The sequence below is a fragment of the Quercus robur genome, chromosome 2 (genome assembly GCF_932294415.1).
Source record: "Quercus robur chromosome 2, dhQueRobu3.1, whole genome shotgun sequence".
NCBI classification, from domain to species: domain Eukaryota; kingdom Viridiplantae; phylum Streptophyta; class Magnoliopsida; order Fagales; family Fagaceae; genus Quercus; species Quercus robur.
The window spans coordinates 21,638,063-21,710,151 of NC_065535.1; the positions used below are offsets into that span (position 1 = coordinate 21,638,063).

The following is a 72,089-nucleotide window of genomic DNA, read 5'->3' on the forward strand; positions in this document are numbered from 1 at the left end:
ATCCATAGAAAATATAGGGTCTTAATTGTTACTTTTGCCACAATCTTGAGTGGTCAATTGTGATTAGTTAAAAAAAAAAAAAAAAAAAAAAAAGTGACTGGGTAATTATCTATAACTCACAATTGTTTGTATCATTAAATTATGACAAAATTTTGTGGTTAAATTGCTCTAGTATAACATTCGAAACTCAATACTAGCATTATAGAAGATAATTATAGCCCTTTCAACTTTTAGTATGTTTAACTTATTTTTTGTGATGAAAATTTAAGTATTATTCTTTTTTTGTTACAACACTGAAAATGATCTGAAAAACATTTTCTATAGTTTAGTTCATTGGAAAAGTCATTAGTATTTTATGTAGCACATAGAGGCATAGTTTTCATAACCGGATCAGACTAGGAGGTCGGACTATGAAAATCGGGAATCGGGATGAAAACCGGTTTTTTAAGCCTAAAGAACCAGATTTTTTGTTAATTTTGTGAACCGTTAAAACCGGGGTTGGACCGCACGAACTGGTGAGAACCGTGCGGTCCAACCCCTTAGCAATTTTTTTTTTTTTTTTACAATTTTATTCTACTTAATTAAATTATCCATCTCTTACAAGGAATAAAAAAAAAATTATAATTAAAATCCTTCAAAGATATTCAAATTTACTTCAAAAATTAATCATAAATTTTAATGTTTTCATGGTTATTATTTTATTTTATTAACTTTCTTATTTAATTATTAAATATATGCTTGAAAATCATTAAATTTCCCTCACATATATAGATATATTGTCAATTTTGCTAGTTTTATAATTTTAATATCTATATTTAGGCTTTAATTAATTATGATGTCATCACGATTCGACCCCAGTTCGACCTCAGTTCGACCTCAAAAACTTTGAACCTCTCCCTTTTACGGTTCAATGAACGGTCCGAGTCTGAAAACCTTACATAGAGGTGGGGGTGGCTGCAAGATAGCACAACCGTGTGGATGGGTAAGAAGGAAACTCTATTGGTTTTTATTTATTATTTATTTTAGAGAAGATATTTCGTTAATCAAGATAATTTAAGGCACCAAATACCAGAAAAATATAAAAAGCTTTAGGGTAGTTTCTATTTAGATGCTATACAAATTGAATTTTGATCCGAAGAGGCCAATTTTTTATAGAAAAAAACCGAACAAATAGAATATAGGTAATACAATTTTTGTCTATGTGCGATACAATTATGTTTCTCTTATTTATTTATTTAAGGATCACTTTAGTTATCCATATTACCTTATGCATAGACATCTTAAGTTATATAAAATTAGGATGTAATATGTGTTTACAAGATGAAACATTCAATAGTAATAATGATGAAGTGGTTTTATTTAAGTGAGTGAGGTGCTTATTTTGAATTTTGCACAAAGTGTTATAAATGGATCACTTGATATTAAAATTAAGAAAATTAAATTGGACATGTGGCACAAAACTAGACAACAATTACAATTTAATTTGGATTCTAATTGTGATTTGAGTTTAATACTCCGTATATATTATATAGCTTTATAATCATCCTTATTCAAGATTATTTAGTATGGTCGGTCCCATTGTTCGAATTAATATTTAAATTAACAAATTAATGGACATATCAATGTTAAACTAAGATGTTGATTGCAAAAAAAATTGTAATTTTGGTATAAACTACAAATGCCTTCATAATTTGGGTGATAGATATCTACTAATTTGTTAATTTAGAAATTAATTTGTTACCCTAAAATGGTACATCATGAGTTTGAATTTGGGAATCAATCTCTCTAAATATAATTAGAGATGAGGTTGCTATCGATTACCTTTCAAACCCCACAAAAATAAATAGAAGTTTAGTATTGGGTACTACTATAGTATCTTTTATTTGGATGGTGGGATGGAAATTGTAAAATAATCTTCAAATTTTGAAGTATAGATGGTAGCTTACAAAAAGTCCTACTATTGGGTCTATTTGAATAGAACTTATTTTGCTGAAACTGAAAACTGAAAACATTATAGCAAAATAATTTTTAAATGTGTGAATAGTGCCGTGGAACTCATTTTAATGAAAAAGTTGCTAAAAAGTGAAATTTGTGGGTTTGTGAATAGTGCACGAATGCACTGTTCACCGTGGAAAAGTCAACAAATGCGGGCTAAAAAAAAGGGAAAATACGAAAGAAGCAAAATGTGGACATGATAAGTTAGATCCAAACCGGCACTATATCTTATGATAGATAGCTATAAGTTTCCTTGTTATTTTATGCTTTTGATATGCTGATCCAAAGGAGTTTTCTTCCTATTGATTGGAGGCTGATTTGGTCACTTGGTCAATGAGAGCTATCATTCAATCATATATATATTTGTTTAAAACAAAATTGGGAGCTATCATTCTTATCTTCATGGGGAGAGAGATTATAGTATAAGCTACTAATATTATTTTCCGGGTTAAGGTGGGCTGAACATAGTGTGAAGTCCAAAAATTAATCGCGGTACTCTCTTGTGGGTTCAGTTAGTTCAATGTAAATCACTTGTTGAATTAAAGATTTAAATTTAGAGTTCAATTCTTGTCTATACCAAAATTCAATTGACGTATTTATTCAATGATAAAGAGTAATCAACTATCTCCATAAAAAATTTAAAAAAAATCATTGTAGTGTTTGTGTAATATCGTAATATCATCACTGCACACCTTTAGTGCGATGGTCATTTCACAAGTATAAGTGTTTGTGGGGTGTGGAGAGCAAAGGCCGGGGTTCAAGTCTCTAAGAGGGATTTTCACACACATATATACTTAGATTAGGCTAGAGTAGAATTCTATCTTATATATAAATATATATATATATATTGTAATATCTTTTTTGATAGACTATAATAAGCATGGTAATGTAATAACTATTTATATTATTTAGCTATTCTTAGTTTGGTTATATTTATATTACACAAAATAATAATTCCTTATGTATAGGTGTGGTTGCACGATTTTCCTGGCCCAACTTCTGTTGATCAGGCCTTGGCCCAAAGCACAACCCACAATAAATACTTGTAGAGAATGGGTTAAAGAGCTTGGCCTCAGTGAAACTAACAAATCTGATGCATGTAGTGTACTGTTTGCAGAAAGAAATAAGAACGTAAAGAAGGATTCTTCAAGTCTGGTTTTATTTCTTTTGTTCCCCTTACAATTCTGCCGTCCCTCCTTTGAGGGATTTCATTACATTATATATTTCTCTCCTTTTCATCCCAGCCTTACACCTGTTAGTCATCCAAGCATCCACTTGAGCACCTGTCCCATCAGACGCCCTCATCAGACCTTTTGTGAGTTGCAGAGGCCAAGGCGGTACTGTTCAGGGGTCTTTTCCTCATTAATGCGGCCAAGAGGGTGGTTGGGGCGCAATTAATGTGGTGGTAGCCTTCCGTGAGATATTTTGAATTTAATTTGTTTTTTATGTTGGGGAAGGTGAGCTGAAATGGCTGAGCAGGGTTTCTCGTCTGGGCTTCGTGATGTCCGAGGAGGAGTTACTCCTCGGACAGGTTTCCTTGACGCTATCGGGGTTGAACAGAGCTTCATATGAGGCTTTTCGTTGGACAGGACTCTCCTCGGACGGGCCTGAGCTTGGAATAGCCCATTATTTTTGGGCCGGGCCCCACAATAGGTATTCTTTAAAATAATGAATAAATATTCATCTCTAAAATAGTTGTAATAGTTATTACTTAATTTGTGTAATAATTTCTAAAATTAATATATTTTCAAATATAAAAAAAATATTATTTTTAGCTGAATATAAAATAAATAAATAAACTTTATATATTCACATAACAATTATAAAAATAAAAAGGGTAAACTACATATTTGATCCCTATCCTTTACACCATATTTCAATTTAGTCCCTAACCTTTTAATTGTGTCAATTTGGTCCCTAACTTTTCAATCTCGTTTTAATTTAGTCTCTACTGTTATATCTTGGATGAAAATTGATGATATGGAAAACGGTCAAAATAAAATTTTAGTTTATTCTCACATCAACGGAAGCTAATTTTTTATTTTGACTATTAAACATATCATCAATTTTCATTCAAAAGATAACAACATGGACTAAATTGACACGTTACTAAAAGGTTAAGGACCAAAATGACACAATTAAAAGGTTAGGAATCAAATTAAAATATGATGTATAAGATAGAGACAAAAAATGTAGTTTACCCAAATAAAAATCATAAAAAATAATTCATCTCCCTCTCATATTTAAAGAAAATTATTTTTAAGGAAATGTAATTATAAGTGTAAAATATTTCAAATGTTACAACTTATTAGCAAACCGACGAATAGGATTGGTTATATTACTACAAATTTGTTTGAATCCTGTGTAACAAACATGTCATAATAATTGGACAGAAAGATCCCATAAAACGAAACAAAAATTAAAGATAATCGGATAATAATTGACAGAAAGATCCCATAAAACAAAACAAAATGAATAAAGATAATCAGAGAGAAAGAGAAAGAGAACGAATAAGAAAATAGTCAGCAACCTGTTTCTCAAATCACAAATCCCTACAACTACTCTAGCTCAAAACGACGACTTTTCTAGTTTTCTCTACGACCCATCAATTCCTCTACCCCATTTCCTCTCTTTCTGTAAAGTGAGAAATCGCATGATACCCAGAAGCAATAATCTCTTCTACACAGTACACTATACATAGAAAAGTAGAAGAGCTGCTCTGCTCTGCTCTCAGCTCTCTAGAGTAAAAGGAGAGTTGTAGAGAGCAAAAAATCAAAAATGGGTTGTGGGAATGTGTTCTTCACACTACTCATAACCTTCTCAGTAGCTCTAATCACCTACAACATAATCATCTCATCCAATGCTCCTCTCAAGCAAGAGCTTCCAGGCCCATCCAGATCTTCTTCATCAATCACAGTGGACCCCATAATCAAGATGCCTTTGGACAAATCCAGAGGTGGGTCCGGTTCGAAGAGGCTGTTCCACACGGCGGTGACTGCCTCGGACTCTGTCTACAACACGTGGCAGTGCAGAGTCATGTACTACTGGTTCAAGAAGATGAAGGAAACACCCAATTCTGATATGGGTGGGTTCACCAGGATCTTGCATTCTGGGAAGCCTGACAAACACATGAATGAGATCCCAACTTTTGTTGCTCAGCCTCTCCCTTCTGGAATGGACCAGGTTCGAAATCTTATCTTATTACAGTCTCTGTCAATTGGGTTTTCTCTTTTCTGTTGTGGGGTCTTTAAGTTTTTTGAGATATCAATGGGTTGGGAAAGCTTGAGGCTTGATTTGGGTTGTTGAAAGAGAAATGTAGGAATTGGCAAAAGTTCAAATTATTTTTATTTTTTTAAAATTTATTTATGGCAAAGAAAGATAAGCCTCAGTCAGACTTGTGTTGTCATTTCCTTTATTTTCTCCTAATTGGCTCTTGCTGGAACCAATTAAGGGGTGAAATTTTTTAGTGCGTGTGTTTGTGTGTTTTGGCCTTATCTTGTCTTTTGGATTCATTATGAGCTGTTGAGGGTTCAGGCTAAAGCTTCCCTCTCCCCCAAATTAATTAATTTGTCCTGGGAACACTACAAATAACTTTTGAAAAGCGTGATTGCTTTGTAGATAAGCATAGATGCATATATTTTGATTAGTCGATGGTTGGGGGTGAGGGATTTGACCTTGGATGTCTCCATCGAAAACACCAGGAGGTGTCAACCAATTGAGCTACAAGGCTCTTGGCTGCATAGATAAATATGTTCTATACTATGATTTTTCTTCTAAAGGTTTAGAATTCTATGTTAAGTTTATGATTACTTCTATGTGTTTCATTCTCTCCATACTGCAACTAGGCAGAAACACGAGATAATGTTTACAAGGAGCAGAAATCTGTTAAAAATTGGACATTTGTAGGTGCGTAATTTAAAGAACCATTGGATGAATAGGGTGGTTTATTTTATTCTTAATCCAAAACATTAGATTAACTTTTAGGCCTCTTTAGCAGTATTTGAAAACTACATCTTGTCCATATGAGAATGAGAGAGAATAAAATCCCCTTGTAATGTCTAACCTTTCTAGTTCTTTGGCGTAGATGTACCCAATCCAACTCATCAATCTATGAGCCATTCTCTGACTGATTGTTTGATTTAGATAGGTTTTCTCAATAGATGTCAGAGGAAAACTATGAACTTGAAAATAAGGATTTACGTTTTTTTTATAGGTGAAAATAAGGATTGACTACTACTTTTTTCTTTCTTCTTCTTATTCTTCTTGTTCATTTTTTTTTTTCTCCTGTCACCTCTATTCTTTCTGGTTGCTACTAGAACGTACCTTCTAAGTTGTGTATTTCATATCTCACAATTACAGGGTTATATAGTCCTCAACAGACCTTGGGCATTTGTGCAATGGCTTCAACAAGCAGACATTAAAGAAGAGTATGAAGTTCATAACAACCAACCTAATTTTAATATATGATGAGTTGATTTCTTTTCCCTTTTTAATTTCTTTGGGTAAATATGACTTTATGTATACTATTCATACCATGTATCCAGCTACATACTGATGTCGGAGCCAGATCATATTATTGTCAAGCCCATACCGAACTTATCAAGAGATGGGCTTGGAGCTGCATTTCCATTCTTTTATATTGAACCTAAGAAGTACGAGTCAGTACTAAGAAAGTATTTTCCTGAGGAAAAGGGACCAATAACTGACATTGACCCAATAGGGAATTCTCCTGTCATAGTTGGGAAGGTGTGTATGTGATTTGGATTCATGAGAGTAATGCCACTCTCTTTTGGTTTATATTTGACATTTTCTTACTTTTTATAAAATATTAATAGGAATCTCTCAAAAAAATAGCTCCCACTTGGATGAATGTTTCCTTAGCAATGAAGAAGGATCCTGAAACTGATAAGGCTTTTGGTTGGGTGCTTGAAATGTAAGCCTTCTCTAATTTAATTCGATATTGTGTTGGTGTTTAGGTACATTACTGACTTCTACATCATATCTTATTATAAATCTAGGTATGCTTATGCTGTTTCATCTGCTCTGCATGGTGTTGGTAACATCTTGTACAAGGACTTCATGATTCAGGTTTGATAGGATTATCATTGCTTTTATTGCCTTGAAGTGTAGAATATATTAATTATGGCAAGTTAATGACTAACTCTAGGATTGGATTTTGTTAGAAGAACATATCCCTGAACAGTTTATGGCAGAACTGGCGTTGTTATAGCCAGACAAAGTTTTCAAAAATATATTTTGAATTTCCTGAAAGTTTGTCTACTGCATATATCATGTTTTTATCTCTTACAATTCACCAATCTACTAGTAATTAGTCTCCTGCAATTAATATTCGGGTAAACATTCTGAGTTATTTGAGAATGGCAACATTTGCTCCTTTAATTCCATTTTTAACATGTTCTGTTTACCCCAATATTAATTATCTTGAACTTTTCTGAGTTCATTGCTGGATTTGTCATTTTCCAGAATTTGAAATTTATGCCACTTATTGCAAGTTCTGTTTGAGTCCTGAATTTTTTATGGTTCTCTAGTCTGGACCTTTAACTCTAGCGATAATGAAAGTAACCATCCTTTATTTGAATGCATTCGATTTTGTGGGATCTTAACCACCTAATTGGATAAGGGCTTGTTTGTTTTTAGTCTAAAATCCAGCTTAGTCTCACCACCAGCTTATGTACTAGATTTTAAAGCCTCATTTTTTCTATGTAAACAGTACTTTTGGTCAGCCTATTTTTCAAGCAAAAAATAAGCCAATGAAAATAAGCTTTATCCCAAAAAGATCTGCTAGCATCTTGTGCCATTTCTTAATGTTGGACGCCTGTCTTCATACTCATAAAATGTAATGAAGTTTTCATAAGGATATATGTTGGGATGTAATTAAAAACATAGTAGTAAAAGATTGCTGTCATAGTATTTCTATATATTTAGTCTGCTACTGTTTAAGTTACTAGCAGTTGCCTGTTTTGTGACTTTTATCAGCCTCCATGGGATACAGAAGTTGGCAAGAAGTTCATAATTCATTATACTTATGGATGTGACTACAATATGAAGGTAGGTTTTCTGTGACTGAGGTTTTTTTTTTTTTTTTTTTTTTTTTTTTTTTTTTTTTTTCAGGTTTAACATTTCTTTAGAGATAGGAAGTGTAGGATGCATTTTTTTTTCTTTTGGGTTTCAGTTAGGTAGAAGAAAATTTTTGTGAGCTTTGGATTTACTACTACTTAATCTGTTTCCAGTTTATGAGAAAAGAAGATAAAACTTGCTTCCTTGTTTATTCTTTAGCTTATGTTGTCTACCTTGCATGCTCCAATATTCAGGGTGAGTTAACCTATGGAAAGATAGGAGAATGGAGGTTTGACAAAAGGTCTTATGATTCTGTTGCACCGCCAAGAAACCTTCCACTTCCTCCACCAGGTGTTCCTGAAAGTGTGGTATGTTTTATGTCACCATTAAAGTCCCAAGCTTATTGCTACTTAATTGGTTATACCAAGAAGATGGAAGATATGTGCTTTTAAAAATCATACCTTCTCTGCCTCTATTTTATTTTCGTTTTCTTGGAACACTTTTGCCTGAATTATGGACATAGATGATAGAACTTACTGTACCAAAGTTTTCCCTGGTTAATTGGTCTGAGCAACATTTAGGTACGAGCATTTTTCCAGGGCACATCTAGATATTAATTTATAAGCAATTTGTAGCTGAGCTAGATCCTGGGGTAATACTTAAATCTCATTAACAAAGGAAGCTACAATCATATCCAATTTTATAAGTAATTTATCACACTTTTTTCCCTCCTTATATGTGCTATTCATAGAGGTGTATGACTTAGGTTTCTTATTTACATTTTTAAACCATCTGACAATTGGACACAATTGGACATGTAGGTGGGCCCTGAGAAACTTACACGAGTCGCAGCCCCTGGGGGTGGGGGAGGGGGGGGAAGGGGGGAGTTAGTGGTTCACCCTTTTTATTATTAATTTTCCATGATCATAAAAAAGATTATAACAAATTAGGTGCTTTGTGATGGCAGTACATATGGCAAATAGCAAAGAGTAGGATCCCCAGTCTGCAAAAGAGTAGGTAACAATGGTTTTGCACTATTGAATAAGAAATAATGCAATATAAAATGTCCACCTAAACAGAAAGGTTAGGCTTGCTTCAAAGGATCAATTTAGGGGCTCTTTAGTTAACAGTAAGTCAATTGTAGTTATTGAGCGTGCCTTTTATGTTGGATGTGGGATTATACTTGATAGGCTTTATTCACTGATCTCTTTCTTCCAATTACTTGGGGAAAAAAATAAAAGTTAACTGTAGTTGTTGTACATAATTTAAGCCAAGCCTTTACTTGTTGCTTTAGGAATTGAGTAGCAGCTATTTATTCACTAGTTTTTTTTCAAATTACTTTGCACAAAAACAAATCAAAGAGCTAATATCATTGTTGGACATAATTAAGCCAAAGCTTTATGACTTGTTACTTTAAGAAGGGAGTAAACAATCATTTCATCCCACTAACCTTTGTTAGAGATGCTAAAACAAACGTTTAAAAGGATAAAATTGTAATAGAAGGGTAAAATGGTAATTCTGTTGACATCCATGCTTTCTCTCACTTTCTGCCTGGTTTGGGTGGACGGTTGGATGGTTTTTGGTGAGCCTTGGTGGAAACAACGCTTTCCATCCTCACCTTTCTATCCTTCATATTTTCCTCCCTACAAACATAGTCAAAATGTTTTCATTCAATTACCACAAGAGAATTCCAAGTAATGATAATATTGTCTCATGAGATCATTTCTTCTAAGTTTTTGGTTTTGACCATTGACCTCTAAAGCAAATTTCTGTATTGCAGGTGACTCTGGTAAAAATGGTCAATGAAGCCACAGCAAATATTCCAAATTGGGGATCGTAGAGAAGAGACCCAGATCAAAGATTGCTTGAGATAAAGCTATGTTTTGGTTCAGGAAGATATAGGTGCTTGACACTCGTACAGATGTCATCTATGCGAAAACGCTTGTTAAGTTTTAAGTCTTCTTAAATTGGATTGCAAATACGTGCCCTACTGATCAGTTGGGAGTCCAAAAACTGCAAAAATGTACAATGTTGTGTGTAGCTTTATGTGCAGATGTGCCAAAGTTTGTAATGCGATAACCCCAATAAATGCGCCCTTAAAGAATTAGGGGTTTTAGTTTTTACTATTGAAAAATGTAGAGAAGTGAAAGTAGACAAGTTGACGAGATAGAGGTGCCATTTATCATTGCCGTTTACTTGAAAATTACAAGAACCCAGTTTATTGCTTTGTTCTTGCCCATTCTTGTACACTATTTTACTGCATATTTCTATTGACTTTTTCAATAAGAAGTTCAGATAAAAGTTTATTCTCAATAAAGCTTACTTCTCAGGCCTTTCCATGTTTTATATCTCAGGCAACGTTCTTTGACTTAATTTTAATACTAAATTCCTTACGAGAGCACAAGCTCGGTACCTAGTTATGTGGTAAAGAATTATGGATCTTTGAAGAATACCAAAAGTGCGTGAGAATACACCTAGGCTCTATTTGCTTTAACATAAAATATTTTTTGAAAAACATTTTTGGTCTTTTCAGGTGTTTGGAATGATTGAAATTTGAAAACATTTTTTTTTTTATTGATTAGGATAAAAGGGTTTTAAACGGCTACAAATGTTTTAAGCTACTAATTGGATAGCATAGCATAATACATTTTTAGCCGTCAATCATGGAGAAGCCCCCTTTTGTCTTATGAACTTCCCCTCCCCCCAAAATGTCTCTACTTGCCAACTTAGTTGTCCTAATAACCATTTTACTTGCAATGGATTTTTTTATTCTAATCTAAAATAGAAATTCTCTTCTTTGTGTGTGTTGGTATTACCCCAATTAAGAGGACTTTTTGGATTTAAATAACGTGACACTGTATACATTGTGAAATATCATAAATAAAATCATAAACCATGAAATGGATTTGATAATTTTCCCCTAATAGAATCTTTGTCAACCTTTATTGTGGCCCTCTCGCTCTCTTCTCTCTCTACCTTCCCCAACTGGCCTTCCTCAACCACTGCTCCACCTTGCTGATATGGAAGGTTACAACAGTGACCTGTCAAACTAGTGATATTTGTTCAACGAGATCGATAAGACCATCACTCTACAACGCAAGGACCCCCTAAGGTTGAATCCGAATAGAAAAGAGAGAAAGGAGGTTGGAGCCTAGGGAGGTCACGGATTTGGAATAGATTAAGTGAGCTTCTAAGGCTTACAGTGATTTCTAAGGACTTAGGGCGAAGATTGGTATGTGAGATTTGACGTAGAGGTTAGTAAATTGGATAGAAGCATTCATGGGTTGTAGAACTACTCGTTTTTGATTGCTCAAATCATGTTTTGCTTTGTTGTTAGTTGCAGTAATGAGCATTTCAAGGAGATGGATCATTGTGATGGTGTTGTTTTTTTGTTGTTGTGTGTTTATAATATAAAAATAATTTTAAGACCAAATATTGTGGTAAATTTTTACTATAATTATTTGTTCGCATAAAGCTACATGTAGTGCTAGAAAGAATGACGAGTGTGACTTGGTAGCCATAACATGTGAAAGTTTAGTAACCATGCCATGCGTGTCTTGGCAAAAATGCCATTGGAAGACACTTGTCTATCATGTGAGAGAAATAGAATATTTGTCAAGAGGGTGATATATTGAAAGACATTTATCATATTACTTGGAAAATGTGGTAGTTGATTACTACAAATAATTACCCCTTCCCTTACTTTGTCCAGTAGTTTTGGGCTCAAAATAACTACCTTTCATGCTATATAAGAAGCCCTTTGCATGAAGAAAAAGAAACAATCAACCAAGCACATCAAAGAGAACATGAGATTCTTCAAGGCAACGTGCCTTCTTAGAGATAGGTAGTTCTTCTAAATTTGTTTAGGAGAAATCTTCTTGTAAGCAATTTAGTGATCTTTTATTAATTTCAAGTAAGCCTTCATTAAAAAAGAAAAAGAAAAAAGTAAGCCTTCATTAAATAGTGCTCTTTAATTTAGATTAATTTAGTTCAAGTAGATTTAATCAAATTCTTAGTTTGTTAATCATGATTACTCTGAACTGAGGTTGTAACAACACACAAAGTTAGATGCTTGCAAGAATATTCATAAATTAAGAATTTATTTTTGTCAAACGTTATGTTTTAAAGAATTAATTGATGATGTCATTAGATGAATTCCTCGTCTGCACTGTTTGGAAGACCAAATGAAACTTGCAATAAGGTGAAGGACTCGAAAGTAATGACACCAAAGTGGTGCTGGTCAAAAACCCTCTTATGCTAAAATTATACAGATGAGATGGAATCAATGTAATGTCTATTGGATAAGTTATATAATAGTTTTCGTACATGGTTCTATCATTGGAGGCTTGTATTTATAGCCTTTAGCTCTAGCTGGCAGTTAGAGGTATAATTGTTGTATCTTTACTAGTGGTTGTAACTCATGATAGTTAATGGTCATTGATGAATTTATAAACGGTCATTCATTTAATGTCTTATATCAGTTACGGAAGAGTTAATGATGGTTATTATCTTATTCATCAGTTGCTCTCTTATTCTTTGATCGTTCTTTTATATTTGAACAATCAAAGGAATATCGAGTTCATCATCTTAGATCATCCACACCTTTTGGAATTTCGTACCCATAGCATTTAATTCAGCGTGACACTACCTGTCAGATCATGGACATGTGTCATTCTTTTACCTGTTGGATATGCAAACAAGTTGGAGGTGTCTCTCGGACTTCCCGTGCACAAATTCCCAATTTTCTTTCCTTTTTTCCTTCTCTTTCTTTTTCCTTACTTTATTATTATTATTATTTTTTTCACTTCTTCTTCTCCAAGCTTGAGCTAATGCCTCCTCCTAGTAAAATTTCTTTTCCTTTTCTTTCTCCAAATGTTTTATATTAATGGCTAATTACTCTCAGGTTAGGTGTGCTTCTCCTTCTATTTCCTTTTTCTTTGCTAGATTAGGAGTTTTTCTCTAGTATTTCCTTGATCCTTCAATCTTTATCTTCATTTTACTTAGCAAAAGAAATGGCCGATGAGGAAGGTAGAGCTATTGAGATTAGGTCGAGTGACTTAGAAATGGGCTTATCGTCTAGTGATGACCCTATTAGCATGGAGGTAGATACTACTACTTCTAAACCCCTGTCCTCCTCATGACTTAAGACCCTTTATGCTCTTGAAGAGACTTGTAATATGGAGGAGAAACATATTGCTAGGATTAGAAAAAGATTTCAGTTTTTAGAAGAAACTATGATAGCCTTCCTCATCCAAATGAAAAGGCTTGTACCTTTGCCCATGGTAAAGTGTACTTCAATGAGGCCAATTTTTGGTGTGGTCTTCATTTTCTTGTTCATCCCTTTATCATTGAGCTACTTTAGATAGCTACTTAATTATCTAAAGATAGCCCTTGGACAACTTGTCCCCAATGCTTGGCGTACCAATTTGGGTGTCTGTCCATTATTAGGGTAGACGAGTTTGTGTACCTTTACCATCTAAAGGATTCCAAGCACCATGGTTACTATGAATTCATGCCTTGGGAGAGTTCATGTCTAAGGAACCGACGTGGCGACATCGAAAAATAGGGTACGGCCCACGACACTCACAATGTCTTTACCGCCTAAAGGAGTCCAAGCACCATGGTTAATATGAATTCATGACCTTTGATATTCTTTTGACCATTCAAATATAAAAGAATTACTAAGGAATAAAGGGGTAACTGATGAATAAGATAATAATTGTCATCCAATAATCAATGGATGATGGATGCAGCATTTAAGAGTATCAATAACGCTTCCATAACTGATAGAGAAGACAACTGATGAATAACTGTTTGTAAAGTGATCAATGACCTTTAACTACCATGAGTATTACAACCACTATAAAGATACAACAATTATGCCTCTAACGGCTTACTATAGCAAAATGCTATAAATACAAGCTTCCAAGTTAGAATCATGTACGAAAACTATTTTATTACTTATTAAGTAGACATTACATTCCATCCTAAGTGTCTAACTTTACCATTGAAGGGTCCTTGGCCAGTACTACTCCGATGTCATTAATTTCAAGTCATTTACCTTATTGCAGGTTTTATTTGGTCTTCTGAATAGTGTAGATAAGGAATTTAACTGACGATCTCTAGCATCATCACCAATCAATGGCTTGAAAATGTTTTCGAGGCAATTTTCATTCGTTAATATTTGGAAAAACCAAATCCATCTTAGCCCCCATCTTCTATATATACAAGTTGTAGCTAGTGCATTGCATGAACTTTTAAGTATGTTAACTTATAATTATTAATTAACTAGCATGTAACCCATGTAAATGCATGGATGCATTTAAAATTGAACACAATTTTTATTGCAAAAATATAAATTATTATTCAAATTATTAAAAAAAAAAAAAAAAAAGCATGTAACACATGCATACGTATGGATACATTTAAAATTAATCACAATTTTTATTATAAAAATATAAATAATTAGTCAATTTTTTTAAAGTAAACGTAATTAGTCACATATTAAAATTCTTACCTAAATTTAATACTACTTATGATCTTTTTTTCTCTAATTTTTAATAAAATAGAATGTATGGTGAACTTTGTTGTGTGGTGATTTTTATTGAGTATATGTTGATAGGCCAAGAATGTATTGACCCCTTTGTGATGAATTAACCAATTAATTAGCCAAGTTAATTAATTAATGCAATTAGCATGCAATAAACGTAGTAGCACAAACAAATCATCAACTAAGCTAAAATGCAGCAAAAAATAAATTAACACGGTGATTTGTTTACAAATGGGGAAAACTTACATGACAAAAACCCCACCAAGTGATTTTAAGGTCACAATTCCCGAGAATTCACTATTATCACAACAAGCGGTTACAAGTAAAGGAATTCCAGTACCTTATATCAACCTACAGTTGAACCCTTACCCCAATACTCAATTGGACTTGTTCTGTAGTGACAATCTCTCCTTTCAATGTATAGCTCCCAGTACGTGACTAACCAATTCAATGCACGGATCCCAGTATGCGGCTTACTTACCAACTTGAGAAAGATGTTGGCTGCAAAGTTCTTCAGTTCATCAACACGATGAGCATCACGAAGTTTCTTGGTTACAAAACCCTACGGTGTACAAACACAACAACTTCTTGAATAAAAAGATGAACTAGGGCATATGTCTTCAGTTCACAATATACTTGTAAAGAACTTTTTCATTGAGATGCATCAGCTGTGACGGCTCTTAAAACAATCCTTATATATGTTTAGGGTTGTGTGAAAAAGAAAGCCCAAACATCTATTCACAAATTGGAGTGAAATCAGCTCTGAAAAATTGATTTTCATAAACCTCGACAGATAACCTATCTATCGAGCAGCTGTCGAATATCGAGCTTAAACAGCCTTTTAAACCTCGATAGATACTAGCTGTCGAGTTTTAAAATCCAACACTTCTTCACTTATTTTTTGGACAAACTTGCGTGGCTTTAACAATTGAACTTGAAACCTTGTTCCTTGAAACATTAAACACATCCTAGATCTACCCAATTATAAGTAAAGTGTGTTTTGTCAAATGATTAGCCAATTCTATATTGACATATGTTCCTAACAATGAATCACATATGTCCTAACATATGTGATTGGTTTTTATTATTATTATTATTTTATAATTTATAGTTCATTAATATTAGATTCTTAGTATTTTGCACTCATTAACTCACTTAGTACAAAGATTAAAAAACATAAATGGACACATGACATAAACTCAAGTGAATAATTATAGTGTGGTACCTGCATAAATTTAGATACATGGTGCAAAATTTGATTCTAATTTTAAATTCTAATTGAACTTTTTTTGAGTTTTGCCTATTAAAATGTGATTTTTTTTAAAAAAAAAAAAAAATTTATAGTTCATTAACATTAGATTCTTAGTATTTTGTACTCATTAACTCAGTTGGCATAAAGATTAAAAAACTTAAGTGGACACATAGCACAGATTTATGTGGATAATTATGGTGTGGTCCCCATATAAATTCAGACCCATGGTGCAAAATTGGATTTTAATTTCAAATTTTATTTGAATTTTCTCTGAGTTTTTCCTATCAATATATATAGATGTTGCAACGAAACTCATATGAAGTCTTGTTATCTAAAAATATAAATTAGAAACATGTAAATAACAAACAAATTCTTATAAAGAAGCAAATCCGCTTTCAACCATTGCAAAATTGATAAATAGAAATTAACAGAAAAATATTGCGCACAAGGTCCACGGAAATCAACTTATTTAATAATATTATTTATATAATACTTGAAAGATTACTAGAGAATTTTTTTTTTTTTTTTTTTTTTTTTGCGGGGGTAAATTATTATAGAAATTTTGGGGCAATATTTTTTTGCTCTATTAAAACTTATATTATTTTTAACTATGATCTATAAAATTTTAGATGTACAATCCAAAAAAATGTGTATTACATTTGATAAAATGAACACAACCCAAAAATAAAGGTAAATTTTGATTACCTAAAACTTCTTTCTGATTATATGAATTAGATATACCAACATAGAAAATTTTAAGTAGAAAGACAAATACGTTCGAAAATGGAGTCACATCGATATTGGAAACAGTACACAATCTAATGAATCAATGTTAATCACTAAAGCAAAAGAAAAAGAAAAATAAAAGCGAAAAGAAGAAGGAATTAAAATATGTCAATACTCATTCATGTTAACAATAAAATAATGATAGTTATTCTACCATTATGCAACCATTCGGCCTGTCCATGGGTTGGGTTGGATCGGGTTTGGGCTCAACCTGCATCCGATTCGACCAGATCGGGTGGATGAACTTTCAACCCATTGCCGACTGAGAGGATGATCTGTTCCGATGGGTTGGAACATCAAAGAGCAAAGGTCGGATCGAGTGGAGTCGAGATTTAGAAAGTAGAGAAAATCCGACGAGAAAACGATGAAAATCGGCCAAAATCCTTTGAGATCTTGTCAGATCCGGCGAGATTTCACCAAAACTAGCCAAGATCTTGACTAGATTTGGCAAAATCTCGCCAAATCTAACCAAGAAATCAACTAGATCTAGCGAAATCTTGCTGGATCTAGTCAAAAAAATCTCAGAACTCGCCAGATTTATCAAATAACGCCAAAATATTTATGGGTTGGTCGATTCGGGTTTCTTGGATTTTGAAGAAGGAGAACCGACGTTCGACCCATCAAAGTCAGGTTCCGGAGGAAGCAATTCGTTGTTGACTGTTGGAGAAGTCAGTTCAATCGAAGGCAGGTCGGGTTCGGTTGGTAGTGGCGGGTGGGTCGAGTCCGGCGGTTGACTGGATAGCCCTAGCAACCACCTTGTGATCTGTCAATAAAAAAAACATCAAACACATGATGAGCAAATCACCATTTGACTTTAATATTCAAACTAAAAAGATTGATAATTCAAACAATAAACTAAAAAAGTTCGTTGCTAACAAAAATGAAACAACACTTGGCTTTGTATTCATTGGACATTTGCCTATTTCCCATACTGCAGGGCGGCTCATAAAAAAACACCCATATCTATATCATAGTCTATATCATGTGTGTTTGCCTCCAAATTAAAAAGCCAACTTATTTTACTATTTAACTTATTTATGCTACTATTCATGGGCCCCATCGCACTTTTTGGTATTATTCATGGGTCCCATGATACTATTTCAACTAACTTTTACCGTTATCTATAATACTTTCAGTAAAAAAATTTCAGTTTCAGTAAAATAAGTGAATCTCAAATAAACCCTACGTGAGCGTTTGGATTCAACTTAATCCAGCGTTTTCAATCTGCGTTTGCGTTTTGCTGAAGCTGGGACCCATGCTCATTGGAGGAAACGCAAGGCTGCTGAGAAACGCAAGTTTTCAGCCGCACTATTTGACCAAGTCAACCGTGAACAGTGCACCCGTACATTGTTCACGGACCCACAAATTCCACTTTTCAGCAACTTTTTTATTAAAAATGGGTCCTATGGCACTATTCACATATTTAAAAATTATTTTGCTACAGTGTTTTTAGTTTTAGTTTTCAATTTCAGCAAAAATAAGCTCAATCCAAACGGACCCTACATGTCACTAAAATGATCAATGTTCATATTTTAATAGTATAACTTGAAATGTAAAAGGAGAAAGGACAACAATTAAATTTGATAAGAGAGTACCTGCAGTTATATTTAAGACAATATCATATATGTAATCCTCATCGGTTTTGGTCCAAAAATGGTAGTCCTACCAGAGAGAAAGAGACAGAGACAAAAACTCTCACAATCTTGAATACTACTCCACATGAATTTAAAGGGTAATTTGCAATTTGTGCTCCAGTTTACCTTTACCATTTTGAACACTGAAGAGGCTAGTAATATAAAGTGGTATTTTACAACAAAGCTTATGGCTTCTCAACTTATATTGCCTTCTATGCTCAACTCTCTCTCTCTCTCTCTCTCTCTCTCTCTCTCTGTGACAATTAGTTTTTTTTTTTTTGAGGGGCCGTGACAATTAGTTTAGGTGAAAGTGAATCATTTTTATACAATCATGTCCATGTAAGTATGTAACTTTCTATTTCCCTCCTTACCTCTCATCTTGTAAAGTTGTAACTGAAATCTCATTGCTTTTAAAATTTTATTATATTTACTTCGCATTCTGGTGAAAGTGTTGTTGACTATTGAGAGAGAGAGAGAGAGAGAGGGAGAGAGAGAGAGAGAGAGAGGCGTAACATCCTACGGATGAAACAAATAAAGGAAAAAAAATTTATGGGCTTATTCTCTATGTAACTATTTTTTCTTTTAAATCAAGATGTAACTTATTTTTATAATATCTATTAAATGTTGAAAGATGTAATATAATTACATTTTAATTTTTTTGGAGTAATTTAAGGATATCTATTTACTATTAAATTAAATACAATTTTTTTTTTGAGATAAAAGATAGAAAATTAAATTCAAATGTTAAAGCAATGAACATATAACGATAATTTATTTTGCAATATTTTAGGAGGCTCATTATGACATGTCAAGCATTCATGACCAATGGCGACTCCAGGAATATTTTTCAGGGTGTTCCTGGGTGGGCTTGCTCTGTTACAATTTTTTTTTCTTTAGATTCTCTATTACAATTTTTTCTTTTTTACATTTTAGTTCATTTTTTTTTTTTTTAGCTTTTTCTTTTTGCTTGAAACCAATGTTATGAATATTGTTTTGGACACTGTTTCAATTTGTTTAGTGGAACAGAATATTTTGGTACTGATCTATTTCGACGTACCATTTCAGGGTATTTCGGGGTTTCTAAAAAAAATTAAAAATAATATATATTTATATTTATATTTTCTTATACACTATAAAATTATTGATCCAAATAAGTAAACCTCAAATAAAACAAATCGTTTAGTTTTTCTTTTTTGACACTTAGATCATTTAGTTATTACATAACAATTACTGTTTTATAATATTAAAACATAAATATGTAATTAAATAAAAAAAAAACAACAACCAAAAATAGTACAATAAGAAGAAGAAGAAAGGAAGAAGAAGAAGTAGGGGTGACCTTTGCGATGGCTAGATTTGTTTTTTAGGCATTCGACGCAGGTAATGACATGCTGTGCTGACAAGTTTGTCCGTTTAGGGATTTTTCTTTTTTTCTTCTAAAAAACGGTACCGATCGAAATGTAACAAATAATCCACCAAAATTTAATTTTGAGAAATGATATGTCCATGGTATTTTCACAACATTTTTACAATAAATCGTAAGTGGTAGGTTGTTACTGGTTATTATTGTTGTCATAAAAAAGTAATCTTAGTGTTAGGTTCAAATTTGAACTAATAACAACTAACCACCTGTGATTTGTTATGAAAATATTGTAAAAATATTGTGGACATAGCATCTCTCTTTAATTTGATTGGCATAAAAAATTTTTGAGGGTATTCCTAATTTTTTTGAGGGTGTTCCTATTTTTTTTTTTAAAGGTTAGATAAATAAAAAATATTTAATTATTACATATAAATTTTTTTTTTTTCAGGTCAAGGTGGTCCTGGGACCACCCTAACCTCTGAGTGGCGCCGCCACTGTTCATGACATGTACAAATCTTGGTTTTTCATATGGTGTTGTATGTTTACTTTACTCTAAAAGATATCAAGTGTCATATTTTATGAATGACAAAAGGATATATGTCTTCGGCTTTTATAAGGCTATAAATGAACCAAGTTGTTAATAAACAGCTTGACTTGTTTCAGGAAAGAAAAAAAAAACTTATTTATATTTACTTTTTTAGAAAATAAACCAAGTTTAAACCTTAAGTTTAGACTCGATTATTGAATGAGTTAAGTTTAGACATAATAATATATTTGTGGATAATAAAACATTTTAGTAGTTTTTAAAAAAACTACATCAAAATAGTAAAATGTTTTACACCTTGAACTGTGTCCGTTTGGGATCAATTTATTTAGTTGAAACTGAAATTTTTTTTTACTGAAAGTACTATAAATAAAGGTAAAAGTTAACTGAAATAATATAGTGAGACTCATGAATAATACCAAAAAGTGTAGTAAGACCTATAAATAGTAGTAAAAATAAGCTGAATAGTAAAATAAGTTAGCAAAAATTATTTTTGTCAAATGGACACTATGTTTCGTTATCCACCCCCACCCCTTGTGCACACAAAACAAATATCAATAACTAACACCACCACATGCGTAGGTTTCAATTAGCTCAATTGGTAAAATCTTTAATAGTTCAATAAAATATCTAGATTCAATCCCCAACTATACCAAAAACCGATCACCCATTATTGTCAACCTAGCCATTATCATCGACCACTCTTAGACAACGATTGCCTGTTGCCACCAAGCACCTACCCACCTCTCCCTAACAAATGAAGAAATCAAACGACATGTGTTATAATCTGAAGGGAATGAACATGAGGGTCAAAATTCATCTCTTTATGACCACGACCTACGCTGCTCCTCAGTCAAATGCCTTCGTTTAGGCTTACGTTTGGTCAATTTCGCTAGCTATGGTGATTTTCTTTTTTACTGTAACTTTCAATTATAACATCTAAATATTTTTTTTTTTTTAATCATAGTTAGCCTGCGACATTTCCTAAAGTCGGTAGAATTTTATTATGTAATTTCTCTAATTTTACTTCTTTTTTAACGATTATTCGTTAAAAAATTCTTATTTTCGAGTCAATACCGTGCTTTATTTTGTCAGCCTATAGTCACCATAGGATTCTTTTCTAATTTATATTACATTGTATTTGTAACCAGTAAAGCAATTCGGATTTTAGATTCTCATTAATAAAATCACTTTTTCTCTTTACTTTTTTTTTTTTTTGGTAGATTCAAGGTTACTATCTTGAAGTAGGTGCGGTTTTGTTTTAGCTTTCTGCCTACAACATTGCCAAAAAGAGGGTTAAAGATACGTTATAATATTTCAATTGATTTTCGTCACATTTTATGGACGGCTTGAAACAAGGCCCAATCTTTTAAAAAGACAAAAAAACAAATCAGTATTACCATCCTTTTCTCAAATCTTTCAAAACAAGCCGCATTTGTTTCAAGGTAAAATATTGCTCAAAAATATATTTCGGTTTTTGGTGCAATTGAAAATGTTACACAAAAATAGTAAAATGTTTTAAGCTTTTAAAAAGCATAAGACAGTTTCCAAACAAAGCCTTGGCTTCATCCCAACCCCTTACCCCTTTCAACTATATGCCATCACTATTCTCCCCTCCCTTCCCTTCCCCAAACCCCCAAACGTCAACTACCATCACCAACCTGCCCATCCATTACTCTGGGTCTAACCATTATCGTCTACCACTCATTCAAGGTCACACCGCTTTGACTATTGTCATCAGCCACAACCATTGCTTGTCCATTGTCAACGGTTGATCTTTAACCATTGTAGGCACTAATTGTGGACCACCACCAATCACCACTTACTAACCTGTAGTTAACCATTATCATTTGTCACATGCCAACGCCGCCACCACTTCTTCCATTCCTCCAATGTGTACAGAGTTTTTCGCGCAGCCAAATGGCATAAATTGTTTTTTGATTCAAGCAAACAAACAAAAAAAATCACTTTACACCAAAATAAATGTAACCTCGACACGTCTACCATACACATTTACCAACCATCGATGAGAAAGTCTTCTATAGATGTATACGGAGAAACAGACGGGACCTATATCAAGGATTTGAAAATCCTAACTATCAAAACCCTAACAACATAAAGTCGTAAACTATTCCAAACCCTAACCCAACCCATCCCCATTTAAATATTCTAAACCCTTATTGCTAGGGTTAAGTTGGGTACCATCCCTACTAATTTCTCTGCTATACAATAATTTGGAACTCAATTGTTCAGAAAACTCATGCATGTCACGTATATCATTTAATTCCCATTGCATGCAATTTATGAAAACATATTGATAGATGAACCGGATTTATACAAAAAAGAAGTTTTAGAAAACATCGCTACAACTGAAAATTCGAGGGGTTATAATGGGCAGAAACCCCTCTATCCGTTCAAAGTATTTGACAAGGGATAACATATCTAGCGGGTAGCATGTTTCCAACAACATTTTTACCATATCAAGGGAGTTGACAGGCAAAGTTGGAGGGTCAGACGGACCTAGGAGGCTAGGACGGATAAACTGACATACTTTTTATGCTCGCATTTTTCCACATCTTTCGCCACTTTCTGGATGGTTTCCTTTCAGCAACAAAAGTAACAAAGAATTCGCAGTAATGGATTTATTTTTTGGCTTCATCTTTCTGTAAAATATTTGTTTAACCATCTACATTCTCTTGGGGTGAAATAGAGCAACTTAATATGACAGTGATATAATGTGCATTTAAGCATACTTATCATGGGAATATACAAGCAAATTTCAAGGATCCGGACCTAGGAGGCTAGGACAGATAAACTGAGATTCTTTTTCTGCAAACATTTTTCCATATCTTTCTCCATTTTCTGGATGGTTTCCATAAAGCAATAAAAGTAACAAAAAATTTGTAGTAATGGATTTCTTTTTGGGCCATCTTTCTGTAAAATATCTGTTTAACCGTATACATTCTCATGGGGTGAAATAGAGAAACTTAATATGACAGTGATAAAAAATGCATAAAAGCATACTTGAATTGCATGTGCAACTGATGCGCATGCACACACGCACACTCACACGAGAGGAAAATCTCAGGGTCATCTACCATCAGATTCCTTCATGGTAGGTAACTTCTGCTTGCACATGTGCATGTTTTCTGGCCAGAGTCAAAATTTCAGGACTATGTTCTCATCCTATTTTATGGTAGTGAAGGCCATAAATCAACAACCCATATAATGGTTTTTTTTTTTTTTTTTAAATGACTTCTTTTTACAAGGAATTGGGTTCATATTATCTCAGTTCAAAAAGCGCCTACAGTTTTTTGATTTGCAAAAACATGGAATCTTCTTACCTTCATCCTCATGGTTAAAATGATAGTCATATGTTATCTCTTCCCCAGGAAATATGTCTCTTTCAGCAAAAAAGACAACCTGCAAACCAAGAAACCATCAAGTAATCCAGCATTCCCAAAGCTTCAGAACATCATACAAGTTAAAATGCAGGGGACAATCTACACGCAATTTTATGGAATATAATGACATGTGATGATCACTACAGTAAATTCTAATGGCCAATATGGGGTACCCACTAATAGATTAATATTACCAACCATGTTTCTGTGGAACTTCAAAAATGAAGTGTACGTTAGTCTTAAGTGGATAAATCTGGCCATAAATCACATTAACTGGAGGATTATCTTTCAAGTAAGGGAGGGAAGATTTTCTCAGAAAGCAAGTGATGCTATTATTAAAGCACCTGGGTAATAGGGATAATATACAAGATATTAGTGACCTCAAATAAATATGTGCAATAGGTAATGCTGCTTGAAACATGCCCAACCGCATTAAATAAATATAACTGCTAGAAGTAGTTATGTCCCTGTTGCGTAGTTTGTAGTCACATTAACCATGGTATCCAAATTCCAAACCAAACAAATGACTAACTCGCATAAGACAACCAGAAAACACACTACCATTCTTCTTTCACAGCCATGGCCACATAAAATGAACTATAGCAACCATGGAGAAAAATAATGGAAGATCAAAACTAAGTTCCAACTTACCTTCTTTTCATTTCTCACAGATATCACTTTGGCGACGCAATTTGGCTGGTTACATCAATTCAAAATCAAGTAAGAAAACTGAGTTGAAGCACAGAATGGTTAGATAACACCACAGAAATAACTTCTTTGCACAAGTTCAGAAAAGCCTTTTTTTATTATTTATTGGTAAGTTACACCTGTACACAACAAGTCTTGAACCCACGACCTCATTCTCTACCTAGAACTTGTAACTTATAAGGGGTGGACGTGCCACTTGAGCTAAGCTCATTGGCCAGGAAAGCCTATTTTGTGGAAGAAAAACCTTCCCTATCAAAATCATTTCAAGAAGCCAAAAAAACTAACACAAATCTGACTTTTTTTTTTTTTTTTGTTTTTTTATAAGCATAACACAAATCTGACTATATTCAAACTCAATCTTTTTATTCTTTCTATGCCAATATAATTTTTTTTGGGTTAAATTTTCCAAATTTTTATTTAAATATAAGAGTAATTCATAACCAGAAGCTTTCTGTGTTTAATTTGTCCTCTTTTGTTACTATTGATTGGGGGCGTCAATAGTAGCTGGAACCCAATACAACCAGTCAAGACTAGTATACTATTCGACATAAGTAAATTTAAAAAATCCTTGCGACAGATACATGCTAGAAATTTTAACATTTCCTAAAGTTTTGGAATAATGGTTAATGTTAAATAAATCATTGTCTTATAGCTAAATTCTTAAGCAAGAAAGCCTCAATCACAATTACCAGGCATGAGTGATTCACAAAACGAGCAATCCCCCCTTTGCGGGTAGCATCAATGATATGCTCTTTATCTATCCTGAAGAAGTAGCAAGCACTCTTGTACTGAAGTTTTCTCCCAGACTGATACTCATTTTCTCTTTTATCAGCCACACGTAGACCCACTATCTCACCAACATATTCAACAACCTACAAAAGCATGATATATATATATCATGAATCCAATCATAGCAAACCTGCGGATCTATGTCTTAAGGGGTAAGAAGATCAAACCATTTCACCACGGGAAATGAACCGAGATGTGTAAAGACCAAGGGCATGAATGCCAGATTTGTATACAACCAAGTGTTTCCAACCTTTTGCTTGTTTGTAGCGAGCATATTCCTTCTGCACAGAAACAAGGAAAAGCTATAGTGAGAATCATAACATGAGTTAATCATAAATTCATAATCTAATCATCTGGTAAAATTCAGCAACTTGAAAAACACAAATTTCAATTAGCAAATCTGCCAAGAAAAAAAAAACAAGGGACTATGAAAGGGGAAAAAATACACAATACTATCTTTTATAAAACCAATGTAACATAGTACTACATAAGCAACTAGAATGTACCCGACAATCATGCTCAATATCTGATATTGCCAGCTTTGGAAGCCCCTGTGTGCACGTCTTCTGCCCATTAATGTGAATCCAAGCATTTAACTGTTCCTGAGGAACAAGGCATCCACCCTTGCCTTTTGATGGACCATAAAGATCATTCTGGGGGTCATCCCTTTTGCGGCCCTTGTAACCCTACAACAGTACAAAAAGTTATATATATGGCTCAGGACCTCAAAGAGCAGAATGCTCCCCCCCCCCCCCCCCCCCCAAAACCCCCTCTATTTCTCTCCCAAATAAAACAAAAACAAAAACAAAAAAACCCTCAGAAAGAAAACCTCAATTAATTGGCAGAATACCTCCGTCCTAGCGCAAGCAAACTCTTTTTCTCCCTGACAACCAATCTCACTGTTGATGGGATCACAGGCAGACTCAGTAGTGGGGTATGTAGCATGAAGCACACATCTTCCGTAAAACCCAACACTTTCATTATCAACACCTTCAACCTCACTTTGCAACAGACCCTGTGTAATGTGCACAAAAAGAAGTGATCAGGACACAAAGAAGAGGAGCAATGACCGTCAACAAAGTCATTTTTCTTTTATTTGGAAATCAATTCTCCTGAATAAACTTGACAAAAAAAAAAAACCGAGAGTTCAGTAAAAGCACCATGAAACATTCGGACAAAACAAAAGTTTAAAACAAGTGTTCAGACTTCAAGTAAATGGCAGGTCAAGACAAACAAATATCTATGCCCATTGAAAGGACAAGATATCTCATGTTCCTCATAAGTCAGACAATAAACAAGTCGGTTGTATGCCAGGTAAAACCTTTTCCAGGTTATCATGGCTAAATTAAGCAATTAATATACATCTTTTCACAATGTATAACTAAAACAAAAAGCACTAAGCCACTTCTGGTAAAAACTATCCTATCAAAAAATATAGACAACTCAGTTGCACAAAGTCCTAATGCCACCTAAGTGAAAATGTATTAAAGATGTGAAAGGAACCATTTGATTTGAGAGATAACATTACCCTACACATGGCAACCCAATACATTATTTGAGTATTAGCAAGGTATTGACTAAAACATCCATCATGAACAAATCAATGGAATGTTATACATGAATTGCAAACACAGGAGAAGATCAAAGGGTAGCATACTCAAGGTAGTGTTGATAACATCAAAGGAAAATGCCATAGGATCTCAGGCGCATAAGTGTCGGTAGATAATCAGACCTATTAAAGTAGGCAGAAATAACCTAGTAAAGTAGCCTACAAACTAAAGCAAGTAGAGATGTAGTTACATGCAAAGATTTCACATAACCATTTTTAAGCGAAATGTATTATCTTAGAAATTCCCTTAACCATTCAAGATAAATAAGACAGTCTAATCAACAACAAGAACACAAGGTGCACAGTTCCATATGGATCACAGACACCACATAAGACTTCACACCTCTTACAAAACCACACCACAAAAATTTTGTTCATATAGAAGTGTTTTACAATGTGCAGAAAAAAATATGGTAACTCAAAATGGGAGTTGGGCTTTTTATTACTCGTGAAAAACCAAGTTAAGCATTTCAATCCTTTGCAAAAATTTGGCCTTTTTTAAGTCATGATAATCAAGTTAAGCATTTCAATCCTTCACAAAAAGTTGGCCTTTTTTTTACTAATGAAAAACCAAGTAAGCATTTCAATACTCTGCAGAAAGTTCATATAAGATCAAGAAGTTCCCTTATTAGTGTACCTTAAGGCTTAAATAGACATGCCCAATTAAAGATATTTCAGTAAGGGACACATGAGAAGTATGTACGAAATCAAGACAGCAAAAGGCTCCACGGGAATACTTATGATAAGAAGGATCATAAATGCTGCGAAATGAATTCAAGGTCTAAACTATTGAAGGGTAGAAACCTTTTGATGAGCACACCATGGATGAAATTGAATTGAGCAACTCAAAACCCTGCACTTTATACATGAACCACCTGACCGATTGCACAAAGAGCAAGCCTGGAAAACAAATGGCAAACATAAAGAACACTACTAAAAATTCTGAACACATAACAACAAAATAGTTTCAAATCATGAGAGTCCAATGCATTATAGTTTTCAGGAATAATATCTTACCAGTCACAAGAATTTCCACTACTCTTTTTTTTTTTTTTTTTTTTTTGGATAGGTAAGAATTTCCACTTTTAACTTAAGAGAATCCAGTAAAACATGCAGGTCTATGAAAGAGCATAATGAGCTTTTAGTTCTAATAGGTCCCAAATTTCTAGCACAACAATAAGATTTTAAACTTTGGACTTTAATAGAAAATTCCATGCCATAGATACTTGTAAAGGCCAGATGGACAATAAATGAGTTAGAGGTCATAAGTTAATAGTATTTGATTCTGAGCCCTTGTAGAGAAGTAAAATTAACAAGTCTTCAAATGCTACAGTTTCCTTTAAGATAAAAGAAAAAAAATTACAGAATAGTCAAAAACAGCCAGTAGAGCACTTCTTTGTCTCCTACCATGTGTTACATCTTATAGTTAGGTGCAGTCAAGATAAACGAAATAGATACATTGGGTTTACATACAAAAAGTACCATTTGTGTATCACAAGATACAGAGAACCGTGTGAAAAATTAGAAATTAAGCTAATTTCCATACATGCATGAAAATCCACTAACCATAACAATAAACTGCTTGGTTATCATAACAACTATTTCAAAATCCATGTTTACTTCTTAAGCATGTGATAGTCTAAGCCATACTCTTGTCTAAAGTGTTCTTAAGCACAATTTCTTACCACATTAGCTCTAGGACTTGAAGCACCAGATACATCAAAAGCACTCATGGTCTCAACATTTGGGCACCGTGTTCCGGGAGTCCAAAGCCCACAAACCATATGAACCCACTGCTTAACTGTTGAATCAAGTACTCCCACTGTTATGCTGTTATGTACCTTTATATTACTAGCACAAGGAGAGTCCTGTTCAACATCCAATTGTTTTTGCAAATCCATTTTCCTCACTGCTATAGCTGACGACTTTATATTTTCAGGTTGTAGAACAGAAAATAAATTCCCATCAAGTCCAGAACCTGAGGAGTGCAATGCAATTTGTTCATTTTGTAAAGATTCAGCAGAATAAATCATGTTCTTATGTCTGCAATCTGCTTCACAGTTCCAAGCTTTCAAAATGCTTTTCACAATTGTGCGACTTCGCAATGCTCGAGTCATGGCCCCACCTCCATAGCCACAGAGCACACAAACCTAGGTGGCAATAAACCAAAATAACAAAGGCATTAGGGAATCACAAGATATATATATGGCAGAGAAACACAATTAGCTATCTTAAGTCAGTGCCAACAATATGCAAAAATATATGCATAAAGAAAACAATTTATTGGTTTTCATACAACTCATCACAAAACCAATATCTGGAAGAAAACCCACGTCCCCGGATATACTTATCCTCAGGTCACTAAATTGAATTGTTATATTCAGTAAGCAAGTTCTCATAATTGATTAATATGGAAAGAAGTCTAGAGAACATAGATGAACTACAAGGTTATGCTTACGCCCCTTTAAAGATCTTATAGATCACCTTGTACATGAATGTAAGAAAGTCGTCATTGAAATAGCCAAGCCCAAACTTATCTCCATTGAGCAGTGCAAGTGACTCATCAAAGTCATCAAATAACTGACGACTAGTTAAAATAATCATTAAAAGAAACCTCTCAAACCCTAGCTAATTTTGAGCTCCAACCTTTTCTTCTAAAAATCTAAACCCTGGATCTACAAATCCTCCTAAACCTAACCCACCGCAAGCCCACATCAGCAAATCCCTAATTTGTCATACATCACCAACTCACCAATAATCTCAAAATGGAAGCATGTTTGAGCAAGTTCTTGAAGCATTACTGAGACTAAAATTATCATGAAAAGGTGGTTGTGTAAGTGGTAGTATTGGCCAAGAGATGGCAGAAGTGAGACCATGGATGTGCAGTTGTGTGGCAACATAGTGTCAGTGTCTACCATACAGGGCTAGAGTTGACCACTCTGTTGCAGCTTGAATCATGGCAGGAAAGAACCTTAGAATGAGATAACAAACAATACTTCTCTGTCTGTGCGTGTGTATATAAACTAAGAACTAGAAAGCAAGAGAGAGACTCATATTAGAGAGAGCACAAAAAATAAGTAACTGATGACAGCAGTTGACAGGTTGAATTAGATGACAAACTATATTATGAATATTCAGGTCTCTTACAATATCTTTTGAACTTGTCCTGCACGGTCTGCAATACCAACGACCTTTAGGTACTTTGGAAATACCATAGCAAGCTTGATGCACCTGCTTATCATGACACATCAATATCATTGAATCATTACCAGTAGCACAAAGAAGAAGCTCAAATTGACATGATTTTAGTGGCTACATACCCTGATTAAACATCGACTGCACTCTAATAAGCAATTAATATCATCTTGGTTTGAACTTCCACAAACACAGCAGAATGCAGCTGAACTTGAAGTGGGCAGGCACTTGTGCTCTTCAGTAGATCTGTAACACAACCATTATGATCAAAATCAATTCATATTAAAATTGCAGCTTGTGAGTAAACCATCCCAAATTATAAATTGGATCCAAAATCACAATCTATTTAAGCTTCCAATTTTCAATGCCATACAAGTATATATAACAGTTTGATCAAATTGGTCACAAGGATCTTACTTGTTAGAATAAACTTTGCATAATCCACGCTTGCTATCGTCAGCATTCTTCAAAATTTTCCCCACCTTCATTTCTGGTGTGCACTTTGACATCTTCGAACATGGAAAACTTTTGGAACTATATTTATTTCCTGATGATGATGAGCAAAAATATCAATGATGTAACAGATAAATGCCCATGTCAAGAAGTTCAATGTAAAATGGTGATATGATGTGCATATAAGTACAGATTAACAATAAAGCCATTTTTTTCTAGCGCAAGGAGCATCAACTGTTAATCCACCAATCAGTTCTGATCAACCCTCTCAGAAGTATTAGCATCGGAAGCAGGACTAAGTACAACAGTAGAAGGCAGTCACCATAACAGGCGAAAGCAATGCACTCTGCTAATATGTCAGGTAGCTATACAGTCACCCAGCTGTAAAACTTGTTTCTTAAATGGGTTGTCATTATCAACACCCAAAGCCATTCAAAAAAATTAAAGGACACCCATTTTCAGGTCTAAAGGCTATCAACGATTCAATAAAATTTGTGATACATTATTCAGCTCTCCAAACTAAAATTGTGATACTGAAAATCAAATATAAAAGTACAACATTAAACTTAGTTGAGGGAGTAAATTTGAAGAAATCAAGAAGGTTTAAAAAAACATTCGAGAGTACAAACAGAGTATTCCTATTATATTGGGAGAAAGAAAATAAACCTTAAAAAAATAATTATTATTAATAAATAAATAAATAAAATTATTTATTTTATAAAGAAAAAGCAGTTAACATTCTATTTTTACCTTTAACTGTCAGCTCATAAATGCTGCGTTTGCGAATTTCCTTACACTTAAGCTTCGATTGAGAAGGAGCATTACTGTGTAGAATAATATAATCTTTCTCTCTTTTATCATCATTCTCTTTCACCAAAATGGATTTAGCAAATTGCTCATCTTCACTGCACCACGCCTTGTCTGTTTCTTCTGTAGAATTGTCGAGATTTATTTTATCACAAATTCCTACACTGCTTCCATTCTTCAAATCAGTGAATTTATCACAGCATAAATCAATTCTGGTAGAGTTTGCCTTTCTCAACTCCCTCGTGGAATTCAGTCTGGGTTTGCAATTTTTGGGGAGTGTACATCTTCTGGCAGTTTTAAGAATCCTGCTGAGAGGAACGATTTTTGCTGGCTTTGACACATCTTTTCCATTTGATATTTCACCATATTTTCCACATACTACCACTCTGGCCTTCCTTGAACACAGATTTAATTGTCGACTAGAAGGTGTCCCTACACAACCTACTGAATTGTATTTCTCAGTCTCTTCAGCCTCTTCATGAGTTGATTCTTGCATCCGAAATTTCCTGAAAGTGCCAGATGTGAAACACTTTCTCAACTTCTTTCTGCCTGAAACTTCAGGGTTTTTACAAAAGTCTGCATCACCATTTAATTCTGTTTGATTATCATCTTCCCTCACTCCTCTTTTATGAGAGTGTGTTGTGGCCGAAGAAAATCTACGTTTGGAATTAGGTCGAATGATACAAGACCCAGAAACAAGAGAGGTCCCCTGGTCAGATTGAATAACCAACTGAATTTCTTTGGATGAACAGGAGGGCAATTCAGCAGAATTGGGATTTTGATATGGTTTTACACCTGCAGAGGGAAATGAGGCACTCAGCATCTTCAATTTCATTGCTCTCTTTCTCTTCCCCGATTTCAGGCCGCTAACCATCTTTTGTGATGGATTGCTTTTCTCATAAATTGCAAGCCCAGAATGGATTTGATGCCAATTATTGATTTGATTTCGGTCTTTCTTCCATGTCAAGGAATCCATGAGCTTAAGCTCATCAAGAAGACTACGAGATGATTGATTATTTAGAACATGGGAGGATCCTTCTTTCCTCAAGTTAGTCCTACAGGTAGAGCCCAGGAAATCAGCACTTCTTTCACTTCCAAGTGCATCATCTGATGACCAGCATTTATCAATGCCTGATCCTTCATCAACTATATCATTGCTTACATATCCAGTATCCCCAGCATCAATAGTAGAAAATTCTATATTGTTAACCTCAATTGATGACTGTGTAACAGCAGGGGCAGAACATCCTGAAGAAACATTTGAATTTTCTTGCTCTTTTAAGGAGCCATCAATTTGCACCGCTCCATTGAAGCATTTAGCAGAAGCATCTTTAAGTTGACTACCATCATTTCCTCTTTGATCCAACACATTAGCCAACCGCTCTACAACTATTGCATTACGAACCCCTTTCACCTTGCTTGGCACATCTCTCCACTCAGATGCATGACAAACTCTGTTTCTATGAAGTTGCCCATTCAACTTCCCACTTCGTTCTGAGGAAATATTTGCATCCCTTAGCAGAAAATGATCTTTAGCAAATTTAGAATTCATAATAATTGAGGCTTCACCACTGCAGGTTCCCATCTGCTCCTTAAAGGCATTGAAAGAGCTACCAACTTGTGAATCAAAATTTCTTCCTAAATTATTTGTGCTCGCTTCACAGCTGCACTTGCCCTGACAATTTTTGTGTGGGACTCTCTGAAAGCATATTTCATGCTCACTTGATCTGCTGACATTGTTATCACTTCTGCCAAGTCTAAAAGCAATAAATACCAGAACAAAAGGTTAGCAGAACAGACCTCACACGAGCAAATGAATGGGATCTATATTGTCATTTTTACAAAGCCACTAGAAAAATGCAGAAATGCAGTGACCAAATGTGAGTGCCCTTATTAGAAAATGCAGAAATCTATATTGCCATTTTTTTATAAGAATAATTTATTAGAAAGAAGGGTTGTCCAAATGCAAGTGCCCTTAAAGAATTACAAACAGACACATTAAAGGGAATACCATCGTGTGTGGCCAGTTCAGATATGGGTTTATATATGAAAAGAGAATGTGCATTGATTCCGTGAATGTAGTCAGTCTGCTAACACAAACCAATCTCATTCACTCCTTCCTCTAGAACGTAGCTTGTTAAAAAGTTAATCATACTAACTGTTTAATTAAATTAATAAAAATTAGCATGGCCTCAGAAAATAATTAGTCAGATTCTATGATTGGATCTCTTTAAAGCTTGGTAATGACTAATCTCAGCCCCCCACACTCTTCTCCGTCACATGTATACTTCCATATATATATACTAACCTACATATATTTGCAATTTTTCATTTACATTAGTATGACCACAAATTTCTGCCACCAGCAAATGCTTGATCAATTCATACAGATTGGCTCAGATGGCACCTCCTTCCCTTGTAAGAGCAAGGTGGAGGGTGAGGTCATGGTTTCAAAACCCACAAGGTACATGTAATTACCAATAAAATATAAAAGATTGGTCCTCTCTACCCCCTTTGAAAGAGCAAGGTGGAGGGTGAGGTCATGGGTTCAAAACCCCCAAGGTACAAGTAATTACCAATAAAATAAAATAAAATAAGATCTGTACCCCCCCACCCCCCCAACCCCCACCCCCCTTGAAAGAATAAGGTGGAAGGTGAGGTCATGAGTTCGAAACTCACCAAGTGCGTGTATAATTACCAATAAAAAATATGTTTATCCTCTCTCACTCTCTCTCCATATTTTAACAGATGTAAATATATACATTTAATATATGTGAAAAAAAAAATTTGCTTTTTACTTGACTTACCATTAAAAGAACTATGAGATCAATGTCAAAGTGAATATACATGAAGCAAAGTGATAAGACTTTACTTTTTACTTGACTTAATAATATCCCAAACTGACCTTAACGAGGGCCGCTCATTTAGACTAGGATCATCAGAAAGTTGACAGTGCACATCAATTCCTTCAGGATGTAACGAAATTCCCAGTGTCAATGTTGAGATATTGCAACAGTAGTACAGACATTCATAAACACTATTTTAACTCCGTGCAAGAACAGGAATACTTGGATTCCTGCTTCACCAAACTTTTACGTTTACAATTAAAAACAAAATATGCACTTGCCTGTCACAGAAGCCACTTTTCCAATATCATCACCCACCCTGAAAGTGGCAGCAGATTGGAGCAAATTCCTGGAGGGTTCAGAAACGCCTCGTCCACTGGAAAGATTAGGTCTGTGCCTTTGCTCTTGAGAAGTTGAAGGGTCAACAAGAGAATGCTGTACATTAGAAGAGCTAACACATTTCCCTTGTTCTTGGTTCATTAGGGAAGACAATGCATGTTGTTGCTTGGATAAATCCATTATTTGCCTCAATGCTAGCAATCTCAAATTCTCATCAAGCAAATAAGGGCTCACACCAATACTATCCTGTCTCAAGAAAGATGGAGTCCCATCCAAAGTAGAAGTTGAAGTAACCAAAGGAAATCCCATTGAGACTCCTTGCGATCGCAAATTTGATCTAAGAGCAACATGATCACCTAGTCCGCTACTTCCAAGACAAGGAACCTTCTCGAGATAGCTAACTAAGTTTCTGGCATCAGACATATCTGGTGGTATACTAGCCAACTGACATGAATAACAGCTCTTATCATTTACAGCTGCAAAAAAGGGATCACTGCTTCCACCTAAAATTGAATTGTCTACCTGCTTATGATTGCCATATCCTATGTCTGTTGCAACATAGGGGACATCAGCAACACATCCCACCCCCTTACCCTTGTCTATAAATCTTTGAGAACCCAACGCAGGAATATTCAATTGCCTCTCAAAACCATTACCAGCATTCCAGTAAACATTGAATGGATCACACTCGGCAGCATGAGATTCACGATTTAGTGCCCTAGGCATAGCATGCTCAGTGCAATTTACCATATTAACATTAGCTTTAAAGTGTAAACTGTCCTTAGTTGGAGTATGAAAGTCTGTACGTGGCAAAACCACAGAACTCTTGGGCACATTGCCTTCTAACTTTTCTAGTCTAGCAGAATCCATAGCATTACTAATTCCAAATGTGTGATTCCCATGATTCAACTGGTTTGGTTCTTTTTCAGCGCTGGAATTAAATGAATCAGCATCACGGTGATGATATCGCCTATCCTCATCGCTATAGTTGGCTGCTGCACCAAAAGTTACAAAAGTAACCATTATATGGTTGCTCAGCTAAAATGGAGAAAATTGGTGGAATAAGAAAATAACACATATACCATAGGCAATGAGTAAAGTAAAAAATATATTTATAACAAACCATTATCAATCATCTGCCGATGGAAGCAGGACTTTGGTGGATTGACAAGTTTGTCAAATAGCTGTGGTCCTATAACCGGTAAAACTGAGTTTCCTGAAGTCTGACTGGGTTGGTATGGCTGCCCAAGCCTTAACTCAATGTTTGAAGAAGTAGCATCCCTGCCCACAATCACACTACCTTTTACATTTTTAGTTCTGTTAACATCAGAGTCTTTACCAAGGTCTCTTACATTCTGCAAAGCAGAGTGTGAGACAGATGAATTTCCATTTTTCATAATAAAATCATTGTAAGCAGAAATGGACTGACAACCACTATCCAGTCCACTACCAACAAACTTTTGCAGGGTCGAACGCCTAGATGTAGGGAACTCCATTATCTGGTTATCCCCAATGGCATGCAAATTGCTCCGTGATGTGCCATTCAAGCTCTTTGGAAGAAATTTGTCAACGTCCTGAACGTTCCTCTGTTTTTTATTTTGTGAAGCATCAATAAGCAAATCCTGGTCTGTATGAGGGTTCTTTGGAAAGAAAGCATGGTCTAAAGGCTGTCCAGACCTTACTAAACCTCCAGACGAACCAACCGGATGAGGCAAGTCAGGGCTCTTGCACACATTGGACATAGTCGCACACGATTTGACAAAGCCAGCAGTCACCGATAATCCTTCAGGCCAGTCCCACTCACTCCGATCTTCTGGAACCCTAATCTAAAGCATTATAAAAACATCACCATCCAGTGTTCTCGTTGCTTCAAACACATGCAAATAAGAATACAACTCTCAATTCCAAAGATAAGGAAAAATGAGTGGTTAAAAAACATAACCTACTATCATAGCAATAAATGCTCAACTCAACTACATCATCCTAGTAAAAAGTTAACTTTTAGGTGCAAGCCCATATGCGTATACGGATTTATATTACATACATAAAATATCAAGCACCATCTAGTTCAACCACAGTTTAAATGGGATTAGTGTAGTTATTCATACATCAAATGAAACCAACCTATGCTACGAGGCTATCACATCATAATGTTGGCTTGGTACCATAATGAGAGAATAGGCCATCAACTCCTCCCCGACAAGCTTCTAGCTAGAGGCAACTAACTATCCGTTTGGATCCGCAAACACGGATCCACGTTTGCGTTTCTTTCCCCCTTTTTTTTTTCCCAGCCGCATGTTTTGACTTTTCCGCAGTGAACAGTGCACCCGTGCACTGTTCACGGGTCCCACAAACTTCACTTTTCAACAACTTTTTCATTAAAAATGGGTCCCACGGTACTATTCACACATTTAAAAATTATTTTGCTACAATGTTTTCAGTTTTCAATTTCAGCAAAATAAATTCTATCCAAACGGACCTTAAATATCTGAAGCAATGCTCCTTAAAAAGGCACACGTATTATGCTACCTGTTTCTTTTCTGAATTATATTATCGTTTTTACCATCAGAAGCTATCACATCATACCAAGACACATGCCACCATCATTTACAAATTCAAACACTTTAGACAAGCATGGGGCAGCATGTAGGCAATATTCAAGGTTTTGGAAAATCATGTGCAAAGATTATATTGAAAAAGGAATGTGTACATGCTACTTGGTTTACATGGGAAATAAAAAAACAATCACCAATATACCAGAAGAACTTCATGAACAACAAATTAGCCACCTCTGTACTAAACTACTAACATGACTGACTAAAGGCCAACACAAACAAAGACGTTTCTTTAAGTTTTGTCCAAGGGCAGGGAGTATATTTTTTAACAACTGCATATCAGCAGTCACAAGAAGAGAACTTATGTCACAACAAACAATCAGGAACACAGGATAGCATTACTAATGAGCATATTCATCTGCAGATACACATAGAAGACGCCTACGCATTCATGCACACTCAGGTCTTTTAACACGTACACTTTACCCAAATGTGCACACATGCTTGCATATGAAATGAAACAACCACTGAAGCGTTAAGTACATCTTACCTCAAATTTCTGGAAGTAGAGCTTACGCCACTGAGCAATGGTCTCTCCACTGTCCATATGAACAGCATCTCCGGGGTTAACATCACATAATCCTGAATGCTGCAAAATAACAGCAATTAAACCTTTTACTAAGCAAGAAAACATATTAATGGATGCAGATGTGTCTCATAAAAAGGAAGTCAAAGAAGAAGTTACCTCACAAAATTTAGTCACAGACATGTGGAAACAATGGCATGAGCATACAATACCAAGAAGTCCTGTATTGCTGAGAAGTAGATACCCACCTTTTCAAATTAAAAATAAATAATAAGATATGAGCACATACGATGAAAATATAATGAATAATTTAACTAATTATGGGAATCAATATGCACTCACTTGTACCCAAGCAAAACACACGAGGGCATCCACTCATGAAACTAGATGACTGCTTCAAAATAGAAGAGTCTGCCTCTAAAGGCAGCTTTTGTGAACATTGAACATTCATGCTGCTGAGCTTCGCAGGAATTGTATGTTGCCACTCTCCACTCAAAGAGTAAGGAACCTTCACTTTCTCATTACCAGGAACTATGTGACTGCTGATAACTGCCTTAGCCAAGTCCGATCCCTGAAAATCATGCAAAGCAGAATTGCCACCGCAATTGGAATTCACCACTGCCCTAGTTGAAACAATATGACATAAATCTTCTCCATTTTGCAGATTTTGATTGCTTAGATATTCTGACTGTAACCCACTGGATATCAGTGGAATATCACTTCCAACAGAATTCACATTGACATTACTGTGATTAGTAGCAAGTTTACCATAGGAACCAGATGATTTTGGACATGAAAGTTCCTGAAAATCACACTGCAACAAAGATGGTGACCCAGATAGGAGAGCAAGAAAAGAATTTCCCAGGTCTACACTGCCAGGCTTATGGGTAGTGAAATGATCTTGCATCCTTCCAAACACTGTTGATCTCAAATCTGGTGCAACATGCGGATAAGAATAGCTGAGCATATTTGTCTCCATCTATATTTAATAAAACAAAAAACAAATTAATGAAAATTTTTCGACAATGATGTCTAGCTATAACTAATAAAACAGAAAATACATGTATCTAGTATCTACATATTCTAAATCACATAAAATTACATCATCAATAAAGGAGAAACATACACCATAGGCACAAAAGAAGACCAATAAAAAGACAACAAGGTCAACAAATTCCAGTGTTCCAATACTCCTTCAAGCTTGTTAAGACTAGTCATAGCCTCCCAACTTTGATTTTAACGAATTATTCATCCCTCATTCTTAAAATTTTGAAGAGAGTAGCCTCCCTTGTTCCTCGTATCCATGAATCACTTCCAATTGGCAGTATTGCCAGAAAAATATTTTAACATCACCACATTAAATTTGACAGCTGCTCTTAAACAAAGCCACAATAACAGGGCATCAGATGGATCAAGAAAGACTTTGGTGGCAAGAATCTGCAAGAAAGAGTCTAAATCTTCCTTTTGGATACACTGGTGCAAAGTTATGAAACTAAATTGGAATTGGGCTTTACAGAGCAAAGCCTATGTACTACAGAATTTCTACTTTCATCTGTAACTGGCAGGGCCTATAATTCCAAACATGCTTCTTCAGTATAGAGGCATTGCACTCTTATACGAAGCATCAGACAGGTGTAGAAAGATTTCGGCCCCAGAACTTATACTATCATCCGTAGCTGGGCAGAGCCTATGTTTCCAAACATACTTCTTTAGTATAGAGGCATTGCCCTCTTAGAGCATCTATTCATAATTGATTCCACCAAATGGCCTCATCTGAGCAACAAGACCACCAGAATTTTAGGCATACTTGAATTGTTTGTACATAATCTCTCTTCAAGCTAACTCAATCCTTTTCCTTACAGTAATTGTAAAATTAGCTTTCAGCATTGCCCAGTTCCTTTTTCTCTGTCATTGAATTTCGCTGATCCACAACTTCACAGAAATATAATTCAGCAGTTTGGATTGGTTTGGAATGTATTTAGAATTCTGAGCTAAAATGGCAAAACAACATATAATCTAACTACGTCCTTTCATTCTTTACATATTGTATAATCTATTAATGTTATATAATTTTTTTTTTTATAATCCTATAATGACCTTGTTTTCTTTAATGATACAGTCTATTCACTAATCAACTAAACATAAAATTTGGCATCAAAACCAGATTTGCTTTGCTTTGCTTTGTGGAGAGAGTCAAAAGAATTGGCTAGGGATTAAAGATCCAAACAATGGATTTGGTATTGAACCACCCAATTCCAAATCGAAAGCCCAACTCAATGTCAAATCCAACAGTCCAAACAAACCATAAAATTCAATCAAATTCCAAAATTGCAACCTTCCAAAACATCAAATCCTTCTTAAGCTTTGCTTTAGTCTACTACTCAATTCCACGCCATAAGAATTTAAACAACATCTTTTTTTTAACAGCCCCTGTTGTGTTGTATTTATCTTTCTTTAAATAAAACTTTCCATTTACTAATCCAAAACAAAATAGAATTTAAAAATATCTCACAAACATTTGTGCGCATTGATTGGCTACACTACTGTCACAATTTCATGGGCAATGCTCATAAGAGCATTCGCATCCAGAAAAGTCATCCTATTCTATTTTACTATATTCCTAACATCACAACTTTTAATGTGATTCCATCAAGGTCATCACACACACGATTTTGTGTAACATTTATTTAAAACAATGTAACTTAAACATTTTATTTTATCATTTTTATAAATGTAACTTAAAACACTTCATAGACCAAACATCTATTGATCTCCCATAATCATGATATTCTGCAAGATTGGAAGGTATAAAGAGACAATGTAATCCATCAATAGATTTCTTTAAAAACTCACCAAATTGAAGGTGACCATTTAAGTGTTCTAAAACTAATATTAACAAGAGTTAATACATACACATCTTAAAGACATAGCCATTATCTAATAATTCTCACACTCATTAACACCAAATTACCATATATAAATGTTACTTAAAACACATTTGACCATTAAACATTCACATACCCAACATCACATTGTACCAAACCAACAAAGCAATAGCCATTCCCTCTCCAATATCACATTCACATGCAATGCAAAACGGCACCGAATAGCTCACCTGATCCCGAGGCTCCTGTGATGACGACGGCGTCGATGAGGACGGCAATGTCGAACTACATTTGAGCTGCCACAGGCTCTCCATCACTCTAAACAATCAAAAAACCCTAACTTTCCTCCATTGAAACCACCAAAAGAAGCTCAAAGTGAACACTCACAAAAGATCAATCGCAGAAAATGTCCTTCCACAGTTTTCAATACAGAGAACATAGACATGTGCAGAATAAAGAGACGAGATCAGAGAAGTGTAACTGTAAAGCAATATGGAAACCCTAGATTATGTAGAGAGAGAGAGAGAGTGAGAGCATCTGATTGATGATGGTGTGGTATTTCGAGGCGGAGCTGACCGGACACTGACATTGGCACTGCCACTCTGGCACGTCGCGTGTGTACTGTGTAATTGATTGTCGAATTCAGGCCGTTGGATTGGATAATTTCGTGATTGTAGAAACCATGATTGAAATGGAGCCGTTGATTGTTAATAAAGCTCTGGGGGTGTGGCTTGGTTAGAAAAGTGTCAGAGTATATGGTCAGGACTGTAGCGTCACAAGGCAAGTAAAGCACGCCAGAGAGAGAGGATAGGGGGTGGGGGTCCAAATGAAACAGCGAATGGGAGGTTGACACGTGTGGATTGTGGATGGGTGAGACTTGAGAGTTGGAATGGTAGGGGAGGAAGGTGGGGCCACTATGATGTTGTGTTTGGATAATGGGAGCATATGCCCTTGCAAGTACAATAATTTATCACCCCCAAAAATTTTGGGGGAAGAAGGAAGAATACTTGTTCTGGATTGTGTTTTTGTTTCCAAATCTACTCACACATTACAAATCCCTCATTGTACTCAACTATGTAACACTTTTCCTACTATTTATTCATTCAATGATTCAATAGTGCAGTTGTAAGGACATTCATGCCAGATCTAGAGTCTCAAAAATTGAATTAATTAGATCAAAAGTCTTCATGAATTCTTGGTCAAACCTTTAAGTCTGTAGACTTTTATCAAGTTTGAGGAGGTTTGACTATATTTGACCTTGATCTACTGATGTTTGGTTGAACTCTTTTACCCCAGTCAAATTTCAAGACAAGAAATACTTGCAAATTCAAGGTTAAACCCCCTACCTTTGACAAAGTTTGGCAAACTTTTGACTAAAAGTCTTGTAATTCATCAAAAGTAAGTGTCACAGTAAATAACGAGCATGACATTTTCCAACAATGTGACATTTCATTATCCTAATTTGTGAAAGACAATCAATCTCGATATGACCAATTTTCTTGTTGGGCCATGCTCACACAAGTTGGGTGGAATGATGTGCGGTGTGTCTCATAGTGATGATTTGACTAATTACATTTTTTCCTCTATATCTAGGGTTTTCTATAGAGTCTCAACTTAATTTATATAATAAAAAAATGAAAAAGCTATATGAAAATTTTATCATTTTTATTGATATGGTTAAAAAAAAATGTATATCAATTTGAATATGAATAAGGCATTACATGATTTTGGTCTTAGATATAATCGTTAAAAATAAAAGCTTACATGGCCTTGGGTTTTTTTTTTTTTTTTTTTTTTTTTTTTTTTTTTTTTTATGAATACATGGCCTTGGTTTTAGTTACATTCTTAAAATTGAAAACTGCATGAATATATACTAATCTAAGAACTCTTAATCTAAGTTCGAATGCTAAGTCACAAGATGGGAAAAGGTTAGACAATCACCTGGATAAATACACTGTGGTGATCAATGGTCATGTAACATCATTTAAACATTCAACATTTTATAAAAGTACTCTAGTTCTAGCATGTGATCGTATTAGATGAATTGGAAACTAAAGCATGGTGGTTGTGTGTGCTTAGTGACAAGAACAGGAAAGTATTGAATTCATGGAATTCTAAGGTCGTGTAACATAACCATATGCATTAACATGTAAATAATGCAAGCACGAAAACGTGTACAACATTAGAACAACATTGAAACAAATGGCGTGCTTAGATCCTATTCTCTACCATACAATGACACAACACATGTTTATAACACTAAAAACATAACTACACTAATCTGCATTCAAATTAAAAACAAACAAGAGGAGGGAGAGTTATCTAAAGTTTTTGAAGAGTGAAACAAGACAACAAGTTACTCAACTGCAAATCCGAGACTAGGAAAACCGGAATTGCATGGCTCGGCGTGGTATGCGTATGACTAGGAAAACGGGTCACAAGGTGTCTTTCTTTGTTTCCTCTAGAACCACAGGGCAGTGGGTGCTTTCAAATTAGAATTCCACCACTTTTTATAGTAGGGGGAAAGGTTCTGAAGGGGGTTGGTGGCTTGGCTTAGAGTCAAGATGTGCGAAAAGCAAGCAACGCCGAAAAAAGCAAGATAGATGGGTCCAACTACCGATCCCTACTCTATCTACCAGTTAACATATGGAAATCAAGTCCATGTGTCGATTGGACCCAACACCAGCCACGATTCATTCATTTTTTCTTCGATTTTCAACCCACCTAACCTCAATCAAACATTATTAGGTCCTAATTATTGTCAAATTAATTACTAAAAAAATCAAGGATTCATTAATGGCTGATGATCGATTTAATCAAATATGTACATCTGTATTGTTAATTTTGGTTCAAACCAATAAGACCAGGACATGTCATTGATTTAAAATTGAATCCACTTAGGACCAATCAAAATAAAATTTCCATAATTACGTGAGATTAGACTCAATTATATGAATGCATTTTAGTTGTTAAAACTTTTTTTCATAATGTCTTTTCAAATGGTCCAATCGAAGCTCGTCACCCATTGTTTTGATCTTTATGATTTCATGATCTGTTTTATGTGAAGTAATTTATAAACTTTATGAAATTATCTATTGACCCTCCATATGAGATTAAATGTAGGTTATAAAGTGGGGTGTTTACATAATTAACTTAAATCTAGTGAGATATCAACAGATTGAGGACAAAAATTACCAAACACTTAGCAATTTGTTGCTAGTTGTTGACATGTTTGACATAATTTTGACCCTGGTCAAATGATATTTGATTGACATAAGTGAGAGACGTTGTAAGAATGCAAATCTGAAAAGTTTCAATTTGAGCAGGACTGTAAACAAGCTAAATATTCTAAGTTTAGGCTTGTGTTATTTAATTTTATTTCAAACACGAGCAGTGGCGGATGATCAAAGGGACTAGAGGGGACCTAGGCCCCCCCAAATATTTTGAAAAATATCATTTTTAATATATGATGTAATTATATTTACAAGTAGCTAATTGGGAAAATACAACTTGGCCCCCTTTATTTATTATTAAATTTCTAAATACTTTTTAGTGTAAGCATAGTCAACAAATAATTAAGTAATAATCTTCTTATAATATATGTCAAGAGTGATAAGATATTTATGTGTGTGTGTGTATTAGGTTGTGAATAGCATTAGTGTTTTTTTTTTTTTTTTTTTTGGTGTGTAAAATGTAATAATATCTTTCCAAATGTAATTTTTTTTTCCATGTTGTAGGCACACGATTTGCGTTAAACCGCAGTTGAGTTGGGTTCGCACGTAAATGGGCCCATACAATATCATTTGTAGAGAGTGGGATCGAAAGGCTAAGCCATGTTTACCCGGCTGTGTTTTTGTTAAGATATTTATGCATGGTTCCAGTAGATTTGCCTCTGAAGCCCCTTTTTCCTTTCAGTGAGACTGGAGGAGCCCCTTTTTTAGGTTACATATTTTTTCTTTTATACTCGCATGCGTTCAATTTCCTTCGTCCACGTGTAGGGTCGACCCCTTCTGAGACTGATACTTGTCCCATCAGTCTCAGACCTAAGTCATTGAGAGTTGTTGATAAAGTTAATGGATAAGGCTCTGTTAGGCGCAGAGATATGCATGGGGAAGGTGACAAAGGAAGCCTCTCTTAGATATTTTAAATTTCCCCTTCGAGCACGCCCCTTTACCTTTCTGCCCTTTTTCTTGGGTCAGCCGAGGACTGCACTGTCCTCGGCTGCTTCTCCGGGCCAATTGGGCCACACTATTCTTGAACTCTGGCCATGACCTTTTTAGGCTTGGGCCTTTGGACCCTTCATCAGCAAACGGGCCTGGCCCGCCGATTATTGGACCCCACAATAGCCCCTCAAAACCCTGCTGTCCGGCCTCTTGGTTGGAGAGGGGGGTTTTGGTAACTCCGAGCCTTCATTACTGCTCATTTAGTTCGGCCCTTGATCAAAGTTGGCGACTCTTCACCTCCCCGAGGAACGCGCCGGTTTATAAGGTGTTTCCCTCGGTTTACGCGTGATGCGCTTATACCGTTTGGTTATCCGTAGCACGCCTTTAATTTCTTCCTTTTACGAGACCTCCCAAATCTTACGGTTACTGATAACGTGGGGGAATGAAATAAATGCGCATTTATTCGCAGATTTCCTTGAGAATCAGAACGTGTTACGTGCCCCTGTCTTACTCCCTTATATAAAGAGAGAAATCCAGAGGTGATTCTTTCATATCTGAATCCCTTAGGCCCTTCTTATAGTTCACTTCTTCCATCTGGTTACTCCTAATCCAATAATACATCCACCATAGTAGTCGGCCATGAATGAATCCTTCCTTTTCCAGAAACGCCATGCCCTAACAAAACTTGAGATGGCTCGGTCAGGGTAAGGATGGCGGAGACTCAAGATTTGTCTCCCCATTCTTTTAGCCAAAATCCGAAGCAGGGACTCGTCACACCTTACTTCCGGTGTGACTGGGTCGAAAACTTCCCTTGTCATCTCCATCCGCTCTCTCACGAGCATACCTAATATGGCTCCCCTTCTTCCTCTTTTGCTCCTTTTACTTTCTTTTCATTGCTTCCCTCTTCTTCTCCTCCTTCCTACTCATGTCCTTCATCTTCTTTTTCCCTTACTTTCTTCAGTGACAAGAGCTTGCTGAAGTGCTTCCATGTGTTCCAATTCTTCTTCCTTCTCCTTCTTCTCTGTAAAAGGTTCTTATTCTGATATGAGCAGTACTGAGGCAAAGATTTCAGAGAGATTTTGAAGGCGATTTCAGAAGACACCTGGCGGTTTACTTATCTGTATTACGGATAATATTACTGCTTCGGCAGTTCATTTTTGTATAGGCTTGTGTAAGCCCTTCCTTGTACGCTGTAATAATAATTTTTTTATATCAATAAAAGTTACTGTTATTCTTATTTCGCATGTTCTGTTTATACGTTTTTAATAAATTTGCAAGTTCTGCTCGGCACAGTAGTATAGCATTTGAACCAATGACAACTAAGGTCAAAATACTTGTTAATAAAAAGACGCCATAATAACTTTAACAAAATTATTATTCGACATAACAATCCGACCAGTGAGGAACGAGACTTACCTTAATATTAGTCGCGATGGGGACTGAGCGCTTGATAAGGTGTAAGAAGTGATTATCCGAGGACAAGTCACCCTTTCAATGAGCAATCTCCTTAGGCTAACGATCATCGGTTCGTTACGCCATATTCTTGACACACTGGCCTTAACCTTTCCCAGTATTTAAGCCGAGAAACTTCTCCATCCGAGTAGTTGATTTATCGGTAGGCCTGAGTCCGAAGACTTCGCACAGCCAGGGTTTTGTTTGGGAGTTATACTTTTTCTTTAAGGTGCTCGGTTTCCCCATAAGCTTGAGTCCGAGGACTATGCAAGTCCTAGGTTCTGTCCAAGACTTATAAGATATCTTTTTCGTACTTGGTTTTCCCGTAGGCTTGAGTCCGAGGACCATGCAAGTCCTAGGTTCTGTCCAAAACTCTGAGTTCAGATTCTCCCTTTCATAAGGCATTTCCCAAGGCGCCGAGCAGGAGTTGTCCTCGGCCAAGGCCATTGCTCGGCGGGGGCCACAATACCTGGGCCCTCAAGCAAAGCGGGCCCGGGGCCACGAATCCACTTAGCCCATAAATTAAAAGATATTTCTGCAACTTCTGGCCACGTGGTGCTCTCTGATAGCACAGTGACCGAGGTGCGCCTTTACGAGGCTCTTTAATCTTGTGGTTGCAGTTGATGTTGGAAGTTGAGCCAGAACTGTTTTGTCTGTAGCGTTCCTTGGGACGCCGCATGAGTTGACTGCTATCACCTTGTCTTTTCAAATAAATGGGAGGGAGAGAAAGTTGCTTTATATATGAACAAATCCTTCAGATTTTCTCCCACATCACAGCTTCCATATCCGGAGCTCTCCTCCCTTAGCATAACATGTTTAAGGCAAAGGTTGGGAAGACAGAACTTTCTCCGCCGCAGATGCACCCTGCCTTCATGAGACTCAGAATATTACGGTATGGGCACAGGAAACTTAAGTTCAGGAGAATACTTCATTTCGACCGAGGGGGAAAGGAATCTTCCCCTCTTTTAGTCAAAATCCGAAGCAGGTTCTGTCCATGCCAGAATTTTGGTGTGGCAGAAGAAAGATTTTCCTCCATCAGCGCCTCTGCTTTGTGGCAGGCGTATATTTAGAGAAAGCCCCTCAACCTCCCACTCCCTACACCTTTCTTTCAACGGTGTCAGGCTCAAGTTGGGTCTCTTTGGCTGTTTGAGTTGTGGGCATGTGAAAGCATTGAGGAAGAACAAGGTCTGGGGGCTGTAGCCAACCTCTCCTCCGACCTACTCCCTCAGCTTCATTTTATTCTCTTGTATCTTCCTTTCTTTTCGGTTATGTAATGATCTTTGGCACAAACTGCTTTTCGTTGTACACTGTACTATCTCATTGCTTTAGTAAAAAATGGCGATTTCTTTACTTGTTCTGAATGCTGTTCCTTTGATAAAACTACTTTGTGAGTTGGTGTGCTCCATGTGTGTATTTCTCCTCGGCAGTATTTAGAGCAAGAACTCTTGAAACATGATCCAACGAATTCTAATCTATCAATACTATCAGGCAGGATAATAATAACTCATAGTAAGTTAAACTTAGGAAACTAACCGAGATAACAATTGAACGTTCCATAGTAAGCACGAGAATATTGTATGAGGACGACAAATTCGAAATAATTCATCCGAGGGAGTGACCGAGCACTGCATGACTTCAGTTATGCTTTTGGAAACATGTTACTCCATTCTATTCTGGTCCCTCTAGTGTTGAGGATCCGAGGGCAAACTAGAGAATCCAGGTAACACAGCTTTTCCTTTTAAGTAGTTGGTTTCCCCAGAGGCTTGGGTCCGAGGACCATGCAAGGCCTTGGCTCTGTCCAAAACTTGTATGCTTCTTTTTAAGTAGTTGGTTTCCCCAGAGGCTTGGGTCCGAGGACCATGCAAGGCCTTGGTTCTGTCCAAAACTTGTATGCTTCTTTTTAAGTAGTTGGTTTCCCCAGAGGCTTGGGTCCGAGGACCATGCAAGGCCTTGGTTCTGTCCAAAACTTGTATGCTTCTTTTTAAGTAGTTGGTTTCCCCAGAGGCTTGGGTCCGAGGACCATGCAAGGCCTTGGTTCTGTCCAAAACTTGTATGCTTCTTTTTAAGTAGTTGGTTTCCCCAGAGGCTTGGGTCCGAGGACCATGCAAGGCCTTGGTTCTGTCCAAAACTTGTATGCCTCTTTTTAAGTAGTTGGTTTCCCCAGAGGCTTGGGTCCGAGGACCATGCAAGGCCTTGGTTCTGTCCAAAACTTGTATGCCTCTTTTTAAGTAGTTGGTTTCCCCAGAGGCTTGGGTCCGAGGACCATGCAAGGCCTTGGTTCTGTCCAAAACTTGTATGCTTCTTTACTTGCTTATTATTCCGAAGGTTTTGCTCCTCGAATAAGGTGGAGGAAGTCGGCCTGATGTTTGAAGCCCCTAGGCTTGCCCATGTCGTTGACACCGTGGAACGTAGCCCCTAGTGGGAGCCTATGTTGGAATAGCAACAATGTGTCGCCGGTGATACAGGCATCCTCATAGTCCCTTGTTCGATAGAAGCTCAACCTCGCCACCGCTCGAGCTAACACGCAAGCCTCCCCACAGACGGCGCCAATTGTAGGCACACGATTTGCGTTAAACCGCAGTTGAGTTGGGTTCGCACGTAAATGGGCCCATACAATATCATTTGTAGAGAGTGGGATCGAAAGGCTAAGCCATGTTTACCCGGCTGTGTTTTTGTTAAGATATTTATGCATGGTTCCAGTAGATTTGCCTCTGAAGCCCCTTTTTTCTTTCAGTGAGACTGGAGGAGCCCCTTTTTTAGGTTACATATTTTTTCTTTTATACTCGCATGCGTTCAATTTTCTTCGTCCACGTGTAGGGTCGACCCCTTCTGAGACTGATACTTGTCCCATCAGTCTCAGACCTAAGTCATTGAGAGTTGTTGATAAAGTTAATGGATAAGGCTCTGTTAGGCGCAGAGAGATGCATGGGGAAGGTGACAAAGGAAGCCTCTCTTAGATATTTTAGATTTCCCCTTCGAGCACGCCCCTTTACCTTTCTGCCCTTTTTCTTGGGTCAGCCGAGGACTGCACTGTCCTCGGCTGTTTCTCCGGGCCAATTGGGCCACACTATTCTTGAACTCTGGCCATGACCTTTTTAGGCTTGGGCCTTTGGACCCTTCATCAGCAAACGGGCCTGGCCCGCCGATTATTGGACCCCACACATGTAATTTTCAATTGTTTTAACTACATATCTATAATTTATAATTGATTTAATTACAATCCTTGGTTGTCAGCAAATTGTTAAAAAAAACTGTGTTTTATTTAATATTCAGATAACTTATAAATTATAGGGTAAACAAAATACAATGACATAGTATTCTTTTACATCTAAATAAATAAATAAATAGAAACATAAAATATAAAATGAATTCTTCAAAGCATTTTAAATATAATGATAATGATACTAATTTTTTTCTTCTTCTTAAGTTTTTTGTTGTTTAGATATATGATTTATGTTAATTGTGCCCCCCCAAATAAAACTTCTTGGCTCTGCCACTAAACACGAGCCAAGTTTAAGCTCATTACCAACAAGATTACATATTCAACTTTAGTTCATTTTCTTATCAAACATGCTCAAGCTTGTTAACAAACTACTTGATTAACTTATTCTTTTCCTATATATAGTAAAATCATGACTAAATTTGTTTCCCCTTCACAAATCTATAATTTTTTTACTACAAATGGATTGTTCATTATTAATAAACTACAAGTAATAATTTGATATCATATAAACTTATTTACAAACTTATATAATCTAATTTAAAGTCTATACAAGTTTATTTTTAGACAAATATACATATAAAAACATAATATGATATATAATTATATATATATATATATATATATAGTTAAATCGAGTCTTATGTTTACGAATACATTATTATATTTGAATTTAACTTATTTAATAGTTGAGTTTAAACTCGAACTTGTGGCTTGTTTGCTAAACAAACATTTTTTTTTCAAAGCCGAGTTCTATTATTTCATAAATTGCTTAGTTCTGAGAGTCTACGAGTGTGGAATTTTCTAACGTCCAATGCAAAATCAATAAATTACAAAAAATAAAAACTTGAACAATATTATATTCGAGTTTCCACGTGGAAACTCGAATATGATATTGATACCTTTTCCTGATAAATATAATATTTGTACATTATCAAATACATAATATTTTCAAAAAGATTGGACAAGCTTCGCAATAATTTTAAAAAAAAATTAATAGCACATTTTAATCATTTAAAATCATGTTTTCAAAAAAAAAAAATCATTTAAAATCATTTGTTCTCGATAAAAATGGTACTCAAGTATCAAGAAAATTAATTCACGCTTTAAAAAAAAAAAAATTAGAATCGGGGGCTATCCATAAATAATTGTTCTTCAAAACTATTTTATGATTTTCTATTTTAGTTTCCTTGCACTTGTGGTTAATTGCTTATTAGGGCTCTAAGTCTCTAACATTTGCATCCCAAAATGAGGTACCATTTTATTATTAAGGCAGAAGATTAAGGTAATGATAAATACATAATAAGGTGTCTACATAATAGTCCCATGGGCCACGGTCAACTTTGCCATAATGCAAAGATAAATACATAATAAGGTGTCTACAAGTATTATGGCAAAGTTGACCGTGGCCCATGTGGTTAATTATATAGAAATTAAAATTCGTGTGAATTATTTTAAAGCAATTAGAAAATTATCTCTCTCTTTTCTTTGCGTGACGACAATGTACAAGATAGGATTATTGGACATATATGATTACTTTTTTTTTTTAGAATCATATTCATATATATATATATATATATGTGATTACCTAAAATAGCAATTTTTTTTAGTAGAGATTGTGGTGTGCTTTTGTTAGAAATTAGAATCACATTCTCTCTTTCCTGTGTATTAGTTTTTTTTTTTTTTTTTTTTTTTTTTTTTTTTAATGTTAAAAATTATTTTTTTTTTTTTTGAGATGGAGAATAACAATTTTGTAATATCTCCACGTTGAGATTTTTCTCTAGTTGGAAGCGAAGCTGGCGGTACTTAATTATGCAATTTAATGGAAGAATTTTGAAACAGAAAAAGCACTTCTTTAGCAACTGCAAATCAGCATATCTTTGTCGTAGAAAATGGAGGGACCTAACCTATTCACAGTGGGAATTTCGTATCAAAAGAATCAAAACAAAGGAAAGAGAAGCATATTAGACACAAAGCTGGACCCAGGGCCAGTATTCCAGTCCAACTCGTAGGAAAGGGTGTCTGATTCACTTGTTCTTTTCACATGAGCCACCAATTGTTCGGATGCAGTAATTACTGTAATTGACTAACTATAGCACACGAGGTGCCAAGTGTCTCAACACCAACGGTGAGACTTTATAGAGGAGATGGATGGTTGGGCCATAAATAGGGGTTTTTTTTAAAAAAAAAAATTAAGTACTGTTTTTTAAATTCTAATGAGTTTGTAATCTTAATGACCTGTTTATTTATTCTTTTTAATTGTTGATATGGCACTACGTCACATCAATTTGTAAAAGTCTTAACACTAATGTTCTCTCTAATGATATTCTTTAATTAATAATTCACTCTTTTTATGAATGCTCTATTTGTTTGTACAATTATAAAACAACTGAAGTTCATATTAAACTGAAAAATCGTTTGTTCTTGTTATATATGTTGCCCAATTGGTTTGGGTTCTACAAACAAATCAATAACATTGATTAAGAATATATACAAAAGTCATGGTACAAGTTTATTGTGATGATACAAGTTTATTTATATAGGGTAATTCGAGAAAGCTTTTTATTGCAACAAGTCACAATACATATTTTTTTATTCATTGATAGTTGGGATTGAGAAATTTGAAATGCATATAATTTTTTTTGAAAGTATTAGGAGATTTTTATTTTTTATTTTTATTAAAAAAAAAGGTCAAGATGACTATATTGAATGAAAAAAAAAAGAGGGAAGAATTAAATCAAATCACGAAGCAAAGGGACTCAATGTCGTCATTAGTAACTTCTTTTATCCAAACAAGAAAGTATTCACAGACTTTTACATGCAATTGAACTACAAAACTCTTGACATGTGTCACATTTCATATAATATTAAAGTTTCAAGCAAAAGGTGGAATATGAGTATATAGTTACAACCATGGTCAATTGAGATTAGAGTGGCTGGAGTCAGTCAAAGTGCCTAACCATGCTGGCGGCAACATTCCGGTTTGTTCATGGACGGTCTTAAACAAGGGTGGCAACATTCGATAAACCCCAGCAACCTCCTTCATAGCCACATTGCCACCCACAGCTGATCCATCATCTATGGCCTCTCCACCAGTCCCATTTGTCCAAATGCTAATAGTAGGTTTTAGTCCTTGCACGGCCTCTGCATTTATCTTGGCAATTTCTTGAAACATCCCTTTGTTTATCATTAGGTAGTCCCTCAATGCTGTATAATTTCCACCCAATGCATCTAGTAGGGTGCGTAGATAGATGCCTTGGGCTTGTGCAAGTGTCACAAGCCCCTCAGCCTCCTTCTTCTTCGCGTACAATTCTCCATCTACAAGTTGTTGACGAGTATAATATGCTGCCTCAGCCATTGCTTTTTGTGCCTCCGCCGCTTTCTCCTTCTCATAGAGAACTGCTTCCGCATCCTTCTGTTTCTTATACAGCTCCCAATTTGCCTCTTGTACCTTTGTATGAGAAAACGGAGTGAGGTAACCCAAATCACAATGTATAATATATTTATATTTTCTTCTTTTGGGGTTTTAGAAGTTTAAAGAAATAATTTAAGATTTCTGGGTTATTTATACAGGTGATAATAACTCTATACCAATGACAATTTAAGATGGTTACCTTGTAATTAATGTTTTATATATATATATATATATATATATATTTAAGATGGTATAAAGATGGGTTATTTCTTTGAGTAATTCTTAGGTACTCTCGGAACACAGAGAATGATACTCCCTCCTTTCACATTCATGGTGGAATCCACTCATTAAATTTATGATAGAGTCTACCATGAATGTGAATTTTCCTATTTCTTTATATACAAGTTTTAATTAAGATGGGTTATTTGTTTATTATACAAGTTTTAATGAACATTTGGATAGAGTTGAAATAATTTTTCAATTGCGACCAGCGTTTTTTAGTGGGTATGCACTGTTTACGGGACTCGTAAATACTTTTTTTAATAAAAACAACTTTAAAACTGGGTCTCGCGGCACTATTCACATATTTAAAAATTATTTTACTATAATGTTTTCGGTTTTTAGCAATAAGCGATATCCAAACAAACCCTTAGAAGTAATTTAAGATGGTGTAGAGTTATCTTTTGGATTATTTAATTTATTTCTAGAATTTTAAGGATGAAATTTTGTTTAAAACATTTTTTTTAATGATATATATATAGCTAGCTACTCACATATTCCATGTACAAAGAAAATCTGTATAGCTAGCTATTCATATATACAACGTTTTCGCTTTTCAGTAGTAAAAGGTATCCAAACAGACCCTTAGAAGTAATTTAAGATGGTGTAGAGTTATCTTTTGGATTATTTAATTTATTTCTGGAATTTTAAGGATGAAATTTTGTTTAAAACATTTTTTTTTAATGATATATATATATATATATATAGCTACTCACATATTTCATGTACAAAGAAAATCTGTATAGCTAACTACTCATATATTCCATGTACAAAGAAAATTTGTAGATAACTTTTGTACCACAAATTTGATGTGATTAACTATTAGTAAATAACAAATAATAGATTTATATAAAAGTAAAAAACAAATGCTTATAATCCATGACATAAAAATTGTTGTTGTAAAATAAAAATTATGATCATAGAAGCACTCTACACAAAAAACATACCTTAGTCTCATATTCAACACTAGCTTTGCTCAAAAACTCAGCCTTGAGCTTCTCCGTCCTGGTCAATGCATTCATCCTCTCTACCTCTCTCTGCAACTCAGCCTCCCTCAGCGCCACCGCCTTTGCTGCCTCCACCTCTGACACCTGCGCTTTCTTTGTCCACCCTGCTTTCTTCTTTGCCAAATCTGCGTTTGCCTCCGCCACCTCCGCCTCTCTCTCATTCTCATACACTTTCACTGCGGCCTTCACCTTTATCTCCTCCTTCTTCCCATCTCCTTGTCTCTGCGTCGCTATAATCTTCGTCTCCGCATCTATCTTCGCCGCGTTCTGGAGCGTCTGTCCCTCTCTCAACTTCGATCCAATCTCTCCTTTCATCCTTGCTTCCGCCACATCAACCTTAGCTTGATTAGCCACTTCCATCTGAGTCTTCTGCCCTAAATAAGAGAAGTACTCATGTCCACGCACGTCCACTAACTGCTTCACATTCGCGTTGTATATCAACAATCCAAACTGGTTGAGTTCAAGTTGCACTTTTTCGAAAACCTCTTGTTTAAACTCTTTGGTTCCTTTGAATATCTCTTCCATGGTCATGGAAGCTGCAAGAACTCGAGTCTCCCCCTCGATGATGCCTTGGACTAGCTCTTTGACGTGGTGGGAGAGCTTGTCATGTGGGGAAATGAGCTTGGCATATTTGAGGAGACTTGGCTCGTCGTCCACGCGAGGACCGATGGTGAAAACTGCAGGAAGAAGAAAAGGGAGCTTCTCGGCACTCATGGCTTGTACTTCGAAGGTGTAGTTGACAGGAGAGACGTCGAAGACTGTGAAGGATTGGCCTGGGAGCACCCATCCTTTCTTAGTAAGCTTGATGTCTGTGATACCTACTCCGGTGATCACCAAGTATTCTGACGGGCTTGCAACTTTATACATGGTTTTTATGTTTCTTTTAAACCAGGGACAGATAGTTCAGAAATGTGATGGTATGGTGTTCTCTTGAGTGGAGGGAGTTTAATATAGGGTATAGCCGTATAGAGTTATATATAGTGCGTAAAACATATTCCTAGTTAATTTCATACTAATTAAATAATTAAATATATATATATATATATATATATATTTAAAAAAAGGAGAGAATTTGATCCTTATTACATTCTATGCTTATCTGAAAAGTTCTTTGAACAGAAAAGGAGAGAATTTTTACTTAGTTTATGCGTTGTAGCTCTTTCTGCCCTCTCACAAACAAACAGAAAAATAAATAAATAAATAAAAATATATACTCGATCACATTAGAGCCCAGTCTAGCATGAGTTACAACTCTTGTATGATTGATTGTGAGTGATTTACCTTTGGCAAATAAAACGTATAATTGCAAATTGGTTTATTAAAAATATTCCTAAGCATGTTTTTCTATGTTGGTTGGCTGTTTAGAATAAGTTTGACTACCAAATATAGGTGAGATGCTTAGGGTTTCAAAGGGGATGTGATGTGTTTGTTCAATAGGAGTAAAATTGAAGCTTCGGACCCTTTTTTTTTTTTTTCTTTACCAAAAAAAGTTTGGAAAGTTTTTTTAAGCGTCTAATGAGGAAATAAATTGGTGACTGGTGTTTAGAGATAGACTGGGCTATAATAAGGAAGTCAAATGGCAAAAAGCTTCAACAAACAATATGCAAGGTGGCTTGAAGTGCTGTTTGGCTTCATAATTTGGAAGAGCCCGGTTAGAAGTTGATTTCGTGGGTAGCGTTGTTGTTGATGTTTGATATAGAGGCTTACTTGGAGTAAGAATGTTAAAAGATTCCATTTAGAGCACACCGAACAATCAGTGCAAAATTTTAAAAAAAGGTGTTCAGTTTTATACATTTTTGCTCAAAAACTATCCACATCAGTCCATTTATAACATTGTGCATATAGAAAATTATACACGGTTACTGTAACTTTCTATTTGATTTTTTTAAACCTCTCTCTCTCTCTCCAATGTCCAGAAGAAGGAGAAAGACCACCGAAAATCAACATTCACCCACCACCACAACCAACCACCACAACTCATTACAACATCAACATAATCCAAGCACAATCAATGACCCAAAATCAATGAAGATCAAACCAAAATCAACTCAAACTCATCACAAACCCAACTTAAAATTAACCCAAAACAAAACCAACTCAAAAATAAAACACAACAGAAAACCCATTTGGAAAAACCTAAATCAACCCAAAACCTAAGCCATCATTGCCATGGAGTGCTTGCCGCAGCCATGAGAGAGAGAGAGAGTGTGTGTATTTTGAGACATGGAGACTTGGGTAGAGAGAGAGAGAGATATATATATATATATATATATTTTTTTTAAAGATTTGAAGAGATCATGCCACTACAAGAAAAAAAACTCTTTTGCAATGAATTCTTTTGTTGCAAAAAACTCAAATTGTTGCAAAAAAAATCTGCAATGAAAAAATTTCATTGCCCACTGTTGTAATAAACTCTATGGTAATAGGCTATCGCAACGAAAATTTCATTGCAGTATATTTGTTGCAATAAAATATTTATTGCAACGAAAATATATTGTTGCTATAACTTATCGCAACAATTTGTTTGTTGTAATAAATATGGAATATGGAAAGTTTGTCGGATCTTCGTTTGCATGGAACAACTATAAAAGAATTGCCTTCCTCCACCATTTGCCTTAAGGGTCTGTTTGGTTAGAGGAGTGAAAAAGTTGGAGTATAGAAAAGATTTTAATTTCCCCATTTTTTGTTTGATTGGGATTGAAAAAATGAAGGGATGAAAAAAGTGAGTTTATATAAATTTACTCGTATACCATTGTTAAAAAATGGTGCCCAATTGAAACAAAAAAGTGACAAACAACCCAAAAAAAAAAAATACAATCACCCAAATTTATTAAAAAATAAAAATCATGTCTAGAAAAAAAATCACATCTAAAAAAAAAAAAAATGGAATGAGACACTGAACAAAAGAAACACTTAACAACTTATTAAAATTGGAATTATAAAAAAAATAAAAAATAAATGAAAAAAGGCGTAAAGGCACTGTTGGGCCATTTCTTGATTTGGTTCTTAAATTGATTTTGCTCATAGGTCAGTCCCTGACTTTTTAAAATTGTTTTTAAAATGGTCCCTACTGTCAACTTAGTTATAGAAAAAGCTGAGGTGGCAAACGATGTATCCAACATGCTGATATGGTGCTGACGTGGATATTAAAATATTATTAAAAAATACCATGTCAGCATCCATATCAGTGTTTTAATGACAAGTCAGCATTTTAGTTAATAAAAAAATAAAAATAATTTTAAAAAAATTAAACTGAAAAAATTCAAAATCAAAAACAAAAAAAAAAGAAAAAACTTTTTAAGATCCTCCTTTTCTCTGTGTTTTTTTTTTCTTCTTTCTTCTTCAGATCCTCTCTTTCTCTGTCTCTTGGTGCGTATTTCTATTTGTATCTTTTTTTGTTCAAGCTTTCAATCCCTCTCTCTCTATTAATCTGACATTCTCTCTCTCTAAACCCAACTTTCTAATCTCTGGGTTTTTCTAGTTTTTCGTCAGGTGGTTGGTAATGGAGGTGGAGATCGGTGGTCGGGGTGGAGATCGGTGTGGTTGGGGTGGTCGTGGTGGAGATTGGTGGTTGGGGTGGTATTGGATTATGGGTTTGATTGGAGATGGAGATGGCTGGGTTTGGTTGGAGAGGCTAGGTTTTTCTGGGTTTCAGTGGGGTTGGGCTATGGCCGTGGAGATCGGTGTGGCCGTGGAGATTGGTGTGGGTCTTAGATTTGTGTTTACAGGTTTGGTTGTAGGTGGGGTTTTTCTGGGTTTCTGTATGGGTGGGTGGTCGGTAATAGAGGTGGAGATTGGTGTGGTCGTGGGGATCGTTGTGGCTGTGTTTGTGTTTCGAAGATGGAGTTGTCTCTGTGAGTTTGGTTTCGTGTTTGTGGTTTTTTTTTTTTTTTTAATGTGAATTTGTATATTTATTTCTTGGATCTATTGGGTTTGATTTACTAGAGGTTTATGGGTTTGATTTCTTGGATTTATTGGGTTTGATTTCTTAGATTTATTGGGTGGTTTATGAGTTTGATTTCTTGGATTTATTAGGTTTGATTTACTGGATGTTTATGGGTTTGATTTCTTGGATTTATTGGGTTTGATTTAGGGAAGAACATGAAGCATAAAGTTCATGTCCTGGGGAAGAAGAAGAAGAACAATGTTCTTCCGAAAAATAATGAAAAGCAAACACATTTTTTAAACTCAATTTTTTAAATTGAAAAAGCTTTTTTTTTCCCTTAATTTAATTTAATTAATGATTATTTATTTTAAAATTTCTCACCTGGTTTTTTGTTTTAATTTTTTATTAATTTAAATTTGACGTGGCATTTCAAAAATGCTAAATAAGTTTTTTTAATAATATTTTAATATCCACGTTAACGTCATGTCAGCAAGTAGGACAAGCCGTTTGTCATCTTAGCTTTTTCCATAACTGGGTTGACAGTAGGGACCATTTTAAAAACAATTTAAAAAAGTCAGGGACTGACCTAGGAGTAAAATCAATTTAGGAACCAAATCGAGAAATGACCCAAAATGTAGAAACTAAAAGTGCATTTATGACCAAAAAAAAAAAAAAAAAAAAAAACAACAACAACAACAACAGCAACAAGCCCATGTGCAACTTGCACATGGGCATTTTTGTCCATCACTTATAAGATTTTGCCCCACCAAGTTTTCTCTCCATTTTGGAGAGAAAATTTTTTGGTGGGCCCCACCATCATTTTCCCCTCTCCCCTTCTCAACCAAACACCCTCCAAAAAGTTTTCCCTTTCATTTTTTTTTTTCCATCCTCCCTAAAATCCACTCTACCAAACACACCCTAAAAGTCTACTAAGAGTGACTTTTAGTGGATGTCAATGGCCATCATCTTCATTTGATACTATGCGACTATGCCAACAAGTCAAGATCCTCTGGGCGTGTTATTGCATCTCTTATCATGTATGCATATAAAAGATTTGGATCTTGGGGACTGCCTTCTTTCAAAAATTCCCAATGATATTGGCTGCCTATCCCTTTTAAATGCATTGCGTCTAAGTGGAAATGATTTTGTTTCCCTTCCTGAAAGCATCTTTCAACTCTTTAGACTTAAATTGCTTGACTTGATGGTTGCAAGAGGCTTCGGTCATTCCCAAATCTTCCGTCAGAAGTTGAGCATATAAGTGTAATTGTATCTCATTGGAGAGATTGCTAGAACCATGAAATGATTCCTGCAAGTCATGTCATTCTATTTTGTGTTTCAAGTGTATCAACTACTTCAAATTGGCTGACAATATTCAAAATGGCGGTAACATGCTTTACGTATCTCTCTCTCTATTTTCTAAATATCTGTCTTTGCTTGTTTGTCTATGTTGGATTTTTTTTCCCTCCTCAACATTGTTCTTTGAATATTTTCTGGACAGAGTGGTAAACAACTAGGGAGATTACCTGTATTATTCGTGGAAGAGAAATTCCGGTATGGTTTAAAGAAGTGAACATATGCGAAGAGTCTTATAGTTCCTCACTAGTAACTTGGAAACTTATTGCAACAAATTTGTTTGTTGCAATAGGTTACTGTAACAAATTTGCCCTCAACATGTCCTTGAACATCTACCAAATAAATAAGATTTCATGAATGGAATGATTATCCTTCAAAGTCGTTGCCTTGTTTCTAGCCAAATAAGCTTATTTAACTTCATTTGCAATGAAGCAAAATTGAACTACTTTGTGAAGGAGTGAAGGTATTATGGTTCCAAAGTGGCTCTTTTAGTTTTGTTTTGTTTTGTTTTATTTTATTATTATTTTTTTTTATGATGTGAAACCTTGCCATGATAGAGTCCTCTGGACCCATCCACAAAGAGTAACCAATAGAGCTAACCCTCGCCAAGATGGAGAACTTAGGACCCACCCCTAAAGTGTAACCAATAGAGTTGTCCCTTGCGGCCTCCAACATGCCTCTTTTTCTTCATGATAACTACTTTTATCCTTGGCTTCCGTGATGTCTATGGTTTGAAATGCTTCTATTCCATGATAATAAAAAATGGAATTGGTGAATTGCAAAATATATTATTAATATAACTATTCATATATTTAATTTTGCAGAATAAGAAGAAATATAATGAGTTCAAGTAAATAACCTCTTACCATATTGTTTTTCAACAAATGATCAATGTCCTTATAAAGCCACAATTTATTACGCTTCCTAGGTTCATCTTATACTTTTGATAAATTGAGTTCCTACCCATTTCTCCTAGTAAATTGTGCATTTGCAATTCATTATTAATCTAAATATTCAAGAGAGATTTGTCAATGAGTTCCCTTAATCCAATTTTGGGGAAGAGGCCAAGACTATCTATTATTTATTCTACATAATCTTTCTTTTTGTGATTAGAAAAACATGCAATATATAAGAATATTTCCTACTCTGAGTGACAGAGTCCATCAAAACTTATTTGTAGTACTCCAATAACATCACTCTCAGGATCTTCTTTGAGTCTTTCTAATGTAAATTCTCATTCAATACTACTTTTTCCAAACAAAAAGGAACCTAAAACCTTAAGAGTTAAAGGAAGACCATCAACATAGTGTAAAAACTCTTTTGACAATTCTAAATATTCATCTAGAATGTGCTCTTTTTAAAAAGCATTCAAACAAAAAAGATGAGGACTATCTTCATCATTCACTGGTTTAACTTAATATATTTTATCTATTGAATGGGCCTCCAACAAATGTTTATCTCTTATTGTTATGATAATTGTACTACCCATACCAAACTAATTATGCTCTTTAGCTAACATTTTTAACTAGTTTGGTCCATCTCGTCCATTTGCAATAGTGGGCACAACGAAATATTTTTGTTGCAATAGATGTTTATTGCAATAAAAAATTTCATTGTGAAATAGGTTTTTTTTCCTTATAGTGAGAGACCACCAATGTTCAGAGAGAGAGAGAGAGAGTTTTAATGTGAGTAGGTAAAATAATAATAATAAAAAAGAATTAAATAATTAGTATTTAAAGATAACAGAGTGTATAATAGATAATTTGATGTGGGTGCTTTTACAAAGTGTTTGTGTAAAATAGAAAAAGTAAGTTGTTATGCTAAATAAATGGGAAATTTTAAAAGGACTGATGCAAATACTCTTGGAATAAACTCTTTGTATTTTCTAGAGGTATCCTAGCCTGTACCTATATTTTTAAGAACTAGTAATGAGGCATTGTTTTAAATTGCCTAATATAGGCAATTTACTTCGTTTTTTATCCTAGTGTCAACTAGCCTACTAAGGTCTATTGTTTTGTTTTTGTTTTTGTTTTTGTTTTTTTTTTTTTTTTTTTAATTTTTTTAAGGATGGACCCACCAAGACATTTACTAACATCTCCTGATGTTTCCACAAAAATGACTAGGTTTCAAATCCCCCCTTTAGGGATGGCAATTGCTGCTTGACTCGTGGGAATTGGCCCGACTTGACCCTAATGGGTTGAGTTTTACCCGGCCCGATAAAGAATAGGGTCAAATATGGGTTTAAAAAAAAAAACCTGAAGCGGGTCGGGTTTTATCAAAACCCAGCCCGAACCCGAACCTGGTTACTCTGAAATTACTAAAAACCCCTTATATATATAGTTATAAACCCTAACCCACTCACATCTCATTTTAGCTCATGCCTCACATAAGCACACTCACAGCATAGCCACAGCCGCCTCACTCACTCTCAATCTCACTGCTCACACAGTCACACGACCTTCGTCTCACGCACTCTCAATCTCACTCACTCTCAAGCACCGCCGACCCAAGCTCTTTGCCTCTCACCACTGGTCCAAGCTCTCTACATCGCCGGTCCAAGCTCTCACTCACTCTCAATCTCATCACCAGCCCAAGCATTCACCACCAGTCCAAGGTCTCATCGTCATCCCTAGCTGTCATCGCCAGTCTGTTTTCTACTTCTCTTCAATTTTTTTTTCTTAAGTATTTTATAATCACATTCCCTTGTAAATCCAAAAACCAAAAAAAAACTATAGTTTTCTTAAGTATTTCATAGTTTTTTTTCTTTTGTTTTCTCTACTTAAGAAAACTATGGACTTCAACCATTTTGTGCTACTTCTATTTATTGTAGTTTAAAGACTTGAAATTCTGAGACTTTGTGGTGTAACTGTAATATATTGTGGTCTAACCTCTCAATTTCTTAGTAAAAGGAGATGACGTGTTTGATCCTGTTTTCTTTACAGTGTGAAATTTATTAATGAGTTATGTTGCCTAGCAAAGCCTTTTCATGCATGAAATGATTTACAATTATAAGAGCTGTGAGAAATTCTACATAATTCTATAGGGTGATTGAATTCAATTTAGTGCACAATGTTTTTTTAGCTCGTTTTTTTTAGCTCCTTTATTTACAAGAAAGGGAAATTGTGTGATGCTAAATTTTGGGTGAATAGTTTGGTTTGTCAATATATGTTAAATCCTTGTTATATTAGCTATAAAAAAGTGAGTGGGATATTTCATTTTTGATGAGTGAATAATTGAGTGTAGATTAATGGAAAAATAAATTCTATGGGAAAATGTTTTTCAAAGAAAGTGTAATTGTTTAATGGAAGAAATTGTTTTTTGTGTTTGTTGTGAATGTAGTGCCTAAAATGGAGATGGGAGACACAAACAAATCTGGTTCTCCCTTGCCAAGTGGCTTTCCCTTGAGAACCGGACGTTGTCCCTTGCCAATTATGTGGTCTCCTGCGCCATTTTCACGATCACCTTCGTCATTATCGCCTTTTAGCAACTCACCCTCAGGATCACCATCACCTTTATGCCCATTAAACAACGAGTAAGTGTTTGAGTTTGTAGTTAATCATGTTTAATTATAATTGGGTTGATAGAATTTGTGAATCTATGTAATTATGAATTTGTGCCCATTAACCAATGAGTATGTGTAATAATGAATTTGTGAATATTTGTTTTGATTGGTAGAATTTCTAACTCCCAAACTTCTTAACCAATTAGAAGTTTGAAATCTCCAATGGTGGACTTAGTGGAAGAAGATTTAGAGGTAGAGGAACAAAAAGGGATAGAGGAAGAGGGAGAGCAAGAGCCTACAAATGAGGACTTGGATACAAGTAGAAAAAGAAAGACTACCTCAGATGTTTGGGAGCATTTTACAAGGAAGAAAGTTGATGGAAAATTTAAAGCTCAATGCCATCATTATGGCAAGCTTTACTTGGGTGAGTCTAGCCAAGGTACAACCCATTTGTGTAATCATTTTGCAAGATGTCCACGGTTGAAGTTTAAAGATATAAGGAATATGCGACAACAAGTCTTAATTAAACAACAAAATAAGGTGGATGGAATGATGAGTTTAAATGCTTACCAATTTGATCAAGTCAAAGTGAGGAATAATCTTGCTCATATGGTCATCCTACATGAATACCCACTTTCAATAGTTGACCACATTGGGTTTAGAGAATTTGTGAGTTCTCTTCAACTTTTGTTTAAACTGATCTCAAGAAATACTTTGAAGAGTGACATTCTTAAAATTTATGATAATGAGAGGGAGAAAGTTTTGAAGATGACAAACAAGAATGAAAATAGGATGGCAAATTCAACTAATATATAGACTTCGCGTAACAAAAAGAGAGGGTTTATGGTCATTATCGATCACACTTGGACGTTGCAAAGCTAGATTTTAACGTAATTTTTTGATCTATAAATGTTAAATCTATTAAACCATATGAATTGAGTCTATGATATTGGGTTAAATTGAATGTTAAAGACTTTATGTTTAAAATGTTTATTGAGTTATGTTAAATTGAATGTTTAGACTTTATGTTAAATTGAATATTTATTGAGTTATGTTATAATTATTCATATTATTTTTCTAGGTTTGTTTATGTTACTTCTACACGCCTGAAAGATGTCCTTGTTGAAGTCCTTGTTAATTGTTTTCTAGAGTGGAACATGGATATGAAGTTGTCCACAATAACCGTTGATAATTGTAGTACTACTGATGCTATGATAAAACTTCTCTTGAACAAGCTTGATATTAGTTCTCTTATGTTGAATGGGTCTATGTTGCATATGAGGTGTGCTGCACATATTTTAAATTTAATTGTTCAAGATGGGTTGTCTCTTATTGGTGATGGTATTGAAATGATTCGTGATAGTGTGATTTATTGGACTGGATTACCAAAAAGGAGGCAAAAATTTGATGAAAATGCATGTCAATTGAATGTTCAATGCACCAAAGAGTTGGTCTTAGATTGTAAGACACATTGGAATTCAACTTACTTAATGTTTTCTACTTCATTGATTTAAAAAGATGTTTTCTCTCATCTAGCTAAATGTGAAGCATCTTATACTTGTTTGCCACATGACTATGATTGAGAGGTAGCCAAAAATATTTGTGGGAGGTTGAAGTTGTTTCATAGTGTGACTGAGTTTTTCTCTAGTTATAAGTATCCCACAACTAATATGTATTTTATTTTGGTATGTGAGTTGAAAATTGCATTGAATGAATAGAGTTTATCTTCAAATGAGATGATAAGTATGATGGTAGCAAGCATGCTTGCTAAATTTAATTCTTATTGGGCTAATGTTAATATTGTTATAGTTGTTGCTGTTATGTTGGATCTAAGATATAAGATGAAGTTATTGGAGTTTTATTATTCTAACATTTATGGTGATAATTCTGATTTGGAGATTGAAAAAATTAAGAATTTTTGTTATGATTTGCTTGATGAGTATGGAAATGTAGATAAGTCCCCTGTAGATAATGAAGGAAATTCTCATATGCCTACAAATACTTCAAATTATGTGGCACAAATGAAATTTAGGTTGAGTGGGGCAATGTCATCTTTGATTTGTTTGTGAACAATAGTTCAAGTAGTTCAAAGAAATATGGGAATGCTAGAATGGAATTATATCATTTCATTGATGAGCGAGTGTTGAAGAGAAATGAAGATTTTGATATTTTGGCATGGTGGAAAAATAATGGTCTCAAGTATCCTACTTTACAAATGATTGCAAGAGATATTTTAGTCATTCCTGTCACAACTATTGCTTTAGAGTTTGCCTTTAGCACTAGTGGGAGATTGTTAAGTCCACACCATAGTAGGTTTCATCCCAAGACTATAGAAATGATGATGATATTTTAGTCATTCCTGTCACAACTATTGCTTTAGAGTTTGCCTTTAGCACTAGTGGGAGATTGTTAAGTCCACACCATAGTAGGTTTCATCCCAAGACTATAGAAATGATGATGATATTTTAGTCATTCCTGTCACAACTATTGCTTTAGAGTTTGCCTTTAGCACTAGTGGGAGTTTGTTAAGTCCACACCATAGTAGGCTTCATCCTAAGACTATAGAGACGATGATGTGTGCTCAGAATTGGTTATGGAGTGAAATCAACGATTAGCAATTGACTAATTTGTATTTACAAAATCAAAATTGTATTTTTATATTTGCTAATTATAATTTGATGAAGTTTATTCAATTTTTTAATTTATTGTTGTTGTAGGTTCTTCAACTATGTCTGGAGATTGTATACTTCAATCAATTCTTGATGATGGGAAGCCTAATAAAGAGGATGAGAGTTGTGTCACAGCTTTGGAGGATTAGACTTTGTATTAATTTAGTAGCCTTTTTAATTTCTTAGACTTGTTGGATTAATTTGGTGGTTTGTAATTATTCTAAACTTGTCACTTGTGGGATTTATTTTGTAGCTTTTTAATTTCTTGGACTTGTTAGACTTGTGATACTTATTTCTTGGACTTGTTGTATTTATTTTATTTTTATGTTTAGTAGGTGATTTTAACTATGATTTATTGATTTATGATTAATTAATTATCTTAATTAGGTGATTTATTGATTTCTAATCTTAACTATGATTTATTGATTTATAGATTTATAATTAACAAGTGATTTATATTGATTTATGATATTAGTTATGATTTATTGATTTATAAATTTATAATTAACAAGTTATTTATATTGATTTATGATATTAGCTATGGTTTACTGATTTATAGATTTATAATTAATAGGTGATTTATTGATTTATGATTAATAGTCTATGATTTGGACTGATTTGGCATTTGGGCCACGTTATATGGGCTTGAATCTGCACGTTATAGGGCTTGAATTTGGGCTTCAATTCAAAAAAAAAAAAAAAATGGTTAGGCCGTAGATTGGGCACAAATCTGGTAGGGCTAAACAGGGCCTAGCAGGGCGGGTCTGGGCCCCACATAAAAAACCTTGTTTATTAAACGGGCCGGGTCCGGGTATGAAAAAACCTGGCCCAAACCCAACCCGTTGCCATTCCTTACCACCCCCTCCCCTACCATTAATGTAACTATCTACATCTACTTATTAAAAAAAAAAAAAAAATTCACAACAATTTAGAACAAAAACACCAGGTGCATATGAAATCAAGCAAGTATCCTAAAGACTCTCCCTCGCTTTACTTCTTTTGGAAATTTTGTTAAGTTATATCGACAAAACTTAATAAGGTTTTTTTTTGGTTGATTAGGGGACACCCATATTTGAATTGGGGAAAAAGGATTTGTAGTCCCCTGCCTTATATCAACAAAATTAAAAAAAAAAAGAAAAAAAAAAGTAATCCTAATTTTTGTTTTTTGTTTTTTTTTGTTTTGGGGGGGGGTGGGGGGTGGAGGTTACTATAACCAACCCAATCCATTAACTCACAAAAGATCAAATCAAGTCATCGAGTTGGTGGGTTGATTACACACTTCTAATTTTAATATCCTTTCTTTAATTGACTTGGGTTTCTTAGTCAATAAACTTGTTCATTCTATTTTTCGAGAGTTTTATTCCTAAAAATTCTCAGGGGTTGATTTTTGAATGGGCTAAAATGAAGAAAAAGAGCCCAAAAATCTTATTGGGTTCTTAGAAAATGCAATAAAATGAGGAAGTCAAGCCCAAAATTCCAATATTTGTTAAATAGAGGCTACTGGTACTCTACAAGAACAAACTCAAGGTGCTAGACAACAAGAAAATGACAAAACATGTGTAGTGCATAAGTATAAAACTTTTCTATACATACATCATAAAATAAAATTTGAGAGAGGTGATGAGAGAAAGAGAGAGAGAAGACTTGTTTGTGCATTAGTCTTCACCTCGAGACCTAAGATTGTGGCTCCTATGTTGCTACTATATGGGATTTTGTTCAAAGTTACGTCTTTGTGGGCAAAATAGCCTTTCCTTGTTTGAATTTGAAGAAAGGATTTTATATCAAGCTTTAGAGGTTACTAATGATTAGTTTAAGGATAATGGATGAGGCTATGGACCTCTTTGGTGCTAACATGATGTTTTACTATAACCAACCCAATCCATCAACTCACAAAAGATCAAATCAAGTCATCGAGTTAGTGGGTTGATTACACACTTCTAATTTTAATATCCTTTCTTTAATTGACTTGGGTTTCTTAGTCAATAAACTTGTTCATTCTATTTTTCGGGAGTTCTATTCCTAAAAATTATCAGGGGCTGATTTTTGAATGGGCTAAAATGAAGAAAAAGAGCCCAAAAATCTTATTGGGTTCTTAGAAAATGCAATAAAATGAGGAAGACAAGCCCAAAATTTCAATATTTGTTAAATAGAGGCTACTGGTACTCAACAAGAACAAACTCAAGGTGCTAGAAAACAAGAAAATGACAAAACATGTGTAGTGCATAAGTCTCAAACTTTTCTATACATACATCATAAAATAAAATTTGAGAGAGGTGATGAGAGAAAGAGAGAGAGAAGACTCGTTTGTGCATTAGTCTTCACCTCAAGACCTAAGATTGTGGCTCCTATGTTGCTGCTATATGGGATTTTGTTCAAAGTTACGTCTTTGTGGGCAAAATGGCCCTTCCTTATTTGAATTTGAAGAAAGGATTTTATATCAAGCTTTAGAGGTTACTAATGATTAGTTTAAGGATAATGGATGAGGCTATGGACCTCTTTGGTGCTAACATGATGTTTTAGTGCAACTTGCTTTTGTTTAAAATTATTAAAAAAAAAAAAAAAAAAAAAAAAAAAAAAACATTGGCTTGCTTTTAGCATCCAGCCATGTTTAGCCTTTTGGGAAGCTAATCATGTTGACATTGTGCAACCAAAGTTAAATGTGAATCGAGCCAACTCTAAAACCCTAAATGGTAGCGTCAGAAAATTTCAGCCACATAAAGCATGAACTTCAGGTCTCCATTTGGGTGAAAACTTTGGACACTTGATCTTCTCCATGAGCACTAGGTCATGCAAGCATCTCCAACATACATAGCATGACCTATGGGCTTAGGCCACTCAAACCACACTAACCAAACCACACTCCCTCAAATCCTTTCAGGTGCATGGGCTTGGGTCATACAACAGAGAATAAAATAAAATTAAATACATGAATTGGGCTCAAGAATAAATCGGGCTTAGCTTGTAGGATTTTCACAAAAATAGTTAATAGTATGTTTAAGAGGATATTCATACTTGCTTGTGATGTTATGAATTTTAAATAATAGTTTATATATAATCATCGTAAATGGATTTAGAAATATTGCTCATAAATAGTAATAATAATAACAATAAAAATCTCTCAATTTGTTGGCACCTCCCTCCTATAAGGGAAGACTCGAGTTCGATTCTTAAGAGTTGGATCAATATGTTTCTGTTAAAAATTGAAACTGACAAGTTGTGAATGAAAAAAAAATGACATCAATAATAAAATTATGTGAACATTATGTGAGATTTAGTATGTGCATCTGTTTGAAATTATTTATTTTCATTAGCCTATTTACAAAATAAATAGGGTAAAAAATTAAAAATATTCATCACATACCTAAATATCTATCCAAATAGTAAACCTATATACACTATCTTACAGATAGTTGAGGTAACAAGTTTGAATTAGTGTGAAAAAAAAAAAAAAAGGAAAAATCAATTTGAACCCATGTGAAAGTGTTAGATTAATTTCATCAGTGTGTGTTTACAAAATGAACTCGGTAAAACTATAACTGAACCTTAGAAAGTAATTTAAAAAGTTATACATAACTTGTCTTTATTATTATTATTTTTTAAACTTATATACCAAACGGTCTAAACCAAACAAGTTGTAAGAGTGTGTCAATTGATTTGTTCATTCACTTTTAGGATTAATCCTATGTAATTTAGGATGCCAACCTATCCCACTTCAAAATTTTGTTAATTTTGACACCAAATAATAGAGAAAAGCATCTCAAATTTAGTATTAATTTGAAAAGCCTAGTAAATGACCCACAATTTAAAGTGAATACAAAACAATGAGCCAGTGTTGGGACTTTTTTTCTATAAAAAGTGAAGGAATGTTACATAAAAAGGTTATTCAGCATGCACACTGGCATCTGCACACATCAAAGCATTATACAATTTGCCCCCAAAATTTTTAAAATATGGACAATAATTTTCAGAACACGGACGGAACAGGAAATCAGGAACAAGTTAATCCTGTACTACTTAATGCCAATTCAAGATTGTCAAGATTGGGATGATCCAACCTATTTTCAGATTTAAAGCAAAAAAACAGATTTGTAATGATTTTGTATGTTGATTAATCACAAAAATTATGAATTCATTCATTAAAAAACAAAGATTTGCATCAATATACCACTATATCTATACTAAAGAAACAAATATAATTATGTTTTAACACAATATATCCAAAAATTTCATCAACATAAAAATATATATATGGAAGACAAATTTGACGGCAATGTAGTCTACGCGACGGCAATGGGCTTCTAAGAGGATTACTATGAGCTACAAGCTTGATTCGACTAAGATTAATAAGGGTTTGAACTTTGAGGTTTCCCATTTTTGAATATTAGGTATTTTTAGGTTTAAATTGTGGTTTTCTTTTGATATTTTTGGTTGATATAGGGGTAAATTTGGGACTTCAATACTCTTGGGCCAATAGTGATCTTTTGGACTGATGGGTTTAGTTGGACTTAGAGAAACCGGACCGAAATTTATGTTTTAGTGGGATCAGTAAGATCCCATACACTTGTGGTTTTCTTTTGAGATATTTGGTTGATAACTTGATATAGGGGTAAATTTTGGATTTCAAAACTCTTTGGGCCACCAGTAATCTGTTGGACTAATGGGTTTAGTTGGGCTTAAAGAAGCCCAACAAGAATTTATGTTTTAGCAGGATGAACAAGATGTGCAATCCTACAAAATTTATCATCCTCGTACAAATCCTAAACGTTTGGTGAGATGAGATCAGTACATTCCGGATTGTGATTTTGCCAACGATTTGGCAGTTTACCACCCAGAAACAACAGAGCAATTGAGGGGGAAATAGTTCAACCCAACCATTTATAATACTTTAAGAGTTGCGATGATCCAACAAGGGTTTGGTAAACCCATAATTTAAAACAAATCATTTCACGATTCAGAGATAAAAGTAACAAAACTAGCAAGCTTCTTTTAGGTAGTGGTAACTAGATTTTGAACTGTAGCACAAGGACATGAAAACTCCAAGTCTCAACCACATTCACAAGGTTCTTGGCAAAACACAATCACATTTCGAAACAATTTAAAAAGGATCCCATAATCTAAATGATTATAGCATGGCAAAGTTCAGGAACTCCAATACAAAGATTTAATATGTTAATGACAAAAACAAATGGGCAAAAAGGTCTCATCTGGACTCAGCTTAAACTAACATCATCTCATTCAAATGTAATACTACTGAGAAACGTTACACACTGAAGCTCACATTCCTGTAAATGCCTTCTTACCAGCTCCTCCTGAAGAACCAGCTGAAGTCACCTTCAAAACATTAAACCTCACTGTCTTTGACAATGGCCTGCAAAAGACAACATTGTTTTGAAATTAACCCTAATAACCAAAAAAGATACTTGTTTCATCAATTTACAACCAAAAATGTTTATAGAAGGAACTTAGATTTAAATATAACCTGCACTGGCCAATGGTGACGTGGTCTCCCTCTTTCACACGAAAGCATGGGGATATGTGTGCTGGGATGTTTGAGTGCCTCTTCTCATATCTAAGAGTTACAAAAAGGTTAATTTTCTCATCCAATAAAATGAGAAGGAAAAACTATTATTGTTTTTATGGATGAGGAGTTCTTGCCTTTGATATTTTTTAACAAAATGAAGGTAATCACGACGAACAATGATGGTCCTGACCATCTTGGCACTGTTGCAAGTACCAGAAATCTGACGACCCCTGATGGAAACATTTCCAGTAAACGGGCATTTCTTGTCAATGTATGTCCCTGCAAAGTCAACACAGCACATCTTGATAAGGGCCTATTTGGTAATGTTGTTCTAGTAATGTTGTTTTAAGTGTTGTGGAAATACGTGGGGGTGAAAAAGTGTTATGGAAACATGTGTTTTGTTGTTTAAACAACACAACCAAACAACCCCTTAAATATTCAAAATTGAATAACATAAAAAAGAAAAAGAAAATGCGACCTAATCATACAAAATATATGGCAAAATACACTTTAATCTGCAGATCAACTATCATAAATATTAGAAAAACATTAAATTTTCTAATAGTCACTAAATTGAACTAATTCATGACCAGATCTAGGAATGCTACTTTACAATCGTTCAGATATGCAATTGTAATGAGTTGAAAATAACCCATGACATACTTTTTTTCATTGGTAAATTAGACACGCACCAAATGGGTCTTGAAACCATAATCTCATCCTCTACCTAGAACTTATAAGGAGGAAAAGTGCCAATTTAACATGCTATTTTAATGAAATCCTTTTTTGTATTGATAAGATTTACACGCAGCAAGTGGGTAAAGACCCGTCCATCACTCATTCTTGTGATTGGAGGAGGTGTCATTTGAACTAGTGCTCATTTCCATGTTCAACTGAAAAATCTTACAGGAATATTATTATTAACAGACCAACTTCCAGCTATGCCCCCACACCCCTTTTAATTACTCCAAAAACAAATTAAAACAAAGCTAAGCACAACATTATATTTACAATAAGCGTATATTTTATAACTGAAAGACAACTATGGTGTCAAAACATCTTATTCCATGTGATTTTGAGCAACATAATAAGTATTACACTGGATGTGTAACAGATTGAGCTGCATGGATCAATGTCTTGGTTAAATTCCATCCACATGCATGATACACTGCCAACTTAAAGTTAAAATTCCAAAAAGATAAAAAATTACAAGATTGAACTGGCAATGCACCATAAGTCGCAGA

At 34.9% G+C, this 72,089-nt stretch overlaps 4 protein-coding genes across 12 annotated transcripts in view; 1 reads left to right on the plus strand and 3 right to left on the minus strand.

Annotated features, from left to right (window-relative positions):
- Positions 1 to 4,464: 4,464 nt before the first annotated feature.
- On the plus strand, positions 4,465 to 10,300 carry LOC126712876 (hydroxyproline O-arabinosyltransferase 1). Its single transcript, XM_050412382.1, has 8 exons — positions 4,465 to 5,178; positions 6,355 to 6,422; positions 6,540 to 6,741; positions 6,831 to 6,928; positions 7,014 to 7,083; positions 7,993 to 8,064; positions 8,328 to 8,441; positions 9,854 to 10,300. Exons 1-8 carry the CDS (start codon positions 4,774 to 4,776, stop codon positions 9,911 to 9,913), a joined length of 1,089 nt encoding a protein of 362 aa, XP_050268339.1. The 5' UTR covers positions 4,465 to 4,773; the 3' UTR covers positions 9,914 to 10,300.
- Positions 10,301 to 22,012: 11,712 nt separating this feature from the next.
- LOC126712877 (uncharacterized) lies at positions 22,013 to 41,753 on the minus strand. 9 transcript variants are annotated; one of them, XM_050412388.1, is made up of 20 exons: positions 40,609 to 41,751; positions 37,836 to 38,472; positions 37,653 to 37,741; positions 37,458 to 37,556; positions 35,476 to 36,178; positions 34,295 to 35,347; positions 34,073 to 34,133; positions 31,111 to 32,924; positions 30,325 to 30,454; positions 30,033 to 30,153; positions 29,860 to 29,943; positions 28,398 to 28,862; positions 27,517 to 27,612; positions 25,933 to 26,118; positions 25,610 to 25,789; positions 25,271 to 25,384; positions 25,004 to 25,186; positions 24,258 to 24,302; positions 23,547 to 23,625; positions 22,013 to 22,032 (listed from the first exon to the last, which is right to left on the minus strand). In XM_050412388.1, the coding sequence occupies exons 1-20, from the start codon at positions 40,690 to 40,692 to the stop codon at positions 22,028 to 22,030; spliced, it is 6,228 nt and encodes a 2,075-aa protein (XP_050268345.1). In that variant the 5' UTR covers positions 40,693 to 41,751; the 3' UTR covers positions 22,013 to 22,027. The 9 variants fall into 9 exon arrangements, with proteins under 9 accessions (XP_050268345.1, XP_050268342.1, XP_050268341.1 ...); XM_050412385.1 differs by lacking the exon at positions 22,013 to 22,032 and adding an exon at positions 22,521 to 22,803 and having other exon boundaries at positions 40,609 to 41,752; XM_050412384.1 differs by lacking the exon at positions 22,013 to 22,032 and adding an exon at positions 23,093 to 23,351 and having other exon boundaries at positions 34,295 to 35,344; positions 40,609 to 41,753.
- Positions 41,754 to 52,037: 10,284 nt separating this feature from the next.
- Positions 52,038 to 54,875, minus strand: LOC126712878 (flotillin-like protein 4). Its single transcript, XM_050412392.1, has 2 exons — positions 53,855 to 54,875; positions 52,038 to 52,664 (listed from the first exon to the last, which is right to left on the minus strand). Exons 1-2 carry the CDS (start codon positions 54,779 to 54,781, stop codon positions 52,131 to 52,133), a joined length of 1,461 nt encoding a protein of 486 aa, XP_050268349.1. The 5' UTR covers positions 54,782 to 54,875; the 3' UTR covers positions 52,038 to 52,130.
- A 15,510-nt stretch (positions 54,876 to 70,385) lies between these two features.
- Positions 70,386 to 72,089, minus strand: part of LOC126712879 (40S ribosomal protein S11-1) — a 2,978-nt gene continuing 1,274 nt past the window's right edge. The window contains exons 4-6 of the mRNA XM_050412393.1: positions 70,980 to 71,124; positions 70,804 to 70,893; positions 70,386 to 70,692 (exon numbers count right to left, since the gene is read on the minus strand). Of these exons, the coding sequence (XP_050268350.1) occupies positions 70,599 to 70,692; positions 70,804 to 70,893; positions 70,980 to 71,124 (329 nt within the window). The 3' untranslated portion in view covers positions 70,386 to 70,598. The remainder of the gene's footprint in view (positions 70,693 to 70,803; positions 70,894 to 70,979; positions 71,125 to 72,089) is intronic.

Coding starts and splice junctions, on each gene's coding strand:
- LOC126712878 (XM_050412392.1), bottom strand. CDS start 54,781: ATGTATAAAGTTGCAAGCCCGTCAGAATACTTGGTGATCACCGGAGTA. Junction 52,665..53,854: donor GTGTTGAATATGAGACTAAG/GTATGTTTTTTG, acceptor TCTCATACAAAG/GTACAAGAGGCAAATTGGGA.
- LOC126712877 (XM_050412383.1), bottom strand. CDS start 40,692: ATGGAGAGCCTGTGGCAGCTCAAATGTAGTTCGACATTGCCGTCCTCA. Junction 29,944..30,032: donor GCAGTCGATGTTTAATCAGG/GTATGTAGCCAC, acceptor CATGATAAGCAG/GTGCATCAAGCTTGCTATGG. Junction 27,613..28,397: donor CAAGTCCTAGAGCTAATGTG/GTAAGAAATTGT, acceptor TTTGTTTTCCAG/GCTTGCTCTTTGTGCAATCG.
- LOC126712876 (XM_050412382.1), top strand. CDS start 4,774: ATGGGTTGTGGGAATGTGTTCTTCACACTACTCATAACCTTCTCAGTA. Junction 7,084..7,992: donor ACAAGGACTTCATGATTCAG/GTTTGATAGGAT, acceptor GACTTTTATCAG/CCTCCATGGGATACAGAAGT. Junction 8,442..9,853: donor CAGGTGTTCCTGAAAGTGTG/GTATGTTTTATG, acceptor TCTGTATTGCAG/GTGACTCTGGTAAAAATGGT.